The sequence below is a fragment of the Erigeron canadensis genome, chromosome 8 (genome assembly GCF_010389155.1).
Source record: "Erigeron canadensis isolate Cc75 chromosome 8, C_canadensis_v1, whole genome shotgun sequence".
Lineage (NCBI taxonomy): Eukaryota > Viridiplantae > Streptophyta > Magnoliopsida > Asterales > Asteraceae > Erigeron > Erigeron canadensis.
In genome coordinates, this window is record NC_057768.1 from 31140413 (window position 1) to 31212501 (window position 72089).

Genomic DNA, 72089 nt, shown 5'->3' on the forward strand with positions numbered 1-72089 from the left:
GACCCTTTGCTTGATCAAAGAAAGCAAAAACGCATGCTTTCAAACCGTGAATCAGCTAGGAGATCAAGAATGAGGAAACAAAAGCATGTTGATGATCTAATGGCTCAAATCAATCGACACAAAGTCGATAACAAAGAGATCATCACCACCTTGAAACTCACCTCACAACAATTTGTTCAAGTTGAAGCAGAAAATTATATATTGAGAGCACAAATTGGTGAGCTAAGCCAAAGGCTAAATTCCCTTGATGAAATTATTAGTTTCATGAATTATGGTGGAACTAGTAATAGTATTTGCATGAGCAATGGTAAAAGTGGGATGATTGAGGTTGATTTTGGGCAATATGAGTTCTTTAATAATCAAGGAGGGAATATGATGTATATGAATCAACAACCAATCATGCATGGTTTCTGTTAGTGATATGTGTGTGATTATCACTAGTGATTATATGTTCTTGCATGAATGAATAGTGGTGGCAGGATATATGATGTAATGTTGGGTTGTATCTTTTTGGTTGGTGTTGATTGTGGGGTTAGTTATTCAAACTTTTTGGTTTTTAAGCTTATCCAGATCAATTTATTGCTTACATATGTAAGCATATAAATGGAAGTTGATAAACCTATAAACCAAAAACAATAAGATTATTGGTTTTTTTAAAAATTCAATATGCCAGGTCAACCCAAAAATTATGTCTTTACATACATATATACACAAGTTTAATGTGCAAGTAGTGTATGTATCTTTAGCATTTCTCATTAATTATCTAATATTCTAATGCATGTATTGTCAATGTGTGGAATAAAGTTTGGAAATAGTTAAGCATTCATATCTTGGCATTTTTTTATGTAAATATATATGTTACTCGTATATAATTATGTATTGTCAATGGTGAAATGTTTATTTAAAAACTAAAATTTTTGTGAAAACTAGAATACTGACCAAAACATACTGCGATCTGAATTTAACACAATGTGTTTTAATTGTGTAAACTAAAAACACACTGTATTAAGTTTTAAATCACAGTGATAGCTCGTTAAAATCAAAAAATTGTTCAAACACAATGTGATACGAATTTAACACAATGTGTTTTCTAAAAAAAAAACAAAAACACATTGTGTTAAATTTCAGATCATAGTGTGTTTTGGCCAGTTTTCTAATTTTCACAAAAAATTTAATTTTTAAATAATTATACAACCCATTGTCGATGATTCAATGTGGTGTGCCTACGTATACATGTGGAATTAATGAAGTTTGGAAAAGCCTTCATATTTTGGCTATATGCACTATGATGATTATGATATGAAATGTATCTATATGTTATTATGAAGTATAACCAAAGCAATTATTTATCACATGTTGTACACTTGGTTTGGTTAAAGTCAAATGGGATCGAGCTGGAGGATATTAAGGGAAGCAGTGAGTGGAGATTCCTCTGCAGAGAGCCGAATGAGGGGAGACCCTCACGTCCGGTTCGAAAGACGGGGATATCACAAATCCTTACATCGAAGGCTTTTTATATAAATATATTGATAAGATAGCTTGGTATCCAAAGTGTATCAATGATTGTGATCCTCATTGTGTAGTGTACATAATTCGTGTTAGGATCTACCAAAGAGGGTGGGTATAGGGCATCTAATAAAAAAGTTTCCATTTCTATAGGTCATAAAATAAATCAAAAAAGAAAAAGCAGACAGGAACAGTTTTCTTATCTAAACAAGCGGGTTTGGGGTTCTTTTTTTAACAGCCTAATACTCTTGTGTGGTAGCGGAAATGCCTGATTAAATATAAGTCTTTAATATTATATACATACCAAAAACCAATGTGTTATGTATAAATCTTTTAAGCATGAAAGATACAAACTATTAAAGCAGATACTGATTTTAACTAAATTTCATTTTAACCCTTTTAATTTTAATCAATATTTGTTTTAACCCCCTAAAATTTCTATTTTTTAAACTTTTATCTCATTTATAAGAGTAAATTACATTTCTCGTCTCTAAACTTGGCGCATTTTTCACTTTTCATCCTTAAAGTGAAAAAATTACAATTTTGACCCTAATCTTGGCAGATTTTTGCAATCGATATCCCTTGCCAAACGGTGTTAGGTTTCAGCCGTTAAGTCCCACACGTGCAAAACACGTGAGAGACTGAAAGTGAGAAACGTGACATGTTCAGGGACCGAAAATGAAATTTAATTTTCTGTTGTCATCATCTTCATCTTCTCCGGCTAACATTCGTCGAAAAACTTAAAATGCCGATATCTCACTCGTTTATTACTAAGACGCAATTAGAACAAAACTTGATTAATTTTTATGGATTAATTGCAATGATTAGATCTTTCTTCTATGATACAATTAACTTGTTCAACTCATTTTTCATGACGATAAGAGAAAAGAACTTGTACATACATAATAAAAAATCTTAGTCTTCGTGTAATATAACGCGATTAACTATGTTTTTTTTTAACGATTTTAATGATATTATTAAAAGATTGCGCGCGTGTCATACTGAAAATTTTTCATTTAATATTATATACTGATGAATTTTAAATATGTATTTTATATTGATTAATATAAAATATAAGTTATAGTAAATTAAGCGGATGATTTAGTAAAATCTACCAATAAACTAAAATAGGATTGATATGTTTTTGAAACGATACGTGACGTAATCCTTGATTAACACATGTTCTTTTAATCTGTTTATTATGTTAAATTAGTTGTTTTAGTTGTATATAATTTCAATTTCCTTATTAAACTTAGAATTAAACTTTAACTCTTGACTTATTAATACAAAAGACATTATAACCTTATTTGGTCGATCATTTTCTTATTAATAAATTGTCTTTTTTTTTCTTTCTCAATTATTCAACTCCTATTACTTATATTAACTAAAACTAATACCCGTACTATGTACAGATTTACGATATGTATGTGCGAATACACCGTAAAAAAAGATTTACTTAAAAAGAAATTAAATTATGCAATCTTTTCATGATATATAGGCACACATAATTTTACTATCAAAAAATAAAATATTGGTGATGAAAATCTATATTTATGGTAATAATGAATAAATATTATATTTAAGATACGAGTTATAATTATATTAGGAATTTATATCTATATATCAGTTAATTAGTTAAAAGTTTTAATTGTATATGATATCTAAAATATAAAAAAACAGATAAATATAGATTTAGACTGACACGTGTCGCTTACAAAACACGTCACGTGTCGATAAAAAAAATGAAACCTATTTTAGTCTATCGGTAGATTATAATAATTTATTAATATGAAAACTTTAAAAATTTTAGTTTATGATCCGAAATCATAAGGTTATTTGTCATCAACCACTAGGTTTACACGATTTTGATGTGGTTCTAAAATTTAAAGTAAATCCAAAACTCTAACTAAACATTTATTATATATATCATTACTGTTCATTATAATTTAGCTTCGATCATCGATTTATTTTGACCACAATTTATTTCATACTCATTAATTATGTATGAGTCATATTCGAATTCCTTTATAATACAAATTATATAGCTACCGTACATCGTACGGGTATTATGACTAGTAATTATATAATTAAGAAAGATAAACCTTAGGCCATGCTGGAATTTGTTTTCTTTGTACTGAATTTCAGAACAAATCCAAATCTTCGCCGCACTAGCTTATACAATTTTTGTCTCTAAATATATAACGTTGGAAACATACACAATAATGAGCTCTTGTTATTGCAATATCCTTGGTTATTACAGACTCTGCCCAACATTTACATTACAATGAAAACAAACAAAACATTGCATAAATATAAACGCATCGAATATCTCTTTCCCATATGCGGAGAATGGGACCGAAAAAACCAAATGTTACGATGATGTCAAGTTTTAAAACGAGGTTAACTATGGTAAAACAAGAAAGCTTTGTTTGCTACTTGCAAGAATCTGCCAGCCTTGCAAATATAATTAGAATATAACAAAACTAAGCAATGATCAATATATGTATATAACAATCATTTAGTTATACCATCTTTTGTATATATAGCATACAAAACCAATCAAATACTTCGAATTAAGAAGCTAGTTATAAGTTTATCCACTTGAGTGGCCAATTATTAGTAATGTCTAGAGATAAAGTGAAAAATCGTGCAGAAATCACTATTGTCGTGTTGGATGGAACGAATGTGTTGAGGGAGAAGAGTGGTGTTGAACCGCTTCGTTATGCACTCAATAAGGTAATGAAGCCGGATGATGAAGTCGTGGTTCTTGTCATTTTTAGCACTAGTGATATGATATATTCGTCACCGGTTGTTACTAGTTGTTGCATTAGTAAGGATGGCCGGGATCATCATCAACAGCCAAGTGAAAGAGAACGATATATTAGAATTCTTCGAGAAGAGATCAGTCAGGGTACTGAGCATTACATGAAGGTCTTTAGACCCTTTTATAAGGAATGCAAGAGTAAGAGAGTAAGTTACCTTTTTTTCTTCTTTCTTTTTCACAGAAAGTCATTATCTGTTTCATCTCTAAATTTCCTACTTTGACTGTTGAGTCTTTCATTTTCAATTTTGACTGTATATATTTTTGGTTGTGTTATATAATACTTGATGTTTAATATATGAATGCATTGAGGTGTAAATGTATTGTTGATGATATAAATTTCATCAAGTATTGTATAACACAAACAAATATATTTAAGGTCAAAGTTGGAATAACAAGACTTAAAAAGTCAAACTAAGACATTTATATTTGGACGGAGGGATCAGTAATATGAACTTCTATCATATCTGTTGTTTATTTTTGCCGGATTGATCAGGTCAAGTTTATGGTAAAGATTGTGGTTGGGTCAACCTTAGATGCAATTGTAACCGAAGAAAGATACAATATTGGAGCAAGTTTGGTTGTTATAGGAAGGTCTAGATCTTTTCGTATGTTCTAATTATATATGATTTTACCCGTCTGTTTTGTTTCTTGAATCTTGATTCATATATATCGATTATAATAAGATGTTCTTGTATTTTAGGAACTTTGCGAAAGAGAATGCACCATGGGTAACTCGAAAAAACAACAAGCTACTTCACATGGATGATGTGAAAGTACTTACATACACCTGTATGCCTCAAAATGACGTTATTTCGGGGTCATCAAGTGTCCAAGAGACAGTTTATATAACTCAAAGTATTTCTAGATTTAAGCGAAAAACAGTGTCTCATGATGAGAAACTCGTATATTGCACCCTCCCAAATTTTGAAGGAATTTACCAACCTTCTACAAGTTCTTCCAGCATTGAAACTAATTACCACGAATCATCACAAGAATTCGAAGGTTATGAAATAGTTGAAGAAACAACAATTGCTACATCATCATCAACCAATTATGAACTTGGTTTTTTTGATGAATTAAGTTGGGAAGTGATCACAGAGATAACAGAGCAGTTTTCAAACATAATTCCTATTGATTCATTTGAGGCTTTTCAAATGTATAGAGGTTTTTTTCAAGATCAACGTTCTGCTGTTTTCGTGAAGAGATACGCTGGTATAAACTATGGATACGTTCTTGAAGCCGAAAAGAAGGCAGCTTCAACTATGTACCATAAGAACATTCTTGGGTTACTTGCTTTCCACAAAAATGAGGCTGCCTTGGCCCTTGTTTTTCCTGATGTTTCTAGAGGGGCATTTATGGACAGGTTTTTAAATGGTTAGTGGACATTTTCTTTTATTTTTGAACTCAAAAGCCTGAATCATTTCTAAGGAAGATATATGGACATGATTTTATATGTTATGGATATATACAGGATTTTGGACAAGAGAGTTGAAAATTTCGTTTCAAGTTAAAATGAACATTGCGATTGGAATAGCTCAAGGGCTACGTTACATGCACGAACAGTGTCCACGAGGGGCCGTTGTTCACGGGGACTTACGACCATGCAATATTCTGTTAGGCAACAATTTAGAACCTCAGGTAGATTTATTTAGGATGCTTAATCTTTCTCATGTTGAATGATTTTTTTCGTTAATGTGCGTTGCCTGTTCTAACTGCTATAGATCACGGGCTTTGGGAAAGCTAAATGGTTACAGTTGGATCAATCATCTCCCACTAGAAACAGGTTAGTTTTATTCTTGTTTTTTTACTGATGACTAACATAGGATCCATAATGAAACTTGGCATTTGTGTTATGTTTTTGTGCATGAAAAGTTGTGGGCACAAACATCCTTCTGATATGAAATCGTTGAACTTGATAAAATCGGACATTCTTGCATTTGGGATACTACTATTGAGGCTCTTTTGCAACCGATCTGCTCCTAGGGATGACAAATATTTCGTTAGATGGGTAATTCAATTAGAAAGTTTAAACCAAAATGTTACGTTTGTTTCTTATTATGGATATGTTGTTTGGTTAATGTACTTCATTCTAGATTTACCGTTCATCCATGGTTATGATTCAAATTTCAGGCAAGGCCTTTACTAGCACAACGAGCATACCATGTATTATACGATGAATTAGAGTATGATGTTCATGGATTATGCGTGGTGACATCAGCTGCTGCTAGATGCGTTAGCACTAACATGAAATCAAGACCGTGCATGAGCAAGGTAGTTATTTTTAACTATCTTATGAATTCATTTGCACTATAGAGCCATGATTATGTTCTTGAGTTTATTTTCTAAACTTTATTTTTCTTAATTTTCCGAGTATTTTAGGTTCTTTCATATTTAAAAGGAGAGGTTAGTTGTGCTGAACAAACATTTCCATCTACTGAGAGCAGCCCAAACACAGCGTCACCTCCTGACCCGAGTATATGGGAAATATAAAAAAGCTACAAGAAGAAGTAATCTTGACTCCATAATTCATAAATCCATCACATTTCAACACGTTTAACAGAATACAAACTAGTTCAACAAAAGCCCATTAGGTTCATAAACATACACAAGATCTAGATATCATTAGTTAATCCTACGACAGTTCTTCCTCACTTCACCTTTGTAGCCGGTCAGGGGACTAATATTACCCATCTTAACCATGGACCGTGCAAAATGGTTAGAGAAAAGGGTGTGATCATCTGCAAAATCCTTCACTAATTGCATAGTCTTTCCTACATTTCCTGATAGAAGCACTTGATCAGAAGTAAGAAGTCCTTTTCCTGACATAATGAGCTTGAAATAGGCATTGTCGAAAGTTACAGGTGATGCAAGATCTAGTGGTGAAATGTTATTGTCACCGCCGGTTTTAGGACATATTGCTTTTAAGTCATGGTAGTAGCTTCTTTCTAGAGTTGAATCGGGTTGGTTGTTACCGTTTTGATTGTATAGACGCTGTTTAAATGTAGTACATCTTGCCATCCCAATTGTATGAGCTCCTACACAATGAATCAATCAAAGAAGTTATATAAATGTTATGTTTTTAAATTATGTATTTTTGATTTTTAGCTGATTCTTTGTTCACTAACCAGAAAGTGACACTAGATCAACTTCATTGAGTCCTTGGCGCTGAAAAAACGTTAGAAGATTTTGAATAGTTGAATTTGGAGGAGGAATGTTCTTGTTTGATCCACTGAGACTTGCTTTTTTTGAGTCCCGTCTTCCTAATGGTAATTCCCAGTTTGGCCCTCCACTCTGTTAGGTTTTATCAGTAATTAAACGTTAGTTCTTGAAACGAGAAGGATATATAAGTACGTCAATGCGCAAAGTGTAGTTTTGAGTGCTTACTAGAACAGTGGAACCTCTGGCAGCAAGGGCGAGAATGTCTGCACAAGAAACCGTCTTAGGACATGCTTGTTCAAGTTTAGATTTGATCTCATCGATCACATCAAATCCACGAAGAGAGTTCTTGTTAGGGACAGAGTTTTTTTCACTTGCAAATGTTGGATGGTCATCCAACAACACAGATGCATCACATCCCTGAAAAACAACAAATCATTTTCATTCAATCAAATAGAAAACTTTTATATAACTTATACAAGATTAATTACTTTACCTGAACAAAACAGTCATGAAAATGAAGCCTAAGTAAAGAAGCAGCCATTCTTGGATCCTGGGAAATGGCCTTTTTAAGAACAGACATGACAATGTCATTAGCTTGAGGGCACGAGTGACTGTAAAAGCCCGGGAATAGTCCAGAATAAACTGGACGACCAATAGGACGGCTAACACCATCACCACCTCGACCCCATCCAAAGTTGAAGCCCGGGAAAGCTAAGCAAAGAGTTGAAGTTGAGAGCAAAGCAAGTAGTGTAAAAGTAGCATAGTGAAGTTTGAAAGAAGCCATTGATTAATATGAAGGTTTGTTTGAACTTGTTATTTGATTGCATGGAAATGAGTGGATATATATATAGATATATTTAGAGGTGGACCATATGCAAAAACCAACAACTACTAGTATCACCAAATCCTCAAGGATGAGGAGTAGTTTTTGTTAGAGTAATACCTACTCCAAGAACACATATGCATGTGGTTTATGTCATCACTATGCCTTACTATTGACCAGTTTTGCTAACCACTTATGGAGGGGATTATCAACACTTTGTTATATGCATAAGTACACTATGCCAAAAACTGACTCTTTTGGACCAAGTCTGTGCCTTAGGTACCAAGTGGTAGATGCGCAAAACGGTCAAAGACCTTCTTAACGCGTGTTTCAGGGATTCGGTTGTCTATGATTTCATACCAATAACTGATAGTACGAAATGACCCATGTCGACATTGTCTTTGGTTCTTTCAGGATCTTCTTGTATGTAAAAATCACATCTTATGACCGAATTTAAAAGTAGGACTTTTTTTTAAACTATGTAATGTGGTTGGCATATAGTAAAACAAATTCTAAGGGCTTGTGTCCGCTTCAAAACCTTTCTAAAAATTACTGGAAAACATGATCTAATTTGTGTTTCTCAAATAAATTATTGGAAAACTATGATCTAATTGTTTAAATAGAAAATTTGAAAATAGAATATTTAAAAATGTTTTTCATAACTAAATGCAACCCAAAAAATCTCTTTTGGCCTGATAAAATCACTCATCCTCGTATTTGCCTAAAGGCAATCAAGGTCAAGAACCGATTTTCAGGCAACCCATCTGCCAAAACATCATATTTCACATGTCTTGAGATTTTGGGCCAGCTTTGTTTTTCGCCATGGTTGTCTTGAGATTAAACTCATATTTGTCTTGGCATCAGTGTTACACTAATTAACTCTGTCTAATCATTTTCTCCCCATAAGAGCAAACATTTTAATGGTTTGGGCCAGGGTCATTTCCAGGCCAGCTTTGTTTTGCCTAAGATCTGGTCCAAACCCACTAGCAAAAAACCCAGCCCACCTAAACCAACACCATGACACATAAGTCTACAATAAATTTTGCTAAACTTAAATAGTTACATATGCTAATTAACACTTCCAAAATGCCTTTACACTTCAATGATTTTCACTACAATTATGTGATATTGGGAATGCTTGTAAATGATAATCAATTTTAAGAACCAAATTTCAAATTTCTCTGTTGTAGTTTTTAGGTTATTGTGGTGCTATAGCACTTGATTTCAACAAGTTCAATGCACTTGGTTTGTTGCCCCTATATCCATGCGATTACGTGAGTTACAATTCTATGTTGGCAATGAGACCGGTTAGTGTATCCACCCGGGAGTCCATTACTTTTTAATTAGCATACACATGATTTTAAACATTTTTATTCACCGTGTTAGAAGAAAGTTGAATGCATCATTGGCTAGTGAATGGAAGGAATCTGTCTCATTTCTTTTAAGCTACAAAACTTTAACTGTTTGCATCCGTTTTGGGTCATTATGAGAGAAGGAACCTATACGTTCAAGACTTATAGGCGTATTATTAAACATGGATAAGGGTCATACGCGCTCCTACTAGACGAGTTCCAAAGCATAGTTTTTTCGTTTTTATACACGGAACAAGTATCAAAAATACAAGCAAGCCAACGTACCCTATCTGATCAAAAAAGTGTGAATTTATTGTTTAGAAATTATAATATGCTAATCATAAATGAAAGTGACCCATCAAATACATGTACTTCTTCTTGCAACAAAATGTGATGCTTGTAAATTCATCAATGCACACTAACATTGTTACCATTTTTGAGGTCACAAAATTTAATTAACATGATGACAAAAGTATGCATTCATTTCTACTCTTTGATTTAAAAAACGCCATTAAAACCTTCACATTTCACATTACTACTACTACTAGAGTACTAAAACAACCTTCATTATCCAGGTTCTGTGATTTGTGCCACTTTTGTATCACTTCATAAGTTTGAATCCTCAGATGACTCTGCAAATTCTTCCTTGTACATTTCCTCGATCATCGGTTTCCATAGACGAACTCGAGCATTTATGAACCAATTTGACACCTAAAAGACCCTTAGTAATGTTAGAAGCAAGAATATCAGTTCACACGAAATATATATAGTTTATTAGTAGAATGTAGTTACTTGGTTCTTTGACAATCCTGTTTGTGATGCTAGCATTAGTTTTTCATTGTCATTCGGGTACCTGTAACATAATGGGTTCTGTTATGTTTTATCTCTAACGGGTCAAATAAGTTAACAAAAAATAGCTATAAAAAAATGAAACGGGTCCAACGGGTTGAACAGTCAAATAGGTCAAAAGGTATCACATTGATACATAAAACCTTATTAAATGGATTTTGGAACCATATTGAGGGTCAACCGCATTGACCTGGCCCGTTTCAACCCGTTACCCAACTAAGCCGACCCACTCACGCCACTTACGGATGAAGGAAGTGTTCAAAGAGCCAGGTGCGTAAAATCATGACAGAAGTTTCAGGTAAACCCCTAATGGGTCTCCAAGTTTGTCTCGGGGTAGCAATCATTCCCAGCTGTTGAAGAGCGATGCGGTTGTTTTCTTTATCAAACAAACTGAGCTGCGAAAACCCGGCATTCATTTTGGGCAAATTGTTCAAGATTTTCTTTCGGGTTGAATAAATTTGGGCCAAAATTGCATCTTTTAAGTTGGAAAAGTGTGCAGACATTGCATTGAGTACTAATGCAGTGTATGACTTCCCTGACCCTAAACCTGCATTCATTTCAAATGAAGAAACCACTTCTTCTAGCTGCTGATGATAATGCCCATATCTCCTCTCAACCTATAAATATATTAAATATATAGTTAACCAAATTACTTAAAGTTACAATATCATTTTGTCTAAGTTTAACTAATTAATTTAAAGTTAGTAGTTCTGTTTGTCTAAGTTTAACTATACAATATGTAGTTTGTGTCAATTTAACTGTCCATATCTAAAAAAAGTTATATATTTTTGGTTAAGTTACAAGTACAAAAGTAATATTAAATAAATGGTAAATGGTAAAAGGGGTAAAAAATAAATTACAATGATGGCATTTTACTAAAATGTACCTCTTCTAATAAAGAAATGAGCTTTGCCAATGTAGCTTGAAGGTCTTGTTTGTCCATTAACAACCCATTACTAATTAATTCTGCTTTCAACTCGGAACATAATCGTAATGACCCGTTTTGACCCGAAGCCGATAATTTACGAGCATATGAATTGGTGGTTGACTCAAGATCTTTCCAATTAAGACTAACAATTTCTTCAAGTAAAGATTGAGTTGGTTTCAAGTATCTTGAACTGCCAACTGAAGAATTTGTTGTTGTTGTTGTTGAAAAACAAGATTCTGTTCCATAAAATGATTGATGATTTGATGATGAATACTCATGACTAGGATTGTTGTCAAAACATTTTTTTTCTTCTTGTAAATTACTATATTGGGTTGAAGAAGGAAAAGGAAAAATAGGTGACCTTAAAGAAAGTGAAAGTTTTTGGTTTTGGTGATCTTGGTGTTGGTTAAGTTGTGGGTCATTAGTCATTGAAAGAGGTATATTGAGAGAGTGATGAGGTGGGTATGGGCCAAAATTCCTTAAGTCAACTCCATAAGCATCATAAGATTGTTGAGTTTCATAATGGGCTGGGTTGGAAATGAGAAACTGGTGAATGTTGTTGTTGGTATTTGGGTTTGAAGGAGAATTTGGTGACACCATGTTTAGTAGTAAGAAAAAAAGTTCAGATTTTTAGGGAAAAAAAGGTGAATTAAGAATACCCAAGTGAAAAAGATTCAAGCTTTGACATGGGGTTTTGAGAATCTAGAGAAATTTTGGTTGCAAATATAAAAGAAAAAAAAAAAAGTAAGAAAAGGCTAATTAAGAATAAACCAAGTAAGATTCAAAACTTTGACATGCATTTTTGAGAATTTAGTGAAATTTTGGTTGCATAAGTATAGTGAAAACGAAGAACATGATGAAAAAGAAAGGTAATTTGAAAAGATGATGAGTATGAGAAATGAGAAATAGTTTTAAGTTGAATAAGAAGATGAAAAAGGACTCAAAAGGAGAAGAAACTATTTTAGACTTTGCAAACATGTCTAAAATTTTGGTTAAAATGTTGCTAGATTTATCCACAAAAAGTAAAAAGATTCTCTTTTACTTCCCTTTCTGTTTTTGTTTTTTCTCTATTACACTAAAAAGCAGCTGAAATCTTGCAACCTATACACCTATGCATGATCTATACAAAGATACAAAAACCTGTATAAAATCATATATATAGAGTAAATATAAATATAATTCAAGTGAAATTTTACTAAAAGGACATGAAAGTTGTAATAAGAATAGATGGTCCCCTACTCCTTTTCCCTGACTACAAAACAACAACAAAAGCAGCATAAGCTGATCAGCAGCAGCAGCCAAGCCTCTACAGCTTTTTCAATTTTCCTGCTGGCTTACAATTTTCTTTGGGAGACTCAAAAAGTTGTATCTCTTTTACAGTGTCACACAAATCATATATATATATTTTTTTAACAGCAAAGATGAGATATTATTATAACACACTAGCAAGAAGTTAGTATTGCAAAGTACATTGCAATTTACAAACAACAAAATCTAAGAGACACTAGGTCTATAACACCAGCTATCCCAATCACAACCCACCTTGTTGGCTCTATTTAAGATCCACAAGTACCCCAAAGATCAAATTTCTTCAAAAATCATTTTTGAAGATAAGGAAATCCTGTTGTGAGTCACTTCATTTCGCGTTCTCCATAAACTCAAAATTGTCACACAAATCATATAAATCAAAAATTTGTAGAGAAAGTGTGTTATCTTTTGTATCCTCTTTTATGTTTTGATCTTGGCTGTATGTATCTTGTTAGACTCATATTGTTAGACTCATAGAGAATATTTACTTCTATATCAATGAGAAAGACAGGTTATAGGAAAATCTTAGTCTTGTGAAAGCATGCATGTTGCTAACGTGTTTGCACTCGTGTAGGGCCCGGTCTATGTGTCAATGGTTCAAGAAACACACAAAAAGGGCTTATACCCTTGTTCATGTGAACGATACACGGGTTGTTCATAAGTTTTAAACGAAAACTAGAAAAAAAAAAAGTGGAACATTATTTTTCTTGAAAATTCTTAGGCTAACGGGCGGTGTACTCGTGTTCATGTGAATTATATAGGTTATCGACCAGTTTTAAAACAAAAACCAATCACAGATTTTTTAGGCATGTCTATATGTTCTATGTGTTAAGAAATTTTATAGAACTGATACTATCAAATATGTTGAGAAACCAACAAAGAAGATACATTTTTGTTGTGCTGATGACATTGATTGATTGATTGATGTGTTTGATATAATATGTGATATCATATGATTGTTTAATTAAATTTTGTTCTTTTTGGCTTCTTACATACGTAGGTCAATCTCTGATTTCATATTAGTAAATATGTTTGATAAGATCTGTTTGGCCCACTAGTTGATTAAAGTGTCTGTACAATGTTGATATTCCCAGTTTAATTCCATTTGGAAACCATACTTTAACCATATAGCCCCCACCACCCTCAAACAAGCCCTATCCTGTTAGACAGTGAAAAAATGACCCCCTTACAATGGAGTCTGATTGTCTGTATCTATGGTCCGACACACTTGTGAATACTTGCATAGTTGCATGCAGTAACCAAGATCATATTGTTACTGGACCTATGTGGTATTATTGCCACCATGCCACCTATTGTATCTTACTGTGCTAAAGTAAAGTTAAAGGAAGTAATAAAATGTATCATTATTTTTTCTTTATCTACCAATGTATACATTTTATAATTTTAACACTGACTATGAGTATACAAATCTGTAATGCATATTGGTGATAAATATATCAAGTTTAATGGTACAAATATCATTTCCAAGTTAAAGATGAATATAAAAAGTTTGTATCATAAAAAATACCTTATTTTATTGTCTTATTTGTTTATATGTAGCATTTACATATGAACATATCAAATTGTAATTTAAGTTTTTAACATTTATCTATTCTTATATTAATTTTTAGACTATTGCTAAATACAACACTAACCAATTGGGTAAAACCCCAGTGATGACTCGAGTGACCACATGACCTACAACTTAAGACTACATGTCACAAGTTCAAAACTTACCAAGAAAAGTGGAGAAACTATATCTTATGATCAATGTGTAAGAATGGTGACTTACCGAACATGAGTTTTATGCGATGGAACGGTACATGGGAACAAATGGTCTCCACCCATTTACCGTTTTTAAAATACAACCTAGCAGTTTTTGTTAAAGTGCATAAAGTAGTTATATATTTATCATAAAACGCAGAAGACAGACTTTTTATATGGACATACATTTTTTTATACACGTTAATTGCGAATTTTAGACTATATTTAACATTTTCCTAATTTTTATTATGTTTAATATTGACCTCTTTCTCCATTTATATTTATTTATACTTTCTATACTTCTATACAATATTATAAAAAGAATAACCTCAGGATGCAAGTTACATAGAAAAAAAAATGTCTAAAATACCTAAATGATTATATTACAATGTTAGTCCTTTATCTTTTAAAATATCTTCATTAACCTTTTACATCAATTACTTTTACATCAATTATCTACACTATTCGACGCTAACTCTACCACCAACAGTCGTCCCCACCACCACACCGTCGCCTGTGCGAGTACCGTGCTAGTCTTACACTCTTACGTAAAGCATTTACTCCCCTTTTCAAGACAAGAACTTGGTATCCCAAAATGTCCTTCCCCTTGTTTAACTATTTTAAATATTTAAACTTAATATACCTATAATACCTTTAATGAAAATAATTTATAACATCTACTCTTAAAGATTGAAATAACTTACATCCATAGCTAACACAAATCACCGTCACCGTGGCGCCGCCAAGGGACACTTTTTTTGCTATGTGACTATGTGAAAGCCATCCAGATCACAAACAAAATTTAGGTCACCAATCTGCCAGAAGGCCAAAAGATCACATTTTCACGCCATATAAAACCAGCAAATAGCAGTTAGCCAGTTATATTAACCTCGTATCAGTCATGGTGAGGAACAAGAAAAAAACATATGGGTGACACAATCTGATGGTTTGGGCCAGGGTCATCTTGACATCTGCTGGGCAAGATTTGTTTTGCCAAAGATCTGGTCTAAACACAATAGCAAAAAGCCATCCTATCCAAACCAACTCCCAAATATGCCCAATCAGTTTTGCTAAACTTTCAAATAAGCTAATTATAACTTCCAGAATGCCTTAAAACAATGATACAATACAGTTTTGTGTTAGGAGGAAACCTCCAAGTTACACAGAAGAAGCTATGAGTCTCGTCATTGTATCTACACCGAGACAAATAGCAATGCTGTACATCACCAAATGAAGGCTGTAAAAGCACTATATGCGGTCTTGGAAAGCCAAGTCGAAGTCAAAGCAGTATGCGATTACCGATAGAAACTGTTGGTTAACACAACATTTAGCCAAGGTATTTACAGAAAACCGTTCCCAAAGACTTCAAGGCTGTCTTGAAAAAAAGGTATTGCTTTGAGAGGCTTATACTTGCAAAGATGGGGGCTGTTTTTAACACTTTATACTGGCAGTTCATCATCATCTGAAGGAGTTAAAGACCGAGATACACATGTTTGCCTCATTGGAGTCAGAAGCCTTGCATAACGGAGAGGCACATGTCCTCTGACCAGCGTACCGTTCTCTGTGTACTCCTACAAGAAGATGAGGGAAGAAAACTAAGTCAAATGCATGGCAAACACATTATCAAATGCAGCGCTTCTTATGAGTTCAAAACCAATTTGAGAAACCATTACTATTCCCTACTATTATTACTTCCAAATCATCAATGTTGGCAATAGTTGGAATATAATAGTATTGTACTACTATGCATAAAATAAGTCACTTAGTCACTTCTTTACACTACAAGAAATCATGATGTTAGAGTTACTTATACACAACAAGCAAACACGAAGAAGTAATTTGTACTTTACAAAGATAAAGTAGTCTAGACAAAGTAATGATCTGTGTTGTCAATTCCGGTGGGATTTCGGTGGTCGTCCCATTGTAGAATTTCGGTCGCGAAATAATCGGTGATATTTACCGATAGCCCACCGATTTTGGTGGGGTTTCCATTGTCCATTTTTAAATTTTTTTTATCTATAATAAAAAAATAATTAGGTCCAAATTTAAACACACAATAATAAACACTAACGTTTGCAAGTACTATCACTAATCTATCAAATATTGATACTTTTAAGCTTGACTTTTGATATTCATATTAAGTATTAAACATTAATAATTATATATTTGACAATTTTGCATACTATTAAAATTATCAAATTCCAACCAATATCGGTCCTTGACCGAAACCCACAAATTTTGGTCCTTAACTACATAGGTAATGTTCAAAAATAGAAGGGTCAATTTGTTCACTTCTGGACCTTCTGGTAGTGTTTAATCTCAAACAGGTCAAATGAGTATGCAAAATTCATTTGAAGGTAATTGGTCAAACAGGTCCTAAATCATTTTCATAATAGAATTAGATTATTATTATGACAATATTAATCACATTAACACATTATTATGATGAAAAAAAGAACACAAAATTGTAAATGGTCAATCTAAATGATTCATACAGCCAACTTTTGACCCATAACAGAACCCACTCATCTTGCTACCTCCAACTTAAATGATTCATACCGCCAACTTTTTGGTGTAACTGAGACATGATCTAACTAATTTGTCAATATGAACACTTACAGTTCGTTCAACCATCCCAACTTGGTGTATTGTGCTGAGGAGTTCTCCTTTATCAAAAGGAACCAAAGCTTCCACCCATACCATACTATCCTGTTATATGTATGATAGTTTCTGTTCAGCAAGGTTAAAAATAAAATACAAAAAACACAGGAAAAAAACACTTAGACATAAATCAAGTTAGCACCTTCAGTTTATCCTGTACTGCGTTACAGAATTCGTCCAGACCACTACCATTTAGGGCAGATATGCAAATTGTATCTTCGAGATCCCTGGCTTTTAACCTAATTTCTTCAGGATTGCTAGCCTTATCCACCTGCCATAAAGCAGCTGTCATGTTATACAGTCATCAAACTAAAGTTCTATTGACACAGTGAATTAGTGATAAATTAAACTAAAGTTATCTGAAAATTTTAATGCCATTTAAGGTAAAGCACAGTTCACTAATTAGCAAATATGATTCTACCATTTTTAAAACTTTATCAATATCAAATAAAGGAAGAGGTAGTTGCATAAAAAGGAAAAGAACTTTGATCAGAGTTTCTATTTGAAGGAACCAACTCGCAAAGTTTGTCTGCATATACAAAAGGATCAAATTTCAGAAAGTTAATACATAGGCGCAATTTTTTATATTTTTACTTCTTTGTCCAAGTGCGGGATAACCCCAAGGGGTTGTGGGTTCTTTTTCTACCAATTGGGGAGGATTTAGGAGAATTTGACCAGGCTATGCAGTCAAAATGATGATGTGCAGCTAACTTGAACTTGGACCATGGTGACTTTTTCTGATATGGCTTCTGAAAACCGATTAACTTAAATGATTACACTAAATGAATTATTGTATTATCAGAATCTGATCTGGAAAAAATTTGCTACTTATTAAGACAGCAGAATATGCAGTCACCTTGTTCCAAACCATCAACTTGGGAATTGATGAAGAGTCTAGTTCTGAAAGAACTTTTTCTACAGCTTCAATTTGCTGCTCTGCCAGTGGGTGGCTGCAATTAATAGCATAATTTAATTAGAAAAAACAATTCTTAAATTTAATTTGAAAAAAAAAAGAAGCTCAGTTAGTGATCAGTGCTACCTTATATCTATCACATGGACCAGAAGAGATGACTCTGATATTTCTTCTAACGTAGCTCGGAAAGCGGCAACCTACAACATCAATTGACATATAAATGGTATGCATTCTGAATTTAAGGATAACAATAACCATTACACAAAGAAGACTACAAACTGGAAGGGAAAGTGAGCTCACCAGAGTTGTTGGTAGCTTTTGAATAAATCCAACAGTGTCCGTAAGCAAGAACTCCTTTCCATTATTCATCTAGATGAAATGAATCGGAAAAAGGATGTATCATCTTCCAGTAAGCAGTTTGCAGTATAATGATGAAAAGAAAAATAATACAAAGTATACAAGGAAACCAATCATAATAAATGTAGCATTATGGGGTTTTACTGACCTGTACCCTTCTTGTGGTTGGGTCAAGTGTTGCAAACAACCGATCCTCAGCAAGAACATTAGCCCCTGTCAATTGATTCAACAGTGTACTCTTTCCAGCATTTGTGTACCCAACCTACAAGTTAAAGAGATGTTATATGACTAAAAACACCAAAACAACTTACCAACTCAAAATTGTATTTTCCTACCAGTGACACAACTGGCACAGGCACGGATAGGCGCCTCGTTCGGTATTGTTTTCTATGTTTTCGTACAGATTCCAATTCTTTTTTAAGAGCGCCAATCTGCATAAATCACGCACAACGAACAAATTCCATATAACAAACACCAGACTTATTAACTGAAGGTGGGGAGGAATGTAATGAACTAACAAGTGAAATATAAAAAGTTAGCCAACAGTTCTACGCAACGAACTTTTTATGGCCAGAAATAACCATCAAAGTTAAAATTACATTTTATTTAAGGTAACCAACTTTAAAGTTGATTACCCAGAACACATGTCATCATATTTCATTATATGTAATGTAATCAGCCCATATCAATATCAACAAATGTTTCTTACTTGAGTGCGTAAAATACGCTTGTCCACTTCAATTTGTTTCTCTCCCATACCTTTGACTTGTCCTCCTGATTGACGCTCAAGATGTGTCCACATTTTTGTCAATCTAGGTAACTGATACTCCATTTGTGCCAATGCAACCTGAAAAGTAATGTATCACTCAGTTCATAATCCAAAAAGCTTATACATCCACTTATTCAACCTAAAGTGAAAACATTTACCTGTAGAGAAGCTTCGCGTGTTGCTGCTCGCTGGTTAAATATATCTAGGATGAGAGCAGTTCGATCACACACTCTAACATTTCCACCAAAGACCTTTTCCAAATTACGCAACTGACTGCAGTTTTATTCAAATTTAATTATTTATGGATTTGCTCCAATATCAAAATCATGAGGGACGTACAATATGATAGTGAAACTACGTGTTGTAATGAGACTAATTGCATATAGCCAAAAGCAGATAAGTTGATAATGATAATTCGTATAACAAACATATGACCATACAAACATAAAGAATTTCATCAAACATGTCACCTAGAAATCCTTCCACATGAATCACAAAGCATTTTAAGCACACACATGCATATATGAATAATAAGAAGATGGCTATTGGAAAGTATTCATTTTATGTTACAAAGTTAATGTTAATCACTCACTGTAGATGCTGCTATGTTTGCAACAAAAGCATACAGAATGGCGATTAAAACTTATGCACCATACAAGTTATGGTTCTAGAAATGAGTTTTGCAACAACCAAATACAGGATAAAGTGGAAAGAGGGGCTCATCAGATCAAGAAAGAGAATAATCAACTGTAAGATACATAAAGACCCAATGAGTTTTGCAACAAGCAAATATAGGATAAAAAAGCAAGGTATACTTCTAAGTTTTTATTTTCTTTCTTTTATGATCTTTTAAAATCGGCAGGTATACTTTACTTAAAGTTTTATCTTATAAACATACCGATACAAAACAATATTTAGTTCCATCCTATGTAGAAAAACTAAACCGGAAAATAAGAGCACACTTGAAGTCAAATAAAGAGTTTGCCAACTGCCTATAGGCAAAAAAACTCTGACAGGATATAAGTGCATTGACCAGAAATCTCAACATTAAGCATGATGCAATTAGGTATCACTGAAACTAACCCTGGTGAGAGTTCATCATCAAATATTACTGTCTCAACACCATAACCATTAATTGCTGTTTTGATTTCTCCAACCTTGCCAGAGCCAATGTATGTCCTTGGGTTAGGAGTAGATAGTCTGCAGAGTAAAAACACAAATAACAGATACATGTTTCAAATGGATACAATATGGATATACACTGAAGAAAATAAAGCAATTAATGAAATTTTCCTCTGCAAGTTTATTAGTATTGTCTGGTCGTTTAGATTGCCCGGGACTTTGATGAACAATGTAGCTTTAAGTTGTAAACTAACATTAGTTTATTCGGTATAGCACATGGCAAGCTGGTTTCATGAGTTGCGTAACAACTGTGAGACTTACATTCCATATTGAGGCTTTAACCCTATAGAGCCAATATCAATTTGTAATCAGTCATAAATTGAGAATGATGAATATGTCATATATATAAAAAAGTAAGTAGTTGTAGACCGTCAACTACTTACGAAAAGTTTCAATGACATCCTTAGAAATCGTAAAATATTAACATAATAGTGAAAGAGCAAGCAGGAAGGTTGCCCAGAACTATTTTGTTTCTTGAAACGTCATGTACAACTTTATTATTCATTCTTTTAAGGAACAAAAATGGCTATTTAAATAAACCTATGAGCCATCAAAGCCCTCACTATCAAAACTTGAGATGGTTCTTAAGAAAATAATAACAGGAACACATTAGGATAAGTGATACGGTAAGGGCAAGGTCCCATACCATTGGCCTTATCATGCTGGCATGTATCTTTAAATTCATAATGTGTACGATAGACAACATCAAGTTATCATTATTGAGATGTGGTCATCTTGAATGCCAAAAAAAGAAGAAACTAGTGAAAGATTATCATCACATTTCTCATGCAATGACTAGAGATGGTCATATGCATTATGAGATAGTTGATCAATAGCTTGTTAACTGGTAATTAATTGCATATCACTAGAAAGAGCATGAAACATATAGGTACTGACTTTTGATATGTGGAATCCACAACCATGAGTCCAGCAGTATCAGCTAGTTGGGCCAGTTCATTGAGTGACTCGTCAATGCTAAATAACTCATCTGTATGATCTTTACGTGCAACACCTACAAGGTAGGCTTTCTCTTCAAAAACCTGATAATGTTGAAACCAAATCATACATCTCGTGCCACTTAGTTATCCATAAAGGTTCAACAAATTGTCACATGTAACATGACACCCGCCTTGAAGAGAGCTATTAGAATAAGATAACTCTAACAAGTAGATGATATGTGACATTTCTTCGAATTAGTCAGAAGCAGTCACATCCAAAGTCAAGACTCAAGAGGGTCATCCTGACACCTAATGCATGCCAAAAATCAATATTGCCCAATTTAAATGGGTAAACAAAGAGGGATCCTGCTTAGGCTACCCGGAAAGAGTCGAGCATTTAGCTCTGATGCATGCAGTCTAACCTGTATTCCCGTGGCAGTTTCCAAGACTCTTCCTATGGGCATCCCAAGGTGTTAACCCTACTTTAAACCCAGGTCTTTCTTAGACTTTCAGGATGCCTTTTTTCGCCAATATATATCTATTTACATGAGTGATCATATTTTATTGCTCACAAGTAGATAACATGTGACATTCATTTGAATAATCAGGAACAGTCACATTACGATACTCGAACCAAACTTAATCCCAGCTCGAAATACTACTCGGAATCTCATTAAACTTACTTAGACTAAGCTCGTTTGACTCGACGAGAGGCTCCGGTAAATCGTTTACACCCCTATCTTATATAGAATCTAAAATACTAATAAAGCAAAAATCCTAAAATCAGAAGATAAAAAAAAAAAAAAAATTTAAAAATGAAAAACAAACCTCCCGGCCATTTCGGAGTTTGAACCGACTATCCATGTCATCCTCCACGTCATCATCTCTTTTCTTCTTAACAAGCTTCTTCGTCGGAACATCCGCCGGAGAACTTTCGGCAACTTCCTCCGGTTCATACGTGACGTCATCATCAATAGAATCTAGAGATAACACTTCCGTGACGTCATCATCGGCAGGAGCTAAAACTCCACTTCCATGTTCTAATACTCTAATTACCGGATTAAATTTATCAGTTTTTTTAACAAATTTATTATTACTATTATAATTATTGTAATTTTTAGTAATTATAAAATTTGCTAAAAAGTTAGGAATTTGTTTATTGAAATTAAATTGCGTAAAAAGAGGGAAAGGTTTTATTCCTACTGAATGAAAACATGCACTCATTATAGTATTAATTTAACTAATAATTTATTTAAGTATGATTATCTAAATTTAAATAATTGATTAATTAAGTAATTAATTAATGGAGGAATTTGGGTGTGGTTTTGGGTATGAGGATTATCTAGTTTGTTAATGGATGTTTTTTTCCTTTTTCTTTTCCGGTTAACGGTTTTGAAATATCTTCGACGATAGGTTTTAGTTGAATGCCTAAATGGACCCTCAAGATTTGGGTGTTGTTTATTTGTAGGTGTAAACATTCATCCAAACCAAAAATATCCCATTTGATACATTATTCATCCAGACGAGATGCATTCTTAGATGTCAAAGATTTTCTTTTTTGTTATTCATCCTCAGAATCTCAGCTTCTAACAAAATATAGTTACAATTTTTAGGAGAAAAATAACCCTGGATGTGGCCATCATGATTTTGGCATCAATGCCTTACATAGATAACACTTAAAACAGTTGTTATGGCATCTTTGATGCTATATTTGCATGAGCAAAAGATTTTTGCATATAATTCATATCATGTAATGAACTTAACATCAAAAGAATCAATACTATCAATTACCTAATTTTTACTTAATACATTCAGACATTATTTATACATTCAGTTAATTAATACATTCAGCACTTAATGATTAAAAAAGAGCGGCCCCTAAGGTGTCTATAGGAATATATTTCTTTGAAATTCGATAACCATATATAATGATACACCGTAAATTCTAGAGCTATTTTACATGGTCTTGGAGTCTTGAAGATAAAAATGGGTTGACAAGAAAATCCAAAGCCAAGGAAAGGAAATTGAGAAGAATTATTGATGAATTTCTGTATTAACTAGTTACTAGATATGTCAAACTCGCCTAACCTGCTCAGCATGGTTTTGGGTCGAATCGGTATTTTTGGGTCAGGTTAGGCTTAACTTGTAACACCCTGATTTATAAAAATGTGAATTATTAAAAATTTTAAATATTAAATCAAACTTCGTTAATAAAGTGCGAAGAGACTTTTAAAAATCTCAATTCATTGCTAACGGAATCATTGAACAACTTCAAATGGTGTTACTATCATCGTATCGTCACAATAATTAAAGGAAATCAACAATAAACAATATGAAATGTCAACTGTCATATAAATAAGTTCACTTAGAGCTACTAGCAAATGGGTAACTAAAAGTCATCTTTATTTATCATTTATAGCATCTCTCGCAAATCTACTAGCTCCATCAGCGCATAACCTAAGGGCACAACACATTTCCACAAAACAAGTGTCATCTTTTTAAAGCTGAGTAAGATAACATGTTATTACAACAAAATGACTGCCAATTAAAATCATTTAGTTTTAATAATTACTCTTTCTTTATAAAGTTAAACTATCTCATGTTTATGTTGGGTATAGGTTGTATATGGGAAGTCTATTGGGGCATTGTTTAACCCGATTTTTTGGGTCTGGGTTGGGTTGACCTTTCGGGTTAACATGCTAACCCGCTAACCCAAAGATATTGTAAATGTATATAACTTTTTTTTAATAGATCAACACACTAACTCATTTGACCCGACAACTCACCACCCATTTGACCTTAAATTAACCCGCCAACATGATTTTTTTGAGTGGGGTTGGGTTGACCTTTTGGGTTAATAGGTAAACCTGTTAACCCAAAAGTATTTTAGTTTATATAGTGTTTTTTAATTGGTCGATCCACTACTTCATTTGATCTGACAACCCACCAACCTATATGACCAGAGATCAACCCACTAACCCATTTAACGCGCCAATCTACCAACCGACCAACCCATGTGACCGAAAATCAACCTACCAACCCATTTAATGCGCCATCGAGTTTTAAAGACCATGATTATATGGGATGCTTATGGGTTGGTTAATTCCAATTTGTCTATTTGCCACCCGATAACTTGAAAAATATGGAATTGCAACTTCTTGACATATTTTTATTTTAATTAGATAACATTTACTTATTGTAGTTTGTGAAAGTACATAATTATGCATCTTGATTTAAATTTTACCAGCCCTAATGTTGTAATGATAGAATAACAGAGGTACACATATAAAAAGTTATCTATTTATATTACTATATAAAAATTATTATCCTCATGTTGGAAGTTTAGAAAAAATAGAACATGCGAATTGACTATACTACCATTAAAGAATTAAATCATTATTAACTTTAATATTAAATTACACGATTAGTCTCTTATATTATTAAATATCTCTACCACCCCTTCAAATCAAACACCTTTACATCAATACCTACATCAATTGACACCGCCACCACCATCACCATCCGTCACCGCCACCGCATCGCGCGGGTACCATACTAGTATTACTATATAATGATTATATACCCTTGTTGAAAAGTGAAAAACAAACGAAAAGATACGAAATGACCATGTTGCCTTAATGAATTAAGTTATATCATCAATCACTTATCATTTAAAAGATATTCACTACCCTTTTAAATCAATTACTTTTACATCAATTACAATCATCACTCGCCACCATCAACACTGGTCGCCGCTACCACCACATCACCACCACATTGTGCGGGTAACATGTTTGTACTATAAAAATAATACCATATTGTTGAAAAATTAGAAATAAAAAGAGTTTGAAAATGACTAATTTACTCTCAATAAATCTCCTCTTTTATAGTTATAAGAAATTACCTAATTATGTTAATGAACTAATTTTACACTATAAACCTTTATCTTCTAAAATATTTACATGTCACATTTACATTAATTATATATACAACAAAGAAATAGCCCACTTGTTTCTCGAGAAGAGATGGGAAACATCAACATACACCATTCGACGTCGCCACCACCGTCGCTGACATCATTACCAGTCGCCGATCAGACCACCGTCGTATTGTTCGGGTACCGTGTTATAGAAGTTAATGTTTAGATTGAGGAGTGCATAAAGTAGATCAACATGCTCTGTCATATGTGTGAATTAGAAAAAAATTATGTTCTTTCTTCCAACACACTTTAAATCATTATTAAATAAAATAAGATCTCAATCAACATGATATGAATTTTTATTATTATATTGTATACCGTGTATTAAATATGCAAGCTATTTGTAAAAAATTATCATGATTAGTAGCTAAAATATACCAGCCATTTTGAAGGTAATTATCATGTAGTATTAAATAATTACTATGATTATAAAGGTATATATTAAATAAAATAAAAGAGTTATCATATCTAAAATAGTCAAAGTTGACTTTTATTTTAAAAGGTCTAGATTAATTTGTAATTGAATTTAGATGGCTAACATTAAAAGTTCTATTTGCTTTTTTCTCTATGCTCTACCAACAATATATATATATATATACTAGATTCAATAATATCCCATATAAAGTAAAAGAATAATATTAAACAAAAAATATTAAATTGGATGGACGACACCATCCGTAACTACCCCGCGCCGGCATGAATACCTTCATAATGTATTGGTTGATACCTTGGCTCGGGGTTTGTAAGGCTTATATATGGTGGATGTTGTGCCTCGCTAAACGGATACTTGACTATATACTTTTTTTCTTCATGTTTTCTCTATAACTTACTTACAAAGTTTGTTGTTGTTATTATTACCAGACTTTCCATTAAAGTATAATTTCTTCTTCTAATGAATACTACTAGACGAGTAGTAATGACATATACACATTTAGGTTTTCTAATTTTGCTTTTAAATCATTGAAAAAGGTTTTAAACAAATATAACTAGACAACTATTGAATGAAAAGGTACGTGTTACAAAAATTTAGATATTTTTTTGACCAATTAACATTATCAAACAAACAAAGCGGTGTGTGTTTTTTGGACTAATTATGGTTTCATCATATAAATACTTTTTGTCAGGATATTAGCAATTTTGTTTATTAGTAATTATAATTATATCTGTTAACTTACTTTAGTTAAATTAAAAATGGTTTACTTGATTGTCAAGGTTAGTGGATCAATTATATTATTTACTATATATTAGAAGGGTACTCGAGTAATGACACGGTGTTTGTGGCGTCAGTATGGTGGTGACAACGATTGGTGGTTGTAGTGACAACGTCTAGTGGATAAGGTAATTAATATAAGGGGTTTGCTAAATATAACCCTTAGGGCTGTATTTAAAGTGCATAAATTGTTTGTACATTTACCATAAAATTTAGGGAGTGAGCTTTTATTATAGAAAGTACAAAATTTTTATGCACGTAAAATACAACCTTTAGGACTGCATTTAACATTTTCCTTAACATAAAAATAAATGATATAAAGAGAGGTAGAGGATATATATAGTGAGATGTAAAAGTGATAAGTATTATGGGTATTTTTCATATCCAAATTATATAATTATCTAGCTTTCTGTACTAAGCTAGAAAAGCTATAAATCTGTTAGGTTATATTGTTTTAGGGGGTGCCTGGTTCATATGAAGGAATGGAAAAGGGAAAGGGAAAGAGAATATAATAGAATGCTAAGGACTACTATCAATGCATTAAAATTGCTTGGTTATACTCGGTAATAGAACTCTGTATAGAACAATAAATATGAATAAAATATAAAGAAAATATTATGCGTGCTTGATTGAAGAAGATTTCTGCATCTGTAGCTTTTCGAAAAATGTGAATAACAATTATCAGTATTACTTTTCTATCATATATATCACACCCACTACCACATATCTCTCCCCTCTCTCTCTCATAATAATACACAAAAATAAGTTTCTGCATCTTCATAATCTTCATATTTTTATTGTATCTTCATATGTACAAGGGGTAGGTAATAGTAATAGTATTATCGATGATGTATTTTCCGGTGGTGGCTTGATGATGACGATGATTGCCTGACCAGAGGTTGTGGTGGCGGCTGGAGGTATTTCCGGTGGGTGGTGGTGGCAGCTGAGGTATTTCCAGTGGGTGGTGGGGCTGGAGGTATTCCGGTGGGAGGTGGCGGGAGAACTTTTAGGGTGATGGCGGATGGCGGGGGTGATGTCAGACGGCTGTCGGAGGTGTTGGTTGGTAATGGTGGTTCCCAACCGGTCAGAGAAAAGAGAAGAAAGGTAGAAGAAGAATTTTGTAAGGATTAATTACCTTACCCCTCAATTTTATTGGGTAATAGTCCATTACCCATTATTAAGCATTAAATACCTTTGTTTTGTACAACTAGACATGTTTATTCATTGCCTTTCCCATTCCTCACCCCCAAAACCCCCCCAACCAGGCACCCCCTTAATCTTTTTACGTTGTGCTAGGTTTTATACCAGCTTGAAATTAGCTCTATAAAATAGACCTAATAACCCACGGTTAAAGCTATATATCAAAAAATCTCATATAAATTACGAAGTAATTCTTGCTGTGAGGGTTAATTGTGCGTTTTGTTGGATCAATATTTGTTTTTAAGTGTTAATAACCTTAGGATATATAAATACAAGAAGAACTATCCACATTTCCGTACCTGTTTAATTCTCACAAGTTTCTGAATAGAGGGGTGGAAGCAACACGTATGACCAAAATCAAACCATATGTGTTGGAGTGTGATCATTTTATTATAAATCGCATGTCCGGGAATAATTTAAGCCTACGGGGTCACACGAAATGACACGGTAACTCGATAATATTAATTGATATATTAAAGTAATATATTAATTAGTTTGATCACGAAATGATTAATTAAACATAATTAAAAGGTTAATTATATTTAATTGACTAAAGAGGAGGATTAAAATGTGAAAATTGAAAAATGGATTTGGATCCTAAAGGCTTAAGGGGGCCGTCCACTTTGAGGCTTGGAAAAGCCTTGATGTAGCTTATTTTCCAAGCAAGGTTTAACCTAATTAACCCCTATATATAGAGGGCTTAATTCTAGGTTTTGGTGGTTGTTTTTTCACACCCTTTTTCACATAAGTTTTCTTTCCTTTTTCTCCCTTTTTCTTTAAAGTGGCCGAAATCTCTTTTCATTAAGGGGATTTCGACTTCAAGTTAAGGGTTTGAACAAAGGGTTGTTCGGTTAGTGATCGGGGTACCAGCATACATTATTCGGGGTGTCTAGTGTGCGATCGTAGAGGGATTTTGCTTTAAACCCTAAGCATTAATAATAATTTGATTGCACAAGGTAAACAGCTCAATTCTATTATTTGTTAATTAATTTGATTGCATATTTTTTTTGATTTCTTCCGTTGCGCTTACTCGTGATTATGTATGTTTATGTGCTCATATTCTAACAATATGCCTATTAAACTGTAAATGATAAAGGTTTAATATTTGGTCCCGTCCACTTTTCTTAATTACATGCTATCTATTCATTTTTTTGTTGTGCCATCGAGAATAGATTATTTGTGAGGGTCATTTTGCTCGGTAAAAGCAGCATCTTGAATTATGATCACATATGTTCAACTAGTTGATTAAGTATTTCATGATTCACATGTTCAATTAAAATAAAGTTAGGATTTTCCTTTTCTACGTGAGGGCGGTGAGGCAATGTACGTAAGGTTATCTAATTAATTTATGTATTCAACCATTTCTATTTTTAAGGCATGTTTTTTGAACAGTAAAAAAACACCAAAACGATTCAGCTAAGCCTGAAAGTAACACTGTATAGTATTATTATACAATTATACTATACTGGGTATTTAACCCGTACGATATGTAGTAATTTTAAAATTGATTTATTAATTTGAATGGTGTGACTCTGCGATAAATATATTTTTTATTCTTTAAAAAAAGTTTTGAATTACTCGCGAATGCTGGTAAGTCTATCATAAGTTATCTTAACTCATTCACGTTAAAGAGTCTTCACAAAATAGATTCCCATTAAACTCTTTGATGAAAAACCCTATAATGTGCAATTATATTGACTAAATATAATGACAATAAGTTTAATACTTATAGATAATATATATATATATATCGGTTTTCAAAAAAGAAAGAAAATAGCAAAAATAAAATACATTATAAATAAATATTTAAGAAGTTTTGATATTTTAAATTCAAAACATAGATTCGAGGTGATCTCAAATCAGGTACTTAATATTGTTTCTATATTTGATACATATACTTTTAGTAATGTATACGACATTTCAATTCAATTTTGGTATTATTATTATTTTTTTATTTAGATACATATATAAATATTAGATATAAATATTATATAAAAAGTTTAGAGATGACACATAAGATTGAGTCCTATGTGGCAATTTTATAAAATAGCTTTAAATTTTTAGAAGCCTTAGAATCGTTCGGATTCCTACTGTTTTAATAATCATATATATATATATATATATATATAGGGTTGAGTTATATTAGGGACTCTTTATTTTAGGGACATGTAACTTACACGTGTAAGTTGTAACTTACATATGTGTAAGTTGTACCTTACACATGTGTAAGTCACGGTGGCGGTGGTTGTCGTCGCTAGAGGATCATGGTGGTGGTGGTGGTGGTATAACTTACACATGTGTAAGTACAATGTAAGTTGTACTTACACATGTGTAAGTCGTGGTGGCGATGGTTGCCGTCGCCGTAGGATCATGGTGGTGGTCGGAAATGATGGTGTGGTGGTAGTGATGGTGGTGGTGGTGGTCGGAAATGATGAAAAATGAATGATTGAGAAGTGTCCCTAATGGTCCCTAAAATAAGGAGTCCTTAATTTAACTAGGTTTTTGACCCGCGCAGTGCGCGATATTTTAAATATTGATGTATTAGTTTAGTTGTCTTACAAATTTAGTGAATGAAAAATTATATATAAATAACATAAAATTTGATGATCCATACGTATGAAAATGGTTAAAAATGAAGTATTTATCAGTGCGTTGCGTCAGTTGATGATCATAAAATATTGTTGAAACAAACAGTAATAAAAAAAATTAGATATAGTTATTGATGATTAGTAAAATGTGTTTTATTATTTTTAAATCACTTCATTTATAATATTATCTTTACATTTCATATTGATGTTCTACATATTGTCAAGTATAAACTCTATGTATTATAAATTTTGAATGTTTTCTTCTGTAATTTGTTTTATGTATTTTCTATTTGTATGCAGAATTCAAATTACATATGTCTGTACAGGACCCTCAAACCATCCTCAATCCACACATATAAATGAAAGTGAAAAAGTCTAAGACCATATTAATGAATCACCAATCTATTAGCTAAAAAAATATATTATTTTAGTTGTTGTAAATCAAATAAAAAAAATATAAAATACTTTTTACATAGACTAAAAAAAATAGTATTAAGTAATTAGATTGATTTACTATAAGAAATTACTTTTGATATGAACCATAAGAAAAATGGAAATAAAAAGGATATATATTCTTAAAATTTGAATCTTCCTGAAGCCGCTAGCTTAGTTTGATGTAAAAGAAATCTAGGAAATTTGAAATACATGATACGGGCTTAGTGTTTTTTTTCAATGGAAGATATTATTTGATTTTTTTACATAAAAAATATTATTTTTTTCATACATATATTTAAGATTTGATTTGATAAATATGAGAATAATTTTATTTTTTTTGTATATTATATTGTAAAAAAATTATGGAGATGCCACATAGGATAAAACCTATGTGGCAATTTTTAAGGATAATTAAATTGATGTGGATGCCTTTAAAATATCAGGATAACTACCGTTTTATAAGATGTATAGATAGATAGATATATAATGGTATATATTTATCCACACTTTAATAAAGTGAAAACATACCGAATTCATCCATATAAATGACACATGTACATTCTTAAACTCTTAATTGCTACATAACACAATATATAATACACAACATAAAAGTTATTATCACAATTATTATATCATCTCCATCAATTATAGAGCCACTTAACGGAAAGCCAACTTAGTCAAGGTTAACAAAATGAATTAAAAAGTTTGAGATGTTACATAACCGAAACATTCTATGTCAAATATATATTTTTTATTTAAAGTTTGTGTGTCAAATAAGATTACACATTTTGTATTCTTTTTCAGTAATAATATAATCTTAGATCAAGTGGTTATCTTGGCCCTCTTTGGGGGTTTTGGGGGAAGGAATGTTGGCTTGGAGACCAGGGATCAAATCTCAATTCCCCATAATCTCAGGATTTACCTCTTCAGACGCGTATTCAGAGCCGGTCTTGTGGAGTTGTGGTTGTGTGGGGTTAGGCATGGGCCTAAGGCCTCCAAGTTTTCAATATTTTAGCTTATGAATACACGTCTACAACAAGATTTTTCCTAAAACTTATTAATTTTTATAGTTAGGGCTTGAAAATATCTCATTTGTTTGTGAACAATGAACCTTTTCTACCATCATCACTTTTCTTGAAAATCAAAGTTTAATTACTCTCGTTGAGAAATTCGAATATAGATATGTTGATTGTGGCATTCAACTTTATAAAAGGTATGTTGATCATCATATCCCTAATTTTCAATACTTTATTTATTGCTCTTTGCCTCTCTCGTCTATTTCTTTCTGTAGTTTCATGGCTCTCTTATCTCTTGCCATTGTTTATAGTTCACCATCATTATCGTTATCAGATACACACTATATAATCTTAAACTTATCTTTTGATTAGTTATTTAATCTGGTAGTGTAAATTGTCGTACATGACTTACTTTTGTACCTTTTTTTTTGTTTTGCTTTCTTTGTTTATCTTAGTTTTGTACGTTAATTAACAAGGCCCCCAAATTTGATCTCGCTTAAGGCCCCGAAAAACCTTGAGCCGACACTGCGCACTACCTGCTTGGATGTCACGGTTAGGCTTCGAGCTATTAACCAACAAATATGCCGTTCTAAAAAAATAAAAAAATAAATATTTTGAATAAAAATATATAGAACTACTGAAGAGGATTTTGGCTTAAAAAGTACACATTGGTAGACTTTAGACCCGTTATCTTTTTTACATTGCTTATTTGATCTGTTGGGGATAAAACATAAGATTATTCAACCTGTTTCCTTTGAAGCTAAGGTTTCTTTTCACTGTTACATTTTGGGTGCCACAGATTGTAATTCACCATCGGAATCTCGATTTAAATATGGTTTGCTAATATCTTATAAAATCAACTTGGGCCATTATGATTTGGGCATCAATGCCCTAAGGCTTAAAACGTTTGTTGAAGGCATCTCTGATGCTATCTTCCATGAGCCTTTTTAGTGGAAGTTTACATCAAAAGAATTGAATCAATACTTCAAAGCACTTACTACCACCTTTAAATGGTAGACATAACCTATTGATAGTACATTAAGGTGTCTATTGGAATATATTCCTTTGAAATTAAACCCATTATGATATACCTTGATTTGGTGAGCTATTGTATATGGTCTTGAAGTCTTCGAGATATTTAGTGTTACAAAAGTGATTATGATTCTGATTTCGTGATTATCTAATGTAATCATATGATAATATTGTTTTGAGAAAACTAGTTATCAAAGAATTGAGATTTTCCCGCGAATTAGAATTGTTTGTTGATGTCAAGATGTTATCCATTAGACCACCCTGAAAATGTTTATTATACTTAATTATGCACACCCTATCCTTTTCACTTTTATTATCTACACTAAGAACCCAAGTATTCTTTTCAAAAAATAATTACAAAACATAACTATTTATAAACTAAAGACAACAATTACATTAAAAAAACATTTCATAATATTATATAATTTTGTTTGTTTTCGATAAGAGATTATGATTTTTATTAAACATTTAGGGGTTATTTTTCTTTAAAAGTATTACAAAGTTTATGACACCATAATTAAAAAAACCCCTTCAATTTAGGCTAGCCCACATAATATTTTTTCTAAACATATTTCTAAAATACATTTTTTTTTATATATTATAGTAAATAATTAAAGATAAAGATTACTATATGTTAGTACCAAAATAATTGCCACCTTTCATTACAAAATGATTAGTTTTATACTTTTGTTATCTTATCCTTAATAATCGTAATGGTTCTAATTGTTTTGTTTCGAAGAAATTGACATAACATATTAAACATAAGGACAAAGTAGACGTTTTACAAAGTAAATTTTGCATTATATATATAGACACAACAAATCATATTGCATTTATTTACACTTTTAGGTGAGTGTGAAAAAATTAAAAATTTTGTCACGCTTTTTAGTGTGTAAAAATATATTGAATTAAAAATGTGTTGAAAATTCTCCACACTAAAAAGCGTTTGACATAAAAGTTCACGCTTTTTAGTGTGAACTTTTATAATTATTTTGTTACACCCCATTTATCTACGGTAACTAAAAAATTACTGTGAACAAATGAGGTGTAACAAAATAATTATAAAAGGTCACACTAAAAAGTGTGAATTTTTATTCTATACACTTTTTAGTGTGTAAAAATTTACATACACTTTTAATTCAATATATTTCTACACAATAAAAAGCGTGACAAAAATTTTAATTTGTTCACACTCACCTAAAAGTGTGAACAAATGCAATATTATTTGTAGTACGAAATTAAATTGTAACTTTTTTTTGTTGGTGAGTACCCATAGAGTATTATTTATGAAAGTTAATAAACTCACATGAGTTTCATATCATTATATTATACAACTATATAATGCACATTATTATGATGGATAAAAACTCATATGACTCCCATTATTTTATCTTTGTTTTTGTATAGACTAGTTTTGATTCTCATGCTTGCTGAATTGGATTTTGGTTCTTGTAGAGTATAAAATGAAATCTTAATATTTTCACTTTAATCAAAATTCAAAGTGACTCGTAGCATAATTTTTTATTTTTGTCACTAGCCTTGTATAATTGTAAAGTAATGATAATAACTAGAGTGTTACAATTTTTAGCATCTTTAGTAATTTTCTGGCTATTTTAGAAAATTTTAGGAGTTTTGGTAGTTTTTATTTCTCATTTAATTACACAATTACGTCTTTATAAGTTTTATATTCAAGAAAATCTTTTAAAAGCTTAAAGTTAGTTACATTGACCGATATCCAATCATAGTTTGACCTGTGAAACCAATAAAGAAGTACATTATTTTTCACAAAAATTACACTACGTCAGTTTAACGAGCTCGTAGCTCTGATTACCCCTAATATAATGTTGTTCTGTTTAGGCATACAAGAGAATACTTGTTTTAGGTTTATAGATTTGTAAGTTCTGAAACATGATTAAAAACATGTTAATTTTTCATTGGTGACAATATGAAAGAGTTAAGAATGACAATGAGCCGCGTTCAAAGAGTAAAGTCAAACCCGAACCCGATATAGTAAATACTTTCCAACCCGATCCGAAACTTATCGGTTACCTTATTGGGAATCCCATCGGAAAGAAAATACTACCCAAAACTGACCTGATACTCAATCCCCAATAATAAACCCGACCCTTTTGTGGTAGTTGCCTTTTTGGCATGCTAAAGTTATTGGCCTCAATTTAAGCCTATGTTCCTTCGTTTTTGTTTCCATTTATTTATTTGTATTTATCTTTTGGATTTTGCTAAATGTAGCTTTTAAGACTGTACTTAAAGTGAATTAAATAGTTGTAATTCAGAGAGTGATATAGAAAGTATAATTTTTTTTTATGCACGTTAAATGTAATCTTAAGAACTGCGTTTAACATTTTCTTTATTTTTTAACTTGATACTCAGTTTTGTTAATTTCCGTTTAATGGTTGGGTATCATGCTACTTCACTACAATTTAATTTAAATGTGTTAAATAAACTCATGTCATTTATAACTAGGCCTATGAATGAGAAAAACCCTCCATCAAACTATAAGCCGAGCCATCAATTATCACGACAAAATCTTAAAAAAGGCACGTAAGGACAAGATACATAACTAGAATCTCAAAGATGGAAAATAAATTAGCTTCCATTATGAAGACTAAAAAAGAAAATTCATGCAACCATTTTTCATGCGCCACTTTGGTCTTTTAATGTTACAGTTTAAATAAAATAAATATTAAAATAAAACAAATAAAATAACTTTTCTTAAAACTAAAAAAACATAGCGTAACTTTTATCTATGAATCATGTATCAGTTTTATTATGATTCAGTGATTAAAATCATATATGTTATTTTTATTTTAATAATTGTTTACAATAATCGGGTCATATATATATATATATATATATATGAGAAAAGTGAAGGTGGTACTGTCACACATCTAAATTGGATGAAATTCCCCTCACATACTAACTTTTTAATCCATAAATGTATAATTAATAAATAAGGGTGTTAGACACTCACATATTAATTTTTTAAACCATAAAAATTAGGGGGCCCAAACATTTATTCATTAAACAATATATAATAAAATATTAGTATGTGAATGGTTCCACACCTAAGCTTAGGTGTCAGACAACCTTATATTCCCATTTCCCATATATATATATAGCTAGGTCTTTTACCCGCACGATGTGCGGATTTTTTTTAAAGCAGTATAATAATAAACTATATTATGAAACATGAAAAATATAGTGATCTCTAATCCTTGGATGATAGATTATGTAATGTGAACTCCATGCATAATGTTTTAACATACAAATAAACCTAAATTCAGGTTGAAATTTGTCATTGAGGACTTTGGCTATACTTTAAAGAATTGTTATAGTTGGTCGAATACCCGCAACATACAATTAGGTCAACAAAACAAAACAATGAAGTGTAGTGTAGACTTACATGTAAAGTTGAAACACGCGAATTCGATTTATTGAAGTGCCCAGAGTATATGATCAAGAATTAGGTGAAGATGTCTGAACTCTGAACCAACCTATTTTGATACATCTATTATCGTTTATTAGTTCATACAGAGTATACTATTTCCACATCATGATGATTGAATCTTTTGACTACATAGAGCTTGATGAATGTTTAACTATTTGTTAAATAGCAATTATATACATATACAAAATAAAGCTAAAAAAAAACCCTTTTTATAGAATTACTAATGTGATTAGATTATATTACCATTCATCCTAAATACATACAAATGGAATCAATAATAAATGAATTTGTAATCGTACGTATAATTCTAACAAATATAAGGATTTAGTAATATAGAATTTGTAATCGTACGGACAAAGTGACGATTTTATTAAAAATAAAAATAAAAATAAATAATAATAATAATAATAAAAATAATAGCAACAATAATAATAAAGGGTATGTAAGAATTTGTGGATTTGTAATATTTTTGCCAAATTAATGTTGATCAATCCCATAAATATATTGTTTTTTATATACGATATATCCAATTTTATAGTTTCTATATTCTAATTTATACTATATTTTCTATAAAAAAGATTTATAATTTAAAAAAAACATGGAGATGCCACGTAGGATAAATCTTATGTTGCAACATTTAAGCATAGCTTTGATTTAGGAAGGATGACTTAAAAAGCTAGGATTCCTTACCGTTTTAATATTTATATAGATATCTCAATGAACTAAACTGATTAACCACATCCACATCTTTTGTGTATTAAGGTGTCATTCTGTTGTTTTTCAATCTTAACAATATATCTTGCAACTCCTCGAAATAAAGAATTATATAGCTTCATTTCCGTAGAGAGTATACAAAACTCAAACTCCTTACTTGTGTCCTTACAAAATCCTTTTGACACTACCCAAGAGAACTTACATCTCTTTTTGAGTTTAGAACTTCAATTGTACGTGAATTTCGAACTTCAATTGATTGGAGTATCTAATTTCACATATATCTCCTTATCTACATATAACCGTGTCCTTCATGGATGAGTTTGCACATCTTAAAATTCAATTGAAGGAGATAAAAGTTGCCACAGGTAATTTTGGTAACAAAGTTATCGGAATAGGGGGATTCGGGAAGGTCTATAAAGGCACATTGTCTCACTCTAAGGGGCGAAGCATGGTTGCTATTAAGCGCCTAGATCGTAGATATGGACAAGGAGACCTTCAGTTCTTGAGAGAGCTCTCGATGCTTTCGCGTTATACGCATAGAAATCTCATCTCTCTCCTCGGATTTTGTGATGAGGATGATGAGAAGATTATTGTATACGAGTACGCATGTAACGGAAGCCTTGATCGCCATCTAAGTTCCCCTAGTCTAACGTGGATGCAACGTATCAAGATATGCATCAATATTGCAAATGGACTAAGTTACCTACATGATCACCATGGATCACAACGAGTTCTCCACCGAGATATAAAAAGTTCCAATATCTTACTGGATGCCGATTGGAATGCAAAAATTTCTGACATGGGACTTTCAAAACTAGGACCAGCAAACCAGCAATACACTTTTGTTTACACCAATATTGTAGGTACCCCTGGGTATTGTGATCCACAATATATGCATACATACAAGTTGACGAAAGAATCAGATATATACTCCTTTGGAGTTGTCCTATTTGAAGTCTTGTGTGGGAAATTATGTTTTAATTTAAATAAGGACAAGGACTTGGAGATCTTAGTGCCGAGTTGGAAACGAAAATACAAACATAATAATTTACAAGACATTGTCTTTCAAGATCTGAGGCCATCAATGAACTCCAATTCCTTGGAAACATTTTCAAGCATTGCATTCAAATGTCTGCATGACTCTCGCGAACAACGACCAACTATTTCTCAGGTTGTGGAAAAACTTGAGAGGGCACTTGAATTTCAAGCGCCTCACGATAAGAAAGACGAACGGGTAATCATCTACTTTACTTAAGATATTATGTTTCTCATTTTAGTATTTTCCATTTAAAGATACATCTATCTATATTACTAAATGATAAACGAAGATAGCTCAGATCTTATTTGGTTTTTATTATGACGAATAAACATCTCTATATATAATTAAGAGAATATATGTTTTTTCTTAGGTGTATTTTTAATGAGTTTACTAATAATAGTTTGAGAAACATTCTATTGCAAATACTTGAAGATACCTTCTAAAGCTATTTCTTCTCAAACATCTCATCGGACACTTTTAAACCTTACCCTATATATATATATATGTATATATATATATGGTAACATTACGGGGAGAACAGTCTTAAAATAAGAACGGTGAGAACACTTAAAAAACATCATTTTGATGCATTAAAAGTCCGTAAAACTAACATAGTGCATAACTAATTATCATTATTTAAGTGTTTAACAACACATTGGTCTGTCAAAATCAGGAAAATCATGTTTTTTGTTTTGTGCATCCATCTTGGATGCATATTCTTCAAAACGATGCATCCACCAAAAAACGTGATTTTTTCGATTTTGACATATCAATGTGTTGTTAAACACTTAAATAATGATAATTAGTTATGCACTATGTTAGTTTTATGGACTTTTAATGCATCAAAATGATGTTTTTTAAGTGTTCTCACCGTTCTTATTTTAATACTGTTCTTATTTGATTGTTCCCATATATTATATATATATATTATCATGATATTCCACAACTCTTCTTTCACTTGTAGTTATCCATGTCGGGAAATTATCCTTATCACAAGTCTTGGTACAAGGAGCACTCTCATCAAAAGTGTTATGTTTGCCAGAATTTTGTAAGTGTCACTTTTCACGAAAATGATCGATGTTACTGCTTTCTTATTATCACTATATATAGTTGTATTTGAAATTGCATATTCATGTTGATATATAATATCATTTGCTTGTCTGAAATTTATACATGTATATATTATCCAGATTCCAACAAATGCTGGCGGCCTTAATGTATATAGAGCACATCCATTCTGGGCCCAGAAATATTGCCCATTTCATGAGCATGATGGGACTCCTAGATGCTGCAGCTGTGAACGAATGCTGGTAAATTACGAATATATATACGTACATAGACTTGAAGCTTAATTACTTTTAAGTACACGAAGTAATGCCAATGCCAATAATTAATTAATTTCTCAGCCACGTGAATCAATTAGCTATGCCTCTCTGAATGATGGTCGGAAACTTTGCTCAGAGTGTCTTGACTCATCAGTGCTTGATACAAATGAGTGTCAACCATTATATCTTGATATACAAGCATTTTATGAAAGCTTAAATATGAAGGTGGAAGAGAAATTTCCTTTACTTTTGGTTGAGAGACAAACACTTAATGAGGCCATGGATGTACGTAAGCAAATTCTGTTTGGAAGGCATCATTGTTAAGTCGATCTCTGTATGCATCTTAAAGGGAAAATTGAATGTTTTTATCTCATTTGTTTGGTCAGGGCCATTATCACATGCCGGAGAGACGAGGACTATGCCTCTCCGAGGGGCAAACTACTAGCACAGTATGTATTCTAAGCAGATAGATGTGTGGGTTTGGTTTATATCTGATCTCAAACAGGTCAACCAAGTAAATTAAAAAAAAATTTGGGTAAATTTAGAAATGGGTCAAACCGGGTGCAAGTTTGTCAAAAGTGAATTGGATTTGAATATAACTTCGTAAGTTTGCATTACTTGAAGTTTAAGTTAGTTATTGTAATAATATAATTCTGGTAATCATCCATCTCTAACATATTATTTGATTAAAAAGCTAAAAAAGGGAAAATCATATCGGGTCAACCCATCCGGCACATTTTGACCTGCAACACAAAGCTGTTATTTTGACCTAACTCGTTTCATCGATCTGTTACTCAACTACCTGCCTAAGATGCCCATTTTGCAGCTCTACTTTGAGTGATGTTTTGTATCTGGAATGTTATTTATTTGGCAGGTTTTGAGACGGCTAAGAATTGGGATGGGAAACCAGGTTCGACACATGAGAACAAAACCATTCAAACTGACACGTCGCTGTGAGGTTATAGCTATTCTCATTTTATATGGCCTTCCTAGGTATTTTTCTAACCACTCTTACAAATGTCAACATTAACTTCAATTTTATACTCGTCATTACATCTTTTACTTGATGACGTATATATCAGAAAGGAAATTAAATGTGTATGCCTTACTACTATATTTTATCTGCATTCCTTTGCAGTTAACCAGTTTAATTAGCTCGATCTATAAGCTTTCCTTCTTTAGTGGGGTACTTAATTAGTAGTCTTCTGCATGCAGGTTGTTGACAGGATCAATCTTGGCTCACGAAATGATGCACGCATGGCTGCGACTTGAAGGTTTCACTCTGTTCTCTGGCATCACTATTTGTCTATGGCATTGTGAAATCCAGATAAACTATATTTCCGAAATCAGACAAATACATAAATTGGTTACTATTTGACCTTTTACAGTTACAATATTAATTACATCATCTCCATCTAATTATCTACAAGTTAACTAAAAAGTAAATGACGAATATGAAAGCCGAGGACGAAAAATTTGGGGGAACCATCTTGATCTTATTTAATAAGTAATTCGATTATACTTTGTAAGAAAAATGACATAACTGATATGATTACTAGAGTGATTGATCGATTGATCTTCATCTCAGACATGTAAATAAGAAAAGCAACATAGTATGAGTTACATTATTATCTAGTTTGTCATTCTAAATGTGATACCTTATCAGGTAGATATTCCTTTTTTTTATATATTCTAATGAATAAAGCATGAGCAAGCTAGTGAAAGTAATTTAGCAAAACTTGCAATTTACCAACCAGTTTTCTTTTTATTTTACTTTTCCTTATCCTAAGGTTATGGGCCACTCATCAGTCAAGAAGAAGAAGAAGGAATATGTCAAGTTTTAGCTCACATGTGGTTAAGAGCCCAAATAGCTGCTACATCATCAAGACAAGAAAAAAGATCTCCATTTGACAAGAAGCTTGCAGAGTTCTTTAAACATCAGATTGAATCGGATATGTCACCTGTTTTCGGAAATGGTTTTAGAGCTGGCAATCAGGCGGTACTTAAATATGGTTTTAGAAGAACCTTGGACCACATTCGGTTGACAGGGACTTTTCCTTCCTAAAAATGTGGGTCATTTTTGGTTTCCACTTATTTTTTTTTTCAATAGCAAGGTCTATATTATTGAATTCTTTTGTGAAGATCATAGAAACTATACCACTATCAAAACTACATTTGGGTAGAGTTAGTCCATATGATAATAAAATCACATATTCTTTTTTCGTTCTTATTTGTCTATTGTATTTGGGTTTATCTATCTAACAGTGTTACTCTATTATTTAGGCAAGTGAGACACAACTAAACAAGGTCGATCCGTCTTCTAGCGCTGGTGATGGCTTCCCAGCGGCGCTGGGTAGCTACTGTATTGCACCAGCAGGCAGCAGCGCTGGTCAGGGTGACTAGTGGTGCTAGTTGCTCCTGCAGCTCTAGATATTCTTCGTTTGACTTTCGTTTCGTCTTCTTGTGTCTTGTAAAGTCCTTTGGCCTATAAGTAGTTGAGTTGATAGATGTCATTTACCCTCGTTCACATCTTCTGTAAACCTGCGTCAATACTGAATCTCATTAAGTACCAAAAGTTCACATTTATAAACTCATTTAGACATTAAAATGTGGACAAATGGTAAGGGAAATAATTACAAAATGGACGCTCATTAGGAGACAACATGACACCAACGCCTCCAAAACTTTTTTTTGGCTATATATTCAACACTTGGCTGCTTTTGGAACTCACTTCTGATCCAAAACATCAGTATTATCATATTCTTATCATCCAAATCTTATATCATTGATTATCTTAAGCAAGAGTGTAATTTGTAGTGAGGGGATTATTTAGTGAAATAATTGATAGCCTACAAACATATATTCAATTACACTAGTGAGTGTGATTGTTGGATATTTTCTTGAAGTGTCAAGAGCTGGTACTTTCCTAGTGGTAAGAAAACTTCATCATCTTTTAGTGTCAAGGTTGTAATTGCGGATTCTCAACCGGGAGGTAGATTACGGTGAATTCGTTAACATTCACTCGAACCACTATACATCGTGGTGTTCTCTCGATTGGTGATATATTTTATATCTCTAGCTTTTCTATACTTACCATATTATTGATATTGTCATATTGTGTTGCCCAAAGTAAGTATTGAATCAGTGTCTCCAAAATAATATTTCCAAAAAAAAGTTAAAAATTGGTATAAACTATAAACCCCCTTCTAGATTACACTTACGTAAGATTACCCCCCCCCCCCCCCCCCCCCCCCCCTCTCTTTCTAGCAATTAGTGAAATTTTCCTCTGCAAGTTTATTAGTATCGTCCAGTCGGTTAGATGACCCGGGACTTTGATGAACAATGTAGCTTTAAGTTGTAAATTAATACGAGTATTAGTTTATTCGGTATAGCACATGTCAAGCTGGTTTCATGAGCTGCGTAACAACTGCGAGACACCTTTTGCTCAGAGGCAACAGCAATACAGATTACATGGCCAGTTAAACAACAAAGAGAAAAATAAAGCAACCTTGAACACCAAGGTAGCCTAATTATTATGTGCTTACACTACAACATGTATACTAACTCTACTTAGAGTTAAGAACCCGAATTTGCGCAGAAACTCAGGTTCACTAGAAGACTAACAATCACGAAAATTGAAGACGGCGAACACATTATGACAGTGGTTATGGTACTGCCTTCATTTGTATGTGGAATCCACAACCATGAGTCCATGCAGCATCAGCTAGTTGGGCCAGTTCCTTGAGTGACTCGTTAATGCTAAATAACTCATCTGTATGATCTTTACGTGCAACACCTACAAGGTAGGCTTTCTCTTCAATTGATCAAAAACCTGATGATGTTGAAACCAAATCGATCATACAACTCGTGCCGCTTAGTTATCCATAAAGGGTCTGATGTATAATTCCGAGTCTTAAATTTATAAACACGAATCACCTAGCGACTGACTACTACACACTTGCGGGCAGTGGACCTGTTCGTATGCAGTATAATTAACTTGGTAAATCCGAGGTCAAACACAAGGACTTATTTAAGCAATTGTTGAAATAAAGTAATTCAGAAAGAAGGGTGTTTTGTGACTGAGTTGTCACGTTGCAAAATTAAACTAAAGAAAATAATTAAATCCGGTGTAATCGGGGCAGGGATCGTCCGCAAACGATAGTAAAAATGATTGTATGAAAACAATGATAAAAATGACGCCTACTTGGATCAGCTCACATGTCAATCATCGGGTCTAAACATTACTTGCATTAATTGAATGACTCAAAAGATAGACAAGACAAACTTCCGTTATACTTGACACTTTAATTGCTCTAAATTTAATTATCGCTTCCGCATTTAATTTCTATTCAAAACAATTAAGCATTAAGAACCTGAATTGAGTTTTACGATTTAACCTTTAAAAGTTTTCTTCCGAACTGCTTATTCACCTAATCAGATTCCTCTATCATAAGTGTTTACACACTCAAAATGAATTTAATTGTTTAAAATCTTTATCGTTAGTTTTTTCCGAACTCCAACGACTTTAGGTTAATTATAGACCGATCAACCTTTTCATAAACCAATTGACAATGACATAGATTTCTTCCGAGTTTCTAATTACAATTAGCAATCAATAAATATAAAAGATAAAAACAGTATTTGAACTCAAATAAATGTGGATCTTCGATTAAACATAAAAATCTTGTTCAACAATTGCAAGTAACATTAAATCGACCCTATGACATGTTCACTGCCTAAGCAGGTGCAAAGAAGATTAGTTACTCATGACAAGACAAATAAAACAAACAATCATCAAATAAATATAATCCATAATAATAATAATTGTATACAGAGGCGGGGCCAGGAATTTCGATTGACGGGGGTTGGGTAACGATAGATACAAATTCGGTTTGACCTATTTGATGCCCAGAGCGAGATAGCTGGAAAATGTATATACCAAAACTTTTACGCAAACAACATTGGGGTTTATAACATCATCAAGTTAGTGATGTATACCTCAATCCTTATGGGATAAATAAAGTATTAAACTTACGAAATTTCTTTGTAAGTCATAAAATCAAATAAATATCATAGTCACTTTTTGTTGATAACCAAATGATTCTTAGACTCTTTTTTTCACTTATTGGTATAACCATAAATAAAACTAAAGTCTTTTGAATACTAAAAGAAAATCTATATTTTAAAAAGATACAATTTTATATTCTAATGTTTAAGCATTATTAGGTGCTAAATAAAAATAAATAAAAGTTTCTAACATGATCTACTATATAATCACTTGAATGAAGAAAGAAAAAACAAAATAAAAATGCAATTTTACACGTATTCATACCCATCTATTTTTCATATTAACATATTGCACCATCTCCTAGTCTCATTCTGTATATACATGTTAATATAAAATAAGGTAAATTACAAAAATCATACCTGAGGTTTGTTTAAAACTACACTCATCATACCTACAATTCAAAAATTACGCTAGGCATACCTATCATTTTCTAAAACCCACACTAACCATACCTAACCCTAACGGAGCATGACGGATCGTCAAAAGAGGGTCACATGCAGTCACGTGAGGGGGTAAAACGGTCTTTTTCACCACTTCTTCTTCCTCATATGCTCCATCAAACAATCAAACTTTATGTTTATCAAAAAAAAAAATATAGTCAGCTAGATCTTTTTATTCAAGAAGACATTCGAATGGATCTTTTGATCTTCAACTAAAACATCCATACAAAAAAATCACAAAATTCTGAAATAATCAAACCTCATACCTATTTTTTTTTCTTTGAACAATCAAACAACCATTTTATTAGAAGACTAGCAAGTTGCTAGTGAATAAAGTACAAGCATTACAGAAACAGGAGAACAAGAAAATAACTAAAAATTAAAACCCATACCTGTTAAAAAGAAAATCTATATCTATGTTTATATCAATCTTTATGCCATCCTCTATACCATTGAAAACATAACACTAGATCAAAAAAATACCCAAATCTATACTATCAACAACAGCAGGTCAGCAACAATAACAATTCCAGATAGACTTCCAAATCCAAATCTATACTCAATCAAATCAAACCAAAAATCAAAACCCCGAAAGCACCAGTGCATTGCCGCAAACCATCACACCAGGTGTAGATGGCAAGGAAGGGGGGGGGGGTATAACGCCACCACCGCCGATGACCCGACCACCTTCATTGGTTGGATCTGCTATTAAACCACCACCACTGGTCGGATCTATTATTAACCCACCATAATCGGAGCTTATTTATTTAATGCGTCTTTTAGTGGATTTTTTTGGATTTTTTGTGGTTTCATACCATCACACACATATACAGCCGCATATATATATATATATATATATAGAAAGAAAGAAAGAAAGAAAGAGAAATATATATATACATATATATATATAGAGAGAGAGAGAACGGGAGAGTGTTAGAAGTGCATATATGTGTAACAATGGATTTGGGTGTGATATAAATTTGATATATACATATTGATGTGGTGTATGGATGGATTAATGATTTAGATTATTTGGGTTTGGAGTTAGAAGAAAAACAAAGGGATGATAAAGTAATCTGCCAATGAAGATGATGATATAGGGGCAAAAGAGTCTTTTACCCCCTCATGTGACTGGCATGTGACCCCTTTTAACGATTCGTCATGCTTCGTTAGGGTTAGGTATGGTCAGTGTGAGTTTTAGACAAGTATAGGTATGACTCGTGTAATTTTTGAATTGTAGGTATGATCAGTGTAGTTTTGAACAAACCTTAGGTATGATTTTTGTAATTTACCTTATAAAATATACTTTAGTAGAAGAATAAGAGCATATAAATAGTTTATAATAGTTTAGGGGCTAAAATGAAAATTCTTATAAAATATCTATAAGTCAAAAAGGAGTTCGTCTTCTACCTCTGTACATCTGCAAATAGAATAAAAGCTGATCTCATTCGAATTTCAAAAGACATAAAAGTATTTATGTTAGAAGGTTGATTACAAGTTAATTAGGGGTGGCTTGGAAACTACTAGCCCAACGTCAGACAACATAATAATATAGATATTATCATTCTATTTATATGGTCTTTTGGTGTCCAAGTGTGTGGTTGTGACACATTCTTCGTCTTTTCCGCTCCAATTTTCATTTTCTTCATAAAAACTCTTTATTTAGCTTATTTTTATCTCATTTCATCTCAAAGACCTATAATTCAATAAAATCACATATTAAGTATAAAAGTTTATATAAATAACAATAAAAGAAATATATAAAAAATAAAAGAAATGATATCGCGTAAAATAAATATGCATAAAATAGCCGATATCAAGGTCAACAAGAAATTGTCACATGTAACATGACACCCGCCTTGAAGAGAGCTATTATTATAAAATAACTCTAGTAGATAATATGTGACATTTCTTTCAATGATCAGAAGCAGTCACTTGATCCTTTCAATATATATATATATAGAGAGAGAGAGAGTTGGGTTATATTAGAAACTCCTTATTTTAGGGATCATTAAGGACATGTAACTTAAACATGTGTAAGTTATATATATAGAGAGTTGGGTTATATATATATATATAATGGTGGTGGTGGTGATGGTGGTTGTATAACTTACACATATGTAAGTACAATGTAAGTTACACTTACACATGTGTAAGTCGTGGTGACGGTGATGGAGGTGGTGGTGGTCGGAAATGATGAAAAATGAATGATTAAGAAGTGTCCCTAATGGTCCCTAAAATAAATAGTCCCTAATTTAACTTTTCTCTATCTCTCTCTCTCTCTCTCTATATATATATATATATACTAGTGTTCAGACTCGTTCAATGGACGAGTAGTTTCAAAATATATTAAGCAAAGCTAAAATTTGGAATTCAAATATATTAAATAAATACTGAAATCAACTTGGAAATTTGCTAGCTAAATAGCCACTCTAGCAGTCAAAATAGTCCTAAAATTTAGCGTAAATCCTAAAAGTTAATATAGGTTACAAATACAAAATTTAATATATTATATATAGATTAGTTAAGTCATATATTACAACTTAATCAATACGAAAACTAAAGAAGAAACATACGAAAATTAACTCCATATAAATATTGATTCCAGGTTACCCTTTTTTTTTCCAAATTAAGTTGGCGATGGAAAATTAATTATTTTTAAATTGGGTAAAATCGTAAGTTGGTGATAGAAAACCAAAAAGTGTAAATTAATTATTTTTAAGTGTAACTTGGTGATGGAAAACCAAAAAGTATAATTAATTATTTTTACATTGGGTTAAAGTGTAAATTGGTGACGTGAAATCAAAAAGTGTAAGTTAATTATTTTTAAGTTGGGTTAAAGTATAAATTGGTAATGAAAAACCAAAAAGTGTAAATTAATTGTCTTAAGTTGGGGTTAAAGTGTAAATTGGTGATGGAAAACCAAAAAGTGTAAATTAATTTAAATAAATATTAAAAAAATAGCGGATTACTAAAAAGAGAGGATTAAGCTTAAAGAGGGGGTTTAGGGGTACCACGTATACCTCCAACCCTCTTTTTTAGTTATATTATAGATAGATATTTACATGAGCAGTCATATTTAATTTTAATGCTCACAATTTCCTTTCCTTTTGAACTGCAACGTCTTTATTTTACAATAATCCAAACTCGAAATACTGCATAAAAATCTCATTAAGCTCACTTAGACTAAGCGCTCGTTTGACTCATTTAATTTACATGAGTGATCATATTTTATTGCTCACAAGTAGATAATATGTGACCTTCATTTGAATGATCAGTGGTAAATACCATTGTCTTTGGAGACAGAGGTCATGAGTTCGATCCTCATCCCATGCAAAGGTTGGAGGGCCTTTTCTACCATTTAGGTAGAAACCGAAAGCAGCCTCTCTACTTAGGTAGAGGTAAGGTCTACCTATATCTTAACCTCCCCCATACACCGTTGAAGTATTGAGGCTCAAAACCAACGGAAGACGGCACTGAACAGTTACTTACTTACTTACTTTTATTTGAATGATCAGGAATAGTCATATTTAAAGTCAAAACTTAAGAGAATCGATCATGGAATGACCTAGTATTTATATTATAATTTTTAGTGATAATAAAATTTGTAAATAAATTAGGAATTTGTTTATTGAAATTAATAATAAATTGTGAAAAAGAGGGAAAGGTTTTATTCCTACGAAATGAAAACATGCCTCATTATAGTATTAATTAAATAATAACTTATTTAAGTATGATTATCTAAATTTAAATAATTGATTAATTAAGCAATTACTTAATGGAGGAATTTGGGGTGTACGTGGTTTTGGGTGTGAGGATTATCTAGTTTGTTAATGACTGTTTCTTTTTTTTTTTTCTTTTCCAGTAACGGTTTTAATTGAAATATCTTTGACAATAGGTTTTAGTTGAATAACAAAATGGACCCCAAGATTTGGACCCTCAAAATTATCCCATTTGATACAATATTCATCCCGACGAAAAACAACTATGAACAAGCATTACCTTAAGTAAGCATTTATATTTGTTGATGGTGAGGCTGATGTGCCAAATCCAGTCAAAACTAATGTTAGCCAAGCTAGTGCTAGGGGTTTATTTTAGTTGGTATTAGCAAAATTGAAATTTCGTTTATGTTAGTGTTTCTGTTATGAGGATACAAGAGATTCATATATTTTTACATTTGATATCAACCTTATGTTAACGCCAAAACATACTCTTAATATAGTGATAAAAAGATTTGTTGAAGCAATCCCAATCTACATAAAATGCTTCAAAATAGATATCAACTTTGGAACTTAACATGTAGCTTGTCTAATAAAGGAACACATTACCTTAATAACCGATGTGTAGTGATAGTTCCTGAGCCGAAAGGAACCAGAGCTGAGAACTAACCCAAAAGGAAAAAACTAGCCCTGATATAACTCGCAGGCTCTACAATCAAATATTTTGAATAAAATGATTAGACTTAGGAGAATTTTGGCTTACAAAGTATACATTGATTAATTCTTATTTCCATTAGTTACGTTATGGGTGTCACAGATTGTTTTTCTTGTTATTCATCCTTAGAATCTCAACCTCTAATATGGTATGCTAACATAAGATTGAATCAACTACTTTCAGGAAAGATATTTTTTTAAACATTTACTTTCAGGAAAGCAATAACCCTGAATGTGACCACCATAATTTTGGAATTAATGCCTTGCATAGATAAGACTTAAAACAGTTGTTATGGCATCTCTGATGCTATTTTACTTTTCTTTTTTGGAAAAGTTCTGATGCTATTTTACATGAGTAAAAGATTTTTGCATATGATCCATACCATTAATGACTTAACATCAAAAGAATCAATACTTTAAAGCACTCACTACCTTCTTTCAATAAAAGCCGTAGACTGTCCATGGTAAAATAAGGTGTCTATTGGAATACTTTTCGTTTGAAATTTGATAACCATATAATGATACACCGTAATTTGTAGAGATATTTTACATGGTTTTGGAGTCTTGGAAATAGAAGTGGGTTGACTTGCAATTCCAAAACCAAGGAAAGGATCGAAATTAAGAAGTCTAGCTTATTGATGAATTTATTTTATTAGCTAGTTACTAGAGGTGGCAAACTCAGCATGATTTTAAGTGGAATCCGTAGTTTTGGATCATGCTAGGCTTAACTGGAACATTTTTTTGTTAAATATATTTTTTTTTATTAACAATTCGTGTGTCAAATAAGATTAGAAAATTTCTATTGTTTTTCGGTATTAATCTAATATTTTGAATAAAAATATATAAAACTAAAGAGGATTTTGGCTTAAAAAGTACACATTTCGACCCGTTTCCCTTTTTGCATTGCTTATTAGACTACTTGTGGATAAAACATAAGATAATTTTTAAGCTAACGATCTTTTCACTGTTACATTCTGGGTGCCAGATTTACTTTGGTAATACACCTTTAGAATCTCAACTTTAATGTGGTTTATTAATATCTTATAGAATCAACTTTGGCCACCATGATTTGACATCAAATGCCCTAAGACTTAGAACCGTTGTTGAAGCTAGGCATCTCTCATGCTATCTTCCATGAGCAAAGGTTTTTTTGTATATATGGTTTATACCATGTAATGAAGTCTACATCAAAAAAATTGAATCAATACTTCAAAGCACTTACTACCACGTACCTTTGAATGGTAGACGTAGTCTATTGATAGTACATTAAGGTGTCTATTGGAATATATTCCTTTGAAATCCAATACCCATTATGATACATCTTGATTTGATGAGCTATTGTATAAGTTCTTGGAGTATTGGAAAAATTTAGTGTTACAAAACTGATTATGATTCTGATTTCGTGATTATCTAGTGTGTAAAATTTCATAATATTGTTTTGATCAGAAAACTAATTAATTATCTGAGGATTGAGGTTTTCCCAGGGATTCGAACTGCGGCTTGTTGATGTCAAGATGTTATCCACTTCACCACCCTGCAAATGTTTATCATACTTAACTGCGCATGCTCTCTCCTTTTCACATTTCATAATATTATATAACAAATATTTTTGTTTGTTTTCAATAAGAGATTATGATCTTTATTAAACATTTAGGAGTTATTTTTTCTTTAGGACACGATAATTAAAAAAAAAAATTTAGGGAAAAAAATTAGGCTAGCTACATAATATTTTTAAAAAATTATTCTAAAATACAATTTTTCTTTATTTATTAAAAAAACAAAAATAAAGATTACTACTCTCTCCGTCCCATTTTAGCTGTCTTATTTTGAATGGTCAAGTCTTTTTCTACCGGTTTTGATCGTCTATATATTTACACACTTTTTAGTGTGGGGAAACTTATACACATTTTTATTTCTATATATTTTTACACACAAATAAGCGTGTCAAAAATTTTTAATTTGTTCACACTAATTAAAAATGTTGAAAAATGCAATATTGTTTATAGTGTTAGTAATTATATATATATATATATTGCCACCGGTAAGTTTTGTTTTAATCTAATCTTATCCATCCAATTCAATTGATTATTAATCGTGGCCGTTTAAACTCCTCCATTTAAAACGGAGGTTCAGTTAGACAGATAATAACAACGTGATGGTATATATATGTTAGACACCTCCATTTAAAACGGAGGTTTAGTTATACCAATAATGAAAGTGATAAATTATTTATGGATAGAATAAAATGGGTCTACCCTACTTTCCTCTGTCAATCCTGTAAATCACCATTTAAAGCGGAGCTTTAGTTATACTGATAATAAGAACTAATCTATTATATATAGATATATGTATGACTCTAGCAACATACACATACTAAGATATAAATACATACTTCTGCTATCTATCTCTTCTATATTCTTTCTTTATATAATTCATATATTATTGATTGAAAATGGTTGTATTATTGATAAAAAAAATCAACGTTTACAACACTCAAAAGTATTTTACGATAAAAGACCATGTGATAAAGCAAATAAAGCAATCAAACTCCCTGAATGTTGCAATTGTGATTTGAATCGATCTAAGCGGATATCTCATCTTCGTCAAGTTTATGGGCGGCGCCCAATAAGGTAATGGGATCGGCGGATATATTTATAAATATTTATATATATAATACTCCGTATATATTATCCTACCGGCCCTTTCCACCGGCAACTCTTTCCTCCAGCGAGACCTGTTGGAACCACGTTAGTGTGACCGTCACTGATCATGTATCATTCCTGATATGATAATCGACAATAACTGAAATCCCTATGTCTAGGTAAATATATGATGGGCGTATTTACTCTTACAGACGTAGTATATGGTTTCCCATTAGGTGATTGTAACTAAGAGGACTAATGATACACACATTAAACACCAGAAGGGTTGAATGTGTAAATACTAAAGGGTTGAATGTGTAATTACTCTCATTATAAATAGAGGGTAATTAACCCTAAGTTAAGGTTAATCACACACACATAATCCCACACAAATTCGTGTGTCTCTCCTCTCTAAATTCGTGCATCATGTTCCAGCCGAATTTATCATCCCATTATTACTCAATCACCTTGTTATGGGAACCCGAAATCAATAGCAATTATGCTTTAATGTTCTTACAGGTTCCACAAGACGATTGGGGATGTTTTATCACTCGAATCGAATCATGTTTATTCCAACATGTGGTATCAGAGACGCGTTACGAGCTATAAGTCATGATTTGGTTCGAATTAGATGAATTTCGTGAACTAAAAATCTGCAGATTATGAACTTCGTGCTGACGTCATCACGGACTAAAGCCTACTTCACGCTGACGCCATCCTCGCGCTGACGTCATCTTCGTGCTGACGTCATTACGGACTAATGTTCACTTCACGCTGACGTCATCCTCGTGCTGACGTCATCATGGCTTCTGCTCATTTTCGTGCTTACGTCATCTCTAACTCGCGCTTACGTCATCGCGAACTTATGCTTATGTCACCACGAACTTCAGCTTAATTTCATACACGAACTAATGACAACCTCGTGCTTATGTCATCACGAGTTAATGACACCTTCGTGTTGACATCATCATGAATCTATGATATCTTCGGGCTTACGTGTTCACGACTTAGATGATGTTTTCGTGCGTATGTCATTACGACTTATTGATGTCTTCGTGCTTACATTATCACGAACTATTACTTAACCTCGTGCTTACATTATCATGAACTATTAGATGACTTTGTGCTTATGTTATCACGAGTTATTACTTAAGTTCGTATTATACTGAAGATGATTTTAGCTGATGAATGTGTTCGTGCTTACTATTTTACCCTATAATTTTGTGGCTGAATTTGTCCCTAATTTTTCAAAAATAATATTTTCTAAGACATTTTTGCTATAGCACTTTAAGGGTAAAAATTTTTGGTCGCGCTGACCTGGCAGCTCGATCCCAGCCAGGGGCTCTGCCCCTTAGACCCCGTTTCTAGGGGCGCTGCCCCCGGACCCTCGTAATGTGTGGGGCTTCGCACTAATGTACATGGTTTCATCATTTGTGCCCAAAGGTCAAATATGATTCTCATGGTGCGTTCTTTTCCTTTTGGATAATGAACACTAAGTATATTGATTCTGCCCAAAGGTGATTTAATACACTTTGTGTGCTAAAAGGAATATCTTTTCATGCATAAGATACACGATTCTTAATTTTGTGCCCAAAGGTCAAAAGATAAGCGTTGTGCCGCATGACCCTAATGCTCATGTGTACTTAGATATTAGTTACTTCTGCCCAAAGGTGATGTAAATCTAAGTAGAGCCTTATGTCAACTTATTGTTTTGGTGTTTACAATAGGTTACCTATCACTGGCTTCATTAGTATAATGGTCTTAGTCTCATTACTTTAGGGAACATTACTTTAGCCTCTTACGTATTTAGGCATTACGTTGGTTCCATTTCTTTAGAGACATTATTTAATAAGCCTTAGATTTCTAATTATGTTATTATAAGGAACATTATTATTAGCCCTTAGTTAAGTTTAGGCATTACTTTAGTTCCATTATTTTATAGATATTACTTAGTCTGTCTTAGATAGCTAATTATGTCACTATAATCTTATTGCCTTTAGTTTTAGGCATTACTTCAATAATCTTCTATTATTTGTATCATAAATTGATATCCTCTTTATTTCCACTGTAGTACCTAACTTAAGTATTAAGTTTCTTATTGACGCAAACTTTGCTTCATGAAAAGGTTAATTACCTCTAACTCTGGAGATGCTAGACCTTGACTATGTCATTCGCCATAATAAACCCACTACTATTACTGCTAACTTTTCTGCAGCTCATAAAGCGAATTTTTTTAAGAAAGTGGGAAAGGGCAAATCACTTATCACTAATGATGGTCAGGAACTTCATCAATCATAGTATCTGAGGGAATAAATAAGGCGTATGCAAGTAGCTTAAATACAAAGGAAATAGCAGTATTTGTGAACACAAAATGAATATGACTGACATGACTCATAAGTTTAAGAATCCCAAAATGAAAGTCTCTGACAATTTTCTTATGCATTTTATAATGACCTCATTGCTTGCTCATTCCGACACCTTCAAAATTAGATATAATGCTATGAAGGATAAATGGTTGATGAGTGAACGAATAGCAATGTGTGTGCAAGAAAATGGTCGCCTTAAGTTGGGCCAACCTATATTTGTTCACCTTACTACCACTGCTAATTCCATTAAGAGGAAAGATATAACAGTGATAAGACTGCAAATTAAAGTTCAAAAGGCTAATCATGGTGCTTATACCTCTAGTTTTGAGTCCTTGACGAGCAATCCTAACTACAAATTCTGATTGTGCCCAGATTGCCCTAAAATCAAGGAGTAGCTAGCTAAGAAAGGTAATTTATTTCATGTAATATTTGATTCTTTTTATGATGTATCTATTAATACATGTGTGAGTGATTCTAATTATATGGTTCATGTGATTAACTCAACATAAGGATTCCATACAATTCAGAAACTATCAAATGACCAAAGAAAGCTTAGAGTTGGAAGGGTTGATCTCTTATATGTCGAAACCATGGGGACTTATGATTTACATATAAACACTTGAAAGTGTATTAGACTAGTGGATACCTTATGTGTATCAAGAATTTCTCGGAACCTTGTATCTATTTCTCTAGTTTAAGACCTTGAAAGTTATGTAATTATTCATGGTTACGACGAGATTGCCATTACTCATAATAATGAATTCCTTGGTTCTAGTTTCTTGAATGGATTGTTGTAAAAGTTAGAACTAGATCACATTTTTCTCACAGTCTTTGTTGTCTCCTAATATTGATGACATAACTAAAACAAAGACAAAATCATCTAACTAATTAAGAGAATTACTCCATGTAGTGGCATAAATACCTTAGCCACATCTCACGAGTTTGCATGATACGACTCATAGAGAATGGAATATTACATTCTCTTGACTTTAGTGATTTTAAAACATGTATTCAATAGCTTAAGGGATTAAGAAAGGAGCCAATAGAAGTTCCAACTTGTTGGAAATAATTCACTCTGATGTTAGTATCTCCTATCCCTCAACCATCTCAGAACATACATCACTTACTACATTCATTAACGATTATTCATGTTATATGCACCTATATCTGATCTGAACCCTTAGAGACTTTTATTGATCTTATAACTTTGGTTTTAAACCAACTTGATCATAAAACTAAAAGTTGTGAGATCAGATAGAGGAGATGAGTATTATGGTTGACATATTGATATTGGTTAAGCTTTTAATCCTTTCCATAACTTTTTTGAAAGGAACAAAACATAAGTAACTAATATACCATGGTTGGTTCTCCTCAACGAAATTATGTTGCCAAAAGGAGAAATAGAACCTTAATGGACATGGTGAAAAATATGTTTGTCAACACTAACTTACCTACTTTCCTTTGGATTGAGACCTTACGCACAACTATTCATATACTCAATAAGAGTTCCATTAGAATATGTCCTTAAGACTCATGGACCGAAAGGAAACTGAGTCTGAGTTATATGAACGTATGAGGTTGTACTGCCAAAGCATAACTCTATAACCCTAACTTAAAGAAACTGAATCCTAAATCCTTTACCCATTTCTTTATCGGTTATTAGTTTTATTGTCTTTCCTATACTACTAGCATTATTGACACGCAGTATGTCACATTTCGAGAACTAAGAGATCAGTGGGAGCACGACAAAGCATAACTTAAGATTTGCATGAAGTACAAGAAGCGGGGGGAACCACTCGTCGGTTATTATTACTCCTCCGATAACTCCTCTTGTACCCAATGCTGCTCCTAATATCACTGATCCACCTTCTCTATCAGAATTCTAAACCTCCTAATTAGAATACTACTAATGTTAAAGCATCTTATTAATAATGCTAAAGCAAAGCATCTTACTACTAATGCTAAAACATCTTCCTAATTGAACCTGAAAATCAACTCAGGAGATCATCTCGGTCACTCATGACCATAACTTTGATGATTTCATTATTTAACTGAAGTTGAGGACATTGGAAAGCTTACTGATCCTATCTCTTATTAAGAAGCCATTAATAGCGATCATGCCGCTTAGTGGAATGAAGCCAAAATTTGAGAGCTTAATTCCATATAGCATAATGACGTTTGGGACTTGGTTGAATTTCTTGAAGGATCCAAATCTATAAGTTGTAAGTGGATCTTCAAAACCAAATTAGACCCGAATGGAAACGTCAAACGCTATAAGGCCATAACCATTTGCGAAGGGCTTTACTCAAAAGGAAGGAATTGATTATCAAGAGACCTTATCTCATGTCTCATAAAGATTCCTTAAGGATCATCATGGCATTCGTATCTCATTATGATTTAGAGTTACATTAGATGAATGTCAAAACCACTTTCCTGAATGAAAACTTGCATTAAGACGGATACATGTGAACATGAAGTTCCATAAAGTAAATAGCACATGATCTGCAAGTTGAATAAGTCCATATACGGGTTGAAGCAAGCATCACTAAAATGGTACGTTAAGTTTAATGAAGTAATAAGAGGACACGACTTCCTAAGAAAATCAAGTGGATTAATGCACCTATCTCAAGATCAGTGGGAGTAAATTTACAATCCTTGTTTTGCACGTGGATGATATACTTGCAAATAACAACTTGGATATGTTGCGTGAGTCCAAGTGTTTATTTTTCGCAAAATGTCGACATAAAAGATCTCGGTGATGCCTTTAATGTCACAGGTATCGAAATACATCGGGGTAGGCGTAATGATGTTCTAGTTTTTTCTCAAAAGACTTATATTGAACACATCTTAGAACGCAATAACTTGCAACACTACACACCCACTATAGATCTATTAGTAAAAAGGAAACGTATGTGATTGTTCTCAAAGTCTGAACATTGAGATTAAAGAAAGGGAAAATGAGGATGATACCTTACTCATAAGTAGTTGAGAGCATTATGTACGCTCAGGTCTGTACTCGTCCCGATATCGCTCATATTGCCGGTATGCTTGGGAGTTAAGTATATAATCCTGGATTAGCATATTGGAAAATGGCTAAAAAAGGTTCTACGATATCTGCAAAGGACCAAAGACTACATATTAACTTATAGAAGAGGTGACAACTTAGAAGTAGTGGGATGTTCTAATTCCAATAAGAAATCCTACTTCTAGATCTATATTTATGATTGGCTGGCAAACCTATCTTTTGACGGAGTCATAAGTAGAACTGACTGCGACGTCTACCATGATGTCTGAACGTTCATAATTTCATGTCATGAGATGTTGTTAAAGAACCTGGTCAGTGGACTCGAAAGTCGTCAACTTTATTACCAGACCATTGAAGTTAAACTGTGATAACTCAGCTACCGTAACTTGCTTGAACAGTAACAGTTCAACTGGTGCTGAGATGTATCTTGATACAAAGTATCTATTTGTGAACGGATTGAGGAAAATGTTCTTTGTATTGTGTACATAAGTACACATAATATGCTACTGGATCCAATGACCGAAGGTCTTCCTCCTAAAATCTTCATAGGATACGTATCAAAGATGAGGCTTACTTAAAGACATATTATGATAGCATGTTATACTTATTGGTCATTATTATGATGTTAATTAAAATTTTCTTCCTTATTCAAGTTTTGTTTGTCTATTAGTTACACTTCGAGCTCATAACAGTGTAAAGACATTATATAACAAAATTTGTCTTAGTCAATTGATCATTGCTTATTAGTTTTAAATTTGAGTCATAGTTTGACTAGTGGGGGTCCTGAGTTGATGTTCTTCTCTACGACTGTACTTATTGGATATGATTTGGTTTAAAACAAAATGAGTATTATTCCGGAACTTATTTGAAACTCATAGATAAATGATCGCTCGGTCAAGTGGGAGAATGTTGGAACCACGTTAGTGTGACCGTCACTGATCATGTATCATTCCTGATATGATAATCGACAATAACTGAAATCCCTATGTCTAGGTAAATATATGATGGACGTATTTACTCTTACAGACGTAGTATATGGTTTCCCATTAGGTAATTGTAACTAAGAGGACTAATGATACACACATTAAACACCAGAAGGGTTGAATATGTAAATACCAAAGGGTTGAATGTGTAATTACTCTCATTATAAATAGAGGGTAATTAACCCTAAGTTAAGGTTAATCACACACACATAATCCCACACAAATTCGTGTGTCTCTCCTCTCTAAATTCGTGCATCATGTTCCAGCCGAATTTATCATCCCATTATTACTCGATCACCTTGTTATAGGAACCCGGAATCAATAGCAATTATGCTTTAATGTTCTTACAGGTTCCACAGGACGATTGAGGATGTTTTATCACTCGAATCGAATCATGTTTATTCCAACAAGACCTTCTTCTCCGGCTACACCTTCTTCACCGAAAAAACGATCAGGTGGGTGGATGGTACTTGCGAGCAGGTAGTGGTCGACTTGGGTGGTTATCGACTAAAGATATTGAAGCTATAGTCTGCCTTAAAATTAATAGTATTAAAAATGAAATGATGATGAAAGAGATGAAAGATGGATAAACAGTGACAGATGTGGCAAGCAACAATACTCTTATAGTGTGCCTTAAGAGACCGTTCGTTTTTATCTTTTTAAGTCAAAAGCCATCAAAAATATAGGGGGTGTTATTTGTACCCAAAAGTCAATTCATTTTTCAATTTAAATATAATTTCTGACAACTTTTACTTTGGCAGGTTATTTTACTTTTTCAATTTTATTAAACATAAAATATTTTATTATCTTTTTAATTTATTTTTCTATATACTTGTTAAAAAATATAATTACAATCTTGAAACAATAAAATACAGTTTGAGACTTGAGAGATGAGTACAAAATTTTTAACAGCCTAAGTTTTATACCAATCCCTTCAGTCAAATTATTGAAAACATAATTTTGTTAAAAAGAGATTTAATTTAATTGAAATCTTGAAACAATACAATACAGTTAGTAAAAAGAATTAAATACAAAGATTAACCAACAAATAAAATACACTATAAATAATGAATTACAACTATCATTTCTACAGAACAAATTAACAGTAATAACAGTTCTGGCAAGCATAAATTTTCATGTAAATTTACATGAAAATTGTTTTTTGACTGTTTTCTGAATAACTTATGTGTAACTTTGAAGTTTATAATTGTGTGGAGACATGGATTATTATCCGTTATACAGTTTTGTGAATATTTGGATTCTTAATCACATGTGCACGAATATTGCTATGATCACATGTATGCAAGTCGATCACATGTAATCATAGCAATATTCGTGCACATGTGATCAAGAATCAAAATCTCTACATAATTGTTTAACGGATGATAATACATGCCTCCACAGAATTATAAACTTCAAAATTACACATAAGTTATCTGGAAACAATAAAAAACAGTTTTCATGTAAAGAACAATCATCGGTTGGGCTTGATTTGAAAAGTTCTCACAAAAAAAAGTTTTCAAAATAACTTTTCAATATATATATATATATATATATAATATCTATATATTTATTAAAACAATAGGAATCCTAATCTTTTAAAGTCCTCCTCAATATAAAGCTATTTTTAAAATTTGCCACATAGGTTTTTATCCTATGTGTCATTATTACATTTTTTGACAATATTTATCCATTAAATATTAAATAAAAAAGATATTTATATACAAACTTAAGAAACCAAATCCCTTATATTTAAGAAACAAATCTCATATGCAAAAAAGAAAATTAAAACCGTATAAACTTAAATATGAGCTAAAATTTTCTATATATTTTTTTTCCCTGTAAAGGCAATATTCTTTATCTAACTTTTTTTATCTTGGATTCATTTAATCAAATCGTATATTATCAAAATCGTTTCATTATAGGAATTTAAATATTTCTAACTAGATAATGATATCACAATTTGATTCATTGAAGTTACGGGTTATGCAGGTTCATTTCTTTCATGGGTAGCAATTGTTTTAATATATACATGGGTTGTAATTACAATTATTCCTGATCAAATAAGATATTTAGAGCAAATATGCAGCCACAAGATACTGTCAATCTCATTTAAACTAATTTTCACTATCCAAGTAGCACGACACCATTAGGTTTCTAAATATGACCATTAGGTTTCTAAATATGTTCAACTAAGTTTAATTTTTTTTTGGTATTTAAATGTTGAACATTATATATATTATTGATTTCAATGTCAATATTAAAACTTTTAAAAAATAAATTTAATATTCACACTTCGTGCGGGTAAAAAACGTTATATATATATATATAATTTCAATGAACTAATCTGATTAACCACGTCCACATCTTTGTGTATTGATGTGTCATTTTTTTGTTTTTCATTCTTAACTATATATCTTGCAACTCCTCGAAATAAAGAGTTACATGGCTTCATTTCCATACCGACTTAGAGAGTATACAAAATTCAAACTCTTTACTTGTGTCCTTACAAAATCCAAACCCCTTATCTTTCTACACTACCCAAAGAACTAATTACATCTCTTAATTTATGAGTTTGGAACATCAATTGCTAATTTGGAACTTCAATTTACTGGAGTATCTGATTTCACATATCTCCTTATCCACATATAACCGTGTCCTAGCTTCATGGCTGAGTTTGCACATCTTAAAATCCAATTGGCAGAGATAAAAAATGCCACAAGTAACTTCAATAACAATGTTATTGGAATAGGGGGATTTGGGAAGGTCTATGCAGGCACATTGTCTCACTCTATGGGGCGAAGCATGGTTGCTATCAAGCGCCTAGATCGTAGATTTGGACAAGGAGATCCAGAGTTCTGGAAAGAGCTCATGATGCTTTCGCGTTATATGCATAAAAATCTCATCTCTCTCCTCGGATATTGCGACGAGGCTGGTGAGAGGATCATTGTCTATGAGTACGCATCTAATGGAAGCCTTGATCGCCATCTAAGTTCCCATAGTCTATCGTGGACACAACGTATCAAGATATGCCTTGATGCTGCAAATGGTCTAAGTTACCTACATGATCCCAAAGGCACCCAGCAAAGAGTTCTCCACCGCGATATAAAAAGTTCCAACATCTTACTGGATGCCAATTGGAATGCAAAACTTTCTGACATGGGACTTTCAAAATTTGGACCTGCAAATCAGCAACACACTGTTCTTTTCACCAATATTGTAGGTACCCCTGGGTACTGTGATCCGCAATTTATGTACACATACAGGTTGACGAAAGAATCAGATATATACTCTTTTGGAGTTGTCTTATTTGAAGTCTTATGTGGGAAATTATGTTTTAAGTCAACCAAGGACGACTTGGAGATCTTAGTGCCCAGCTGGAAACAAAAATACAAACATAATAATTTACAAGACATTGTCTTTCAAGATCTGAGGCCATCAATGAACTCCACTTCCTTGGAAATATTTTCAAACATTGCATTCGAATGTTTGCATGACTCTCGCGAACAACGACCAACCATTTCTCAGGTTGTGGAAAAACTTAAGAGGGCACTTGAACTTCAAGAACTTCACGATAAGAAACTGTTTGAGGACAATAAGGTAATCATCTACTTTACTTTAAATATTACGGCGTGTTTAGTTGTGGAAAATATTTTCTAGTTTTTCATTTCTAATTTTTTAGAAAATGAATGGAGTTTTTCATCTTTAGAAAAATTTTTTTTTTTTTTGAAAACACGCTCAAAACTGGAAAATATTATTTTCACTTTCCATATTAGAAAACATGTTCTAATATATTTGGTTAAGTGGGAGGCCGGTTGTGGTGGGGTGGTGGCGGGGGGTGTAGATGACAATTACTGAGTTGAAAAGTTCTTGGAAACGCTTGATACAGATAGGGATGGATGAATTAGCTCTACGTGAAGCCTTCCGCAACAATGGATTTTGGTTTGCCAATTGGAGGGCTAAGCGTGCATTGAAGTCTGTAGATGACAATCGTAATGGTGTCATTGATAAAGAAGAGATATCCAAGCTCTTGGCCTTCGTAGAGAAGGGGCGTAGAAAGAGGATTGTTTCATAATACAATCATCTTCATCATATCATATGGACTCTTATTGTGTCAAGATGAGATATGGATTCTAATCTATATATAAGAATTAAGAAGGTATTATTATCAAATAAGAAAGCTTCATATCTATATAGATAATCTATATATGGACATATAGATATAGGTAATGATGTAATGATAGATACGTACATTATATATAGTTGGCTGTGTAGCATGCATGCAATGCATGGCTGATTAATTAAATACAGTAACAAATTAAGGCCAGGTAAAAGAAACACACTCGAATATCTCTTGTGAGTACTGTTTGATTATGTCTTTCTTTTTCTTCTTTAGACTATCTCAACTCCTAAAGACGCCTAAAAGGTGTCCTTCAGCTGCCACATCATATCCTTACAAATCTTTATATATCCTTACAAATCCTTATACATCCTTATAAATCCTTCAAATCTTATAATTTTATCTCCAACCATACAAACATCCTTACATATCCTAACATATCATTTTACTTCCACTAAAAACAAAAATATATTAGGTAAGGACAAGTAAGGGCATGCCCTTAGGTAAGGGCATCCTTCAAAAAATTCTTAGTTTTGGACAAGCTTCAACGGCAAAGGATATCTAAGGGTGCCTAAAGGCACCTCATTGGAGATAGCCTTAGAGCTTCTACCTCCAAAATCTAGTGTGATTGATGTAATATTTATTAGAGTAAATTACTCGGATGGTACCTAAAGTATACCCCAGATTACTCTTTTGATACAAACTTTTGAATTTCCATATGGACCATACCTAAACTTGTAATTTTCAACACTGATCATACCCAAAGTTCTACTTTTCCACTCGTACCATACCTATCATTAACGGTCGTCTATTTGGCCGTTAAGTCAAGCCACGTGGCGTGCACGTGAGGTATCAAACACGTAATTTCAGGTATACTTTAGGTATCATCCATGTAATCTACCGTAAAAATGATTATTAAAAAACTTAGAGTTTTATTTAGGTAAACAAGTAGCATGGTTGGATCAATGGTAAATATCTTTGCCTCTGGAGACAAAGGTCATGGGTTCGATCCTCATCCCATGCAAAGGTTGGAGGGCATTTTCTACCATTTAGGTAGAAACTGGAAGCAGTCTCTCTACTTAGGTAGAGGTAAGGTCTGCCTACATCTTAACCTCCCTCATACACCGTCGAGGTATTGACGCTCAAAACCCGCGGAAGGCGGCACTGAGCAGTTACTTACTTACTTTTTTAGAGTTTTATTTATATTACTTTTTTTTCATTTACTTAGTTGGGTATATATATTTATCATGAAGAAATATATATTTTTTTTGTTTTTCAATAAAAAAAAGTTTATTATTATTATTATTATTATTTTTTATTTCTATTTTTTTTATTAATAATAACTTTTATTGAAATTTCAAAAATTTACAACTGGGAAGCCGCGATACTATCTGAGCCCCCACTTCTCTAGCTATAGCAAAACAAATCCTACTAAATATATAAGCAGCTGAAGGTGCTCCAACGTCTTATAAAATATATAAGCAAAACCAATCCTATTAAATTATTATTATTATTATTATTATTATTATTATTATTATTATTATTATTATTATTATATAACCATGCATATAAAGTTCCTTATTATTAATTTGTTATCATTATTATTATTATCAATTATATTGATGAAACAAGGATGAGAATAATGAAGAAGTTTTCATTTTATGTTTATATTTTTTATTTTCACAACTTATTTGCATCATTTTTTGTTTGTTTTTATTTTTATAATTTATTTGTATATTTTTAATAAAAATTTATTCAAAAATAATACAAAAATATAATATATATATATATATATATATATAACTTTCCCCTACGAAATATCATATCTACCGAACTTAATAAAAGAATATAAATAACACTTTAATATTTTAATAATGAGTTTTAGCATAAATTGCACGGATGATACTTGAAATATACATGAAATTATGTATTTGATACCTCAAGTGCACGAAATGTGGCTTGACTTAACAGCCATATAGACGACCATTAGTGATAGGTATGGTCCGAGTGGAAAAGTGAAACTTTGGGTATAATCAATGTGAAAAAGTGAAAGTTTAGGTATGGTCCGAGTAGAAATTCAAAAGTTTTTATCAAAAGAATAATCTGGGGTATACTTTAGATACCATTCGTGTAATTTACTCTATTTATTATACTATGCACTAAATTAATCATCATCCTTATACCATTCGTGTAATTTCAATTCAAATTGGTTTTATACATACATGATATTTTAGTGATTAAAAAACTAAACCATTGGGTTAAACCCCAGTGGTCAGGGGTATTTCACTAAATCTGTTATACGGGACCCCGGGGGAGTTTACTCCAAGGTCTCGAGTTCGAGCCTTGGTAGGTTCTCCTCAACGGTATTTTTCAATTAAGGAGTTGATATGGTGAAAAAAGCTATTTAAGTTCTACTTAGTGCGGGACCCTTTCGTTGTGCTATTAACACACATCGGGCTAAGATTCCCCCATTTACTTTTTTTTTACGCCTCTGAAGTAAAATTCACTAGTAAAAAAAAAACTAAAATATATTAATATCTTTTATCTTAACTTGCAATTTCTTTAAATTGTGGACCAACATAATGGAGTACAAGGAGTAGTATCTTAATTTTACATTTACCCTGCGACCCAGGAATGGAACTACCATATAGGAACGTTTCTTTTGGGTAAGAATTGAAATCTTTTTAAAAAATAATAGCTCAATTCTTTTGCTAAATACCATTCATTTAGTTAATTCTAGAGGTCCCAGGTTTAAACCCGATATTGACATTGAATTACTAACTTGAGAAGAACTATCTATTACTAACTACTTGCCGTTAAACTTTTTTTATTATTAAAAATGCTTTTGTTTTGTATATATTATCAATTTGCTGTGATTTAAATTTTATTTTATAAGTGCGGATCTAGTATCACAATGATCCATTGCCACTCTCATGAAATATTACACTTTTTGGTTTTGGGAACCCAATTGACCCATTTAAATAAATATCTGGCACTTAAATTTCTGTTACTAATTAAGAAATCTTTCACGTTACTAAACGTCACGCTATTATCCACTCCTCTCAGCCAAGTCCATCGGTCTTAATTATCTTCAATCGTGACCCCATTGATAATTCTAATTATAGCGTACATTTCATTCAACTCGTCTGGGCCTAAGAGCGATCTAGCCCACTGCCATGCCCCATTAAAACTACCCGATTCCGGATTAAATCTGTCAGCCACTTTGACCTTTTTATCTTTTTCAAGTTTAAACAACAGTGGGAATTTAGTCTTTAGCGCTTCATTACATACCCAGTTGTCTAGCCAAGATCTAATATCAGTCCCATTCCCCACCACCCCTTTTAGAAGGCTGATGATCCCCGACCCTCACTTTAACCGCATCTACACTTCTCACAATGTTGTTCCAGGTTCCAGGAAGATATTTATTTACCCGAATGCAATTCCAACCACGTTTCGTGCTATGGAGACCCTCAATTACTTTCCTCCAAAGTCTATTTGGTTCTTTCTTAAAACGCCAAAACCACTTAGACAACAACGCAATATTTGAGTCTCTTAGTTTGCATATACCCAAACCTCCCAAGTTTTTAGGAGAAGCGACCCTATCTCATGAAATTAAACCCAATGAATTTTTCTACCCGAATCCGAGCTTCCCCATAAGAATTTTCGCATTAATACCTCCAAAGCATCTATTACCTTACCAGGTGCTTTAAAAATTAAAAAAAAAAAAAAAGAATAAGAAGGGAGACTTTCCGATACCGATTTAAGAAGAGTGATTGCCCCTAATCAACAGACTTGAAGCCTTCCAATGAGACAGTATGGTCAGTGTCAATCATAAAGTTCCAGCTAGCATATATGTTCATATTAGCACCTATATTTGAACGGGAGTGAATCAGCTTCACATTTAACCACTTTTGCCATCTCTTTTACCTCGTTATCATCAGCCCCTATGCCAAACGGTTTTGACTTTCCAAGGTGAATTTGAAGTCCCGAGCATAGGTTGAACACCCTTAATACCTTAGCCATAGCTTTGAGATTATTTGTCGACCACTCACCAAGCAAAACACAATCATCTGCGTAAAGTAGGTGGTTAAGGACAGGGCATCCATTCAGGGGGGGTAAGGGGGTCCAATGCCCCCCTCCAAATTTAAATTTCGTCATGTATTTTTAAATTTTTCATAAATTTTAAAAAAATTCTATAGGTTTTTAACATTTTGCCCCCTTTTAGATTTACTTTTCATAAGTTTTTTATATTTGCCCCTTTTGAAATTTTTTCCTGGTACCGCCTCTGTATCTATTCCCCCCTCGATCCCTTTTACCAACCCATCACCCACAGCTTTCTTAATCATTACCGAAAGCGTTTCCATGACAATGATGAAAAGAAATTTCCATGTCACATTATTATGTACTAACGACTTTTTATGTATTTTTAAGGTTTTTGTTTACGTATGTCCACTAGACACATGCATTGTTAATCACTATTAATGTACTATAACTTTTAATTGTAACTTATTCTTAAATAAATTTAATAAGTGGTTGGAGTATATATATGAAATATCAATATTTACCCCATTTTTATACTCAATATACCACAACATATATTGATCGAGCATCTGAAGTCAAACTTTTGTAACAAGCGGATGCATTGAGAAATTCTGAAATACCCCACTGATTTTAATTTTACTTTCTATCAAATTATAGTCATGATTCAAATGACAATTGTTTGGGGTGTTTGTGTTTGCTTTTTTAAAACTGGTTTTTTTTTAATTAAACGCAGAAAATCACTTATTTAATTTGCCAAACATATTTTTTGATTATTTGCGTTATATAAACGCAATAATCAGATAATCAAATTCAAAATGCAATCACAAACACCCTCTAAGATATTTTGATTTTTGATTATAAATCCTACAACTATTTAAAATTTATTGTTAATCTTTAAGCAATATTACCTATATATACCACCCTTAGAATGAAATCATGTAGAGGAAAAAGTTTTACAAATGTTAAGAAAGTTTTTCGTTAAAGAGGCTCATAATTCAAAGGAAAGAAAAAATAAAATTAGCAATTGGCGGCAAAGAAAATACCTGGTGCTATCTTTCATGACCAAAACGTATTTACGTATATATAGTTTATATCATGTAATGAACTTAACATCAAAACTCAAAAGAATCAATACTCTAAAGCACTCACTACCTAGCTTCTTTGACTCTTTGAGTGAAAGACGTAGATTGTTCATAATAAATTAAGGTGCCGATGATTGGAATATATTATTCGTTTGAAATTCAATACCCATTATGTAGGGACTAGTGTTTTGATTAATGCTCTCATGCTTGCCAAATCGGATTCTGTTTCTTGTGGAGAATGAAATAATATTTTTCTGTTTTCACTTTCGTATAGGAAGAGTAGAGTAAAACCGAGCTCATGCATGTTCTAAACGTATTATTTAGTTTATGTTATAAAATAGATAAAGTTAATTAAATGCTAAACTCAATGTAAATGGATCTAAGTTAATAGCTAAAAAAAAACAACTATGAACTGAGTTAGAATTGTAAAAGCTGAAAACTATGGAGATTTATTGGCAAATTGAAAAAGATAGCTATGTTGACTTCTAAAAGTCAACTTTGTCTTCTTTTTTTTTTTTAATTCTAAAGGTCAACTGTTGGTTAGTTATTTTGGTCAAAGAAATAACATAGTTACTCCATAATACTAAGGAAACATGTTAGGTGCAGTCAACATACCTAACCATTGGTGCTAGTTGTTAGTGGAAAATAAGAGAGTATTTCAGTCGATACATGATAGTTAGGTCTGAAAATATGATAGTCAATAATTATCGTTCTTGCTGCACCCGGATTAGAAGCAGTCAATAGCATATATGATATCCCGTAATAGTACTGTAGTGATTAATGGTTGGAATTTAGGTCTGAAAACATGTTAGGTCTTCCTTTGGTTGTTTGCTTATATTAGAAGTATTGAAAGTAAACTAGGAAGGACTTGTGTGAAGTGGTCATCTACTATATATAAGGTGAACAGATGGATTTTAGCATGATAATGATTGTACATGTCTATACCAAATAAATGAAATGATCGATCAATTCATCGAATAGTTTAAAATGTTGATCCGTATAAATATTCGTTGAAATAAGAGTGATCATTGATGAACAATGTACGAGTGAGGTTGACCAATTCAAAGGAATAAGATATGGTACATAGTAATTGTGGACCAATAGTGGATTGAGATACCACTATATAATTAGAATTATTGTCGAGCAATATAAGTACCGATCGTGAATTTACTCACTGTATAATGCGAGTTTCGCAAATTATTGTTGTTGTTATTGAGTAAATGTCTAGATATTCCCTTAAAAATAAACTTATCTTTTAGTTGGTTACCATTTTACTATATTAAAAATATGTGTTAACAAGACACCTTAAAATAATCAAACCCACCCATTTTGCCATCTAATTATCATGGCCTTATACGTTATGCTTGTAATATATAAATGTTCCACTATACATTAAGTATTGAGTTTAGTTTAATTTTAATAGGGTACTGGTGTAAATTCTTCCTAATTACTTTCTTGTGTATAGTATGCTACTAAGACTATATATATATATATATATAAAAGTTATTTTAGGACCACCTCCTTGTTTAGGACCAACTAAGACATGTATTTCTTGTAACTTACACACCACCATGATCATCTACTACGATATACAAGACTTTTTTGTAAAAGCATTAAGATTTTCCGGCCACCGTGTAGCCGGAAAATCATGTGTAAGTTAACTTACACATAACTTACATACACATGTGTAAGTTAACTTACACATGATTTTTCGGTGGGTCCGTCGCTAGAAAGTCTTAATGCTTTTACAAAAAAGTCTTGTATATCGTAGTAGATGATGATGGTGGTGTATAAATTACAAAAAACGCATGTCCTAGTTGGTCCTAAATAAGGAGGTGGTCTTAAAATAACTCACCCCTATATAAATATATATATATATATATATATATATAGGGTAAAGTTATTTTGAGAACCCTTTTTTTTGCGAGAACCTTTGAGAACTTTTCAAATCAATCCTAACCGATGATTGTTCTTTACATGAAAATTGTTTTTTGATTGTTTTCTGAATAAAGTTATTTTTAAAGTTTATAATTGTGTGGAGCATGGATTATCATCCGTTATACAATTATGTGGAGATTTGGATTCATGATCACATGTGCACGAATATTGCTATGATCACATGTATACAAGTCGATCACATGTAATCATAGCAATATTCATGCACATGTGATCAATAATCAAAATCTCCACATAATTGTATAACGGATGATAATTCATACCTCCACACAATTATAAACTTCAAAATTACACATAACTTATTCAGAAAACAATCAAAAAATAATTTTCATGTAAAGAATAATCATCGGTTGAGCTTGATTTGAAAAGTTCTTACAAAAAAAAGTCTCTAAATAACGTTTCAATATATATATATATTGAATGAGGTGACCTGATTAACCACATCTTCGGTGTATTGAGGTCATTCTTTTGTTTTCCATTCTTAACTACATATCTTACAATTCCTCTAAATAGAGTTATATAGATTCGATTCCATAGTGAGTATACAATTCCTCTAAATGAGGTGACCTGATCGTGTCCTTCATGGAGTTTGCACATCTTAAAATCCAGTTGAAGGAGATAAAAAATGCCACAAGTAACTTCAATAACAATGTTATTGGAATAGGGGGATTTGGGAAGGTCTATAAAGGGATAGTATCTCACTCTAACGGACGAAGCATGGCAGCTATTAAGCGCCTAGATCGTAGATTTGGACAAGGAGATCCAGAGTTCTGGAAAGAGCTCATGATGCTTTCCCGTTATACGCATAAAAATCTCATCGCTCTCCTCGGATTTTGTGACGAGGATGGTGAGAAGATCATTGTCTATGAGTACGCATCTAATGGAAGCCTTGATCGTCATCTTAGCTCCTCTAGTCTAACGTGGACACAACGTATTAAAATCTGCCTTGATGCTGCAAATGCACTAAGTTACCTACATGATCCCAAAGGCACCCAACAAAGAGTTCTCCACCGAGATATAAAAAGTTCCAACATCTTACTGGATGCCAATTGGAATGCAAAAGTTTCCGACATGGGACTTTCAAAATTTGGACCTGCAAATCAGCAACACACTGTTCTTTTCACCAATATTGTAGGTACCCTTGGGTACTGTGATCCACAATATATATACACATACAGGTTGACAAAAGAATCAGACATATACTCTTTTGGAGTTGTCTTATTTGAAGTCTTATGTGGGAAATTATGTTTTAAGTCAACCAAGGACGACTTGGAGATCTTAGTGCCCAGCTGGAAACAAAAATACAAACATAATTTACAAGATATTGTCTTTGAAGATATGAGGCCATCAATGAACTCCACTTCCTTGGAAATATTTTCAAACATTGCATTCGAATGTTTGCATGATTCTCGCGAACAACGACCAACCATTTCTCAGGTTGTGAAAAAACTTAAGAGGGCACTTGAACTTCAAGAACTTCACGATAAGAAACTGTTTGAGGACAATATGGTAATCATATTATCTACTTTACTTTAGATTATACTGTTTCACTATAGAATTTTGCATTTAAAGATGCATGATTTACAAAATGTTAGCTTAAATCTCACTCTATTACTACCAAATAAGGATTGCTGCTTATAACTTTTTTCTTTACGCCCAATATAAGCAATGGAAAATTTTAAGTCTAATGGTAATAAAGATAATAAAGAAAAACTACTCTAAAACCTTTTTCTCCATAAATCATTATTCGTTTAATGCGATATATATATATACACCAATCATATGGTCCATATGATATTTGATCTAGTTAAATATGACATAATACGATCATGTTTGTTTCTAGTTTTTATCATTTTTTAGAAAATCTTTGTGTATCAAATGCATTACCTTGGATGTATATTTGATGAAGAGATGTATAATTGCATGGATTATATATATCACTACAAGAAAAATGGGATTTGGTCATAGACACTTTTGGCCGAGACTTTTTTTTTTTTCGTGGCCAAAGATCCGTAAACAACAAAAAAAAATAAAAAATAATAACTTTGACTAAAAAAGTCAAATTTTCTTTGGTCTTGACATCGTCATGGTAAAGTCGTCCCCAAATATTTTTCTATTTTATTTTCGAATTAAATAAAAAAGTGAAATTGAAAAATATTTGGCCACGACAAAGTCGTGGCAAATTAATTTTTAATTAATTTTTTTTGTCACGACTTTAGCCACGACAATGCCATGGCCAAATATTTTTCAATTTCCCATAATTTATTTAATTCAAAAAAATATAAAATGAAAATTCCCAAAAAATTCTAATGTCTTTGCACATGCGTCATCTTCCTCTGCTAAGAAGCGAAAGTATATTGATGATGATGTGCGCCGGATGTTGCAGGAGTATAACGCCCCGATCTTTCGCAAGCTTGATATGACCCGCCCTCTCTTTCCCTATTCTGAGCATGTTGACCCGCAAGAAGAAGAAGAGGATGATGATGATGGCTGGATTATAGATGACGATGATAGTGGTTGGTTTGGTGGTTGATAATAACTTGGTATGAAACTTATGTATGAAATTTTGTTGGTAACTTTAGTTTTTTGTTGGTAA

At 32.5% G+C, this 72089-nt stretch overlaps 8 protein-coding genes across 9 annotated transcripts in view; 5 read left to right on the forward strand and 3 right to left on the reverse strand.

The window, feature by feature from the left end:
* The window catches only part of LOC122579616 (bZIP transcription factor 11-like), a 1407-nt gene extending 571 nt beyond the window's left edge, over window positions 1–836 (forward strand). Inside the window, exon 1 of the mRNA XM_043751820.1 lies at window positions 1–836. This exon is cut by the window's left edge and continues 571 nt beyond it. Coding sequence (XP_043607755.1) covers window positions 1–417 — 417 coding nt within the window. The 3' untranslated portion in view covers window positions 418–836.
* A 3292-nt stretch (window positions 837–4128) lies between these two features.
* LOC122610621 (cysteine-rich receptor-like protein kinase 45) lies at window positions 4129–6820 on the forward strand. Its single transcript, XM_043783592.1, has 8 exons — window positions 4129–4476; window positions 4824–4921; window positions 5031–5704; window positions 5802–5968; window positions 6052–6113; window positions 6203–6338; window positions 6461–6601; window positions 6710–6820. The coding sequence occupies exons 1-8, from the start codon at window positions 4129–4131 to the stop codon at window positions 6818–6820; spliced, it is 1737 nt and encodes a 578-aa protein (XP_043639527.1).
* A 132-nt stretch (window positions 6821–6952) lies between these two features.
* On the reverse strand, window positions 6953–8273 carry LOC122580082 (peroxidase 9-like). The gene is made up of 4 exons (XM_043752352.1): window positions 7983–8273; window positions 7715–7906; window positions 7456–7621; window positions 6953–7365 (listed from the first exon to the last, which is right to left on the reverse strand). Exons 1-4 carry the CDS (start codon window positions 8271–8273, stop codon window positions 6953–6955), a joined length of 1062 nt encoding a protein of 353 aa, XP_043608287.1.
* Window positions 8274–10139: 1866 nt separating this feature from the next.
* Window positions 10140–12053, reverse strand: LOC122580517 (BEL1-like homeodomain protein 11). Its single transcript, XM_043752791.1, has 4 exons — window positions 11400–12053; window positions 10757–11130; window positions 10457–10517; window positions 10140–10375 (listed from the first exon to the last, which is right to left on the reverse strand). The coding sequence occupies exons 1-4, from the start codon at window positions 12039–12041 to the stop codon at window positions 10271–10273; spliced, it is 1182 nt and encodes a 393-aa protein (XP_043608726.1). The 5' UTR covers window positions 12042–12053; the 3' UTR covers window positions 10140–10270.
* Window positions 12054–15578: 3525 nt separating this feature from the next.
* LOC122579446 (GTPase HflX) lies at window positions 15579–22597 on the reverse strand. The gene is made up of 13 exons (XM_043751626.1): window positions 22162–22597; window positions 21293–21435; window positions 20297–20413; window positions 19372–19486; window positions 19154–19291; window positions 18780–18875; window positions 18593–18706; window positions 18388–18456; window positions 18214–18284; window positions 18031–18124; window positions 17317–17445; window positions 17133–17222; window positions 15579–16084 (listed from the first exon to the last, which is right to left on the reverse strand). Exons 1-13 carry the CDS (start codon window positions 22555–22557, stop codon window positions 15953–15955), a joined length of 1704 nt encoding a protein of 567 aa, XP_043607561.1. The 5' UTR covers window positions 22558–22597; the 3' UTR covers window positions 15579–15952.
* Window positions 22598–37051: 14454 nt separating this feature from the next.
* Window positions 37052–41945, forward strand: LOC122580251 (protein DA1-related 3-like). Of its 2 annotated transcripts, XM_043752530.1 has the most exons (9): window positions 37052–38207; window positions 38977–39060; window positions 39203–39322; window positions 39419–39622; window positions 39724–39786; window positions 40212–40330; window positions 40553–40611; window positions 41128–41406; window positions 41621–41945. In XM_043752530.1, the coding sequence occupies exons 1-8, from the start codon at window positions 37284–37286 to the stop codon at window positions 41400–41402; spliced, it is 1848 nt and encodes a 615-aa protein (XP_043608465.1). In that variant the 5' UTR covers window positions 37052–37283; the 3' UTR covers window positions 41403–41406; window positions 41621–41945. The 2 variants fall into 2 exon arrangements, with proteins under 2 accessions (XP_043608465.1, XP_043608463.1); XM_043752528.1 differs by lacking the exon at window positions 41621–41945 and having other exon boundaries at window positions 37054–38207; window positions 41128–41563.
* An 18788-nt stretch (window positions 41946–60733) lies between these two features.
* On the forward strand, window positions 60734–62621 carry LOC122579037 (probable receptor-like protein kinase At1g30570). Its single transcript, XM_043751121.1, has 2 exons — window positions 60734–61894; window positions 62184–62621. Exons 1-2 carry the CDS (start codon window positions 60962–60964, stop codon window positions 62367–62369), a joined length of 1119 nt encoding a protein of 372 aa, XP_043607056.1. The 5' UTR covers window positions 60734–60961; the 3' UTR covers window positions 62370–62621.
* A 7337-nt stretch (window positions 62622–69958) lies between these two features.
* LOC122580107 (receptor-like protein kinase ANXUR1) overlaps window positions 69959–72089 on the forward strand; it is a 2222-nt gene continuing 91 nt past the window's right edge. The window contains exons 1-2 of the mRNA XM_043752381.1: window positions 69959–71002; window positions 71880–72089. The exon at window positions 71880–72089 is cut by the window's right edge and continues 91 nt beyond it. Coding sequence (XP_043608316.1) covers window positions 70076–71002; window positions 71880–72026 — 1074 coding nt within the window. The 5' untranslated portion in view covers window positions 69959–70075 and the 3' untranslated portion in view covers window positions 72027–72089. The remainder of the gene's footprint in view (window positions 71003–71879) is intronic.

What these genes read in the sequence shown, in the direction of transcription:
- LOC122610621 (XM_043783592.1), top strand. Translation starts at nt 4,129, where the DNA reads ATGTCTAGAGATAAAGTGAAAAATCGTGCAGAAATCACTATTGTCGTG. An exon ending in ACAAATATTTCGTTAGATGG is followed by an intron (nt 6,339 to 6,460) that starts GTAATTCAATTA and finishes TTCAAATTTCAG; the next exon opens with GCAAGGCCTTTACTAGCACA. An exon ending in CAAGACCGTGCATGAGCAAG is followed by an intron (nt 6,602 to 6,709) that starts GTAGTTATTTTT and finishes CGAGTATTTTAG; the next exon opens with GTTCTTTCATATTTAAAAGG.
- LOC122580082 (XM_043752352.1), bottom strand. Translation starts at nt 8,273, where the DNA reads ATGGCTTCTTTCAAACTTCACTATGCTACTTTTACACTACTTGCTTTG. An exon ending in TTCATGACTGTTTTGTTCAG is followed by an intron (nt 7,907 to 7,982) that starts GTAAAGTAATTA and finishes GTTGTTTTTCAG; the next exon opens with GGATGTGATGCATCTGTGTT. An exon ending in TGATCTAGTGTCACTTTCTG is followed by an intron (nt 7,366 to 7,455) that starts GTTAGTGAACAA and finishes TTCATTGTGTAG; the next exon opens with GAGCTCATACAATTGGGATG.
- LOC122580517 (XM_043752791.1), bottom strand. Translation starts at nt 12,041, where the DNA reads ATGGTGTCACCAAATTCTCCTTCAAACCCAAATACCAACAACAACATT. An exon ending in TTTGAACACTTCCTTCATCC is followed by an intron (nt 10,518 to 10,756) that starts GTAAGTGGCGTG and finishes ATTATGTTACAG; the next exon opens with GTACCCGAATGACAATGAAA. An exon ending in CAGGATTGTCAAAGAACCAA is followed by an intron (nt 10,376 to 10,456) that starts GTAACTACATTC and finishes AGGGTCTTTTAG; the next exon opens with GTGTCAAATTGGTTCATAAA.
- LOC122579446 (XM_043751626.1), bottom strand. Translation starts at nt 22,557, where the DNA reads ATGAGTGCATGTTTTCATTCAGTAGGAATAAAACCTTTCCCTCTTTTT. An exon ending in GTGGATTCCACATATCAAAA is followed by an intron (nt 20,414 to 21,292) that starts GTCAGTACCTAT and finishes TTTACTCTGCAG; the next exon opens with ACTATCTACTCCTAACCCAA. An exon ending in GATGATGAACTCTCACCAGG is followed by an intron (nt 19,487 to 20,296) that starts GTTAGTTTCAGT and finishes ATAAAACTGCAG; the next exon opens with TCAGTTGCGTAATTTGGAAA.
- LOC122580251 (XM_043752530.1), top strand. Translation starts at nt 37,284, where the DNA reads ATGGATGAGTTTGCACATCTTAAAATTCAATTGAAGGAGATAAAAGTT. An exon ending in GTTATGTTTGCCAGAATTTT is followed by an intron (nt 39,061 to 39,202) that starts GTAAGTGTCACT and finishes TATATTATCCAG; the next exon opens with ATTCCAACAAATGCTGGCGG. An exon ending in AGGGGCAAACTACTAGCACA is followed by an intron (nt 39,787 to 40,211) that starts GTATGTATTCTA and finishes TTTATTTGGCAG; the next exon opens with GTTTTGAGACGGCTAAGAAT.
- LOC122579037 (XM_043751121.1), top strand. Translation starts at nt 60,962, where the DNA reads ATGGCTGAGTTTGCACATCTTAAAATCCAATTGGCAGAGATAAAAAAT. An exon ending in AACTGTTTGAGGACAATAAG is followed by an intron (nt 61,895 to 62,183) that starts GTAATCATCTAC and finishes CGCTTGATACAG; the next exon opens with ATAGGGATGGATGAATTAGC.